The following is a 72089-nucleotide window of genomic DNA, read 5'->3' on the forward strand; positions in this document are numbered from 1 at the left end:
CTAATCGGACAGAGAAGAAATAGAGCATTTCCATTATTGCAGTAAATTTTACTGGACACACAGCTTAGATTACACCATGATGATTCATGTGACATATATATCATATGTGACGTATATGATTACATTTAGGTCATGTATTTTACCTTCCTGTGACTCATGCATAATTTGTATTTGCCTCAATACATTAAAATTGCTTTCATGTTAGTATGCTTATTTAATGTAAACCCTTTTCTCTTTCTTTTTGGCTGATGCTCTAAAATGTAAACCAGGAAATTGTTAGGTGTACAGATTTTGCACGTGTTAGGTTATGAAAATGGAGAAAGCCAAATGAAATAGATGGAGGGAGAGAGAGATGGAAAGAAATATAGATAGAGAGAGAAGAGAGAGAGGGAGAGAGAATAATGAGAAATAGCAAGTTCTATTATTATTCCATTTATCTGCTTAAGCTTTCCTATCACTGTGACAACACTGAAGTAATAAAGTACTAATTTTCTAAATAAATAGTATACATGTATTATTGTTTACCTTATTATTTTTTATTTCCAGGTTTGATATAAAAGTCAATAGGAAAACCCACACAGGAGTATAAAAATCATCTCCAAATAATGAAAACAAAACAATACACTCTGGGATTTTCATATTTATTTCCATAAGCAAGCATCCATTACTTTTTTGGGGGATTCACTGAGTAACATCAACGGCCTTTTATCAGCTGCCATAATTTTTAATGCAGCTTGTTAAAGGTATTTAGAAAGCTGATGCATTGGTTCATTTAAGGTTTTCTTTTTCATAAAGGAGAACACAGGGAATGAGTGACTCTAGTGGTTTCAGTACATAGCTCTGATGTGATGCAGTCAAAGATTGAATTTGCACAATTCCTTAGCTTCGCTGAGCCCATGCTTTCTAGCAGTAATAATAATACCATCATTGGGTTGCTCTAAAGATTAAAATAAAGCAAAATATATTTCACTTACCACCTTGCCCTTAGAATGAAGCTCAATCAAAAGTAGATACTTTTATTTCTCTAGAAACTATTTTCTTTACTGTCAAATTCTGTGTACATGTGAATTAAACAACTTTATTTAAAAAGTTAAGTTTCCCGTGGGTCCAATGCTAATTATGACATTTAAACGTTTGTATGGTGTAAAATAGAATGCAAAGAGAAGAAATGTAAAATCTGCCTATGTTCATTAGTCAGAAGTCTAACTTGTCTTCCAGCAAAATAAGCCTAAATTCAGCTGGCTTAAAAAAATATTAAGGAATACTGAGTTAGCTCAAATAATCAAAGGAGGAGTTAGTAAATCCAACTTTGGGATTGCAAACACTTGGCAGCCCTAGGAATCCCAGCAACTTGAATCCAGGGTTCAGAACTTAGCACTCTCCTCCTTTACCTCACTCTCTCTCTTTTTGACTTTGTTTTTCATAAAGTTGATTAGGCTGTTCCTTATAGCTGGAAAAATGGGCGCCATCAACCGCCACAGACACCTTCACAGCTAAGCCACATGGAAAGAGCTCCTACCAACTAGCATCAGATGAAAAATGATGAGGAATCTCTCATATAGCTTCTTCATTTGTCTGTCAGCACTGTGACCTAATCACCACAAACATATTTTTTATAGTTTTAATTAAGGGCCCATTTACGCAGCAATCTCTTTGTTCAGGGAATGGGAAGGATAATGCCCATTTACATCGGGACTGTACTCAACGTATAGAGAGGCAGAGGAAAGAAGAGGGTTGTTTTTCCAGAAGAAGGAAGGAATCCTAACGATTAGAAAAATAAATAATTCATATAGTTAGATTCATGCTCCTTGTGTAAAATTAAATATTTAGTGTTATTATGTAGCATATATAGATTGATCGAACAATTGCTTATATGATAAACTGCTCTGAATCAGGTGAAATGAATAACTTGCCATAAACCAGTGAAATGAATCCCCACCAAATTAGTGCAAAGATTACTAAGTCTTGAATTTTTTTATCCTTTGACAGTAATTTTAACTGCAGAAGTTTGTTGTACACAGTTTTCTGTTTCAAAGGAGATTTCTTTAAAATTTAGAATATTGAAATTTCAGAAAATTGGGAAATATTTTAAGGATACGATGTGCCATTCTCACCAATGAAATTGTACCATGGTACAATATAGTGTATGTATGGAATACTAGCTTAAGTATTTTTAGGCAAGAGATAGTGATGTAGGAGCTGCCCAAATTAGGGATATATGCCTTTGCCCTTTGGGCAAGGTTATACATCAAGTCTTCTGGTTGCAAAAAATTGGAAATGAAAGACAGGAAGATTTCACTTGCTACCTGCCTAAATAGGTCTTACTAGTTTAGTCCTCTGTATAGTCCTCTGCATGAAGTTATAAATACTCATGGTTCAAAAAGGCATTTGCCCTTTTTCTGTATTCTGCACTATGGCAAAAGGATAGTTTTACATATATAAATGTACATTTATTTTGGAATATGACATATTTTATCTCTTCTTACTGTTCTATTCAGGGCAGAATTTAAGGGCTTATTATATCCAATCATATTATCTTACTATATTTGAGACATTGATCTTTTATTCAAAGAAGGAAGGAAATCTATTAACAAGGAAGACTTTTTTCCTAAAGTATCTAAAGATATCACCTGTGGTCATCACTCATTGAATAAGGGGAATTTATTGCTTAAAGGGCATACAGGGCGCCTGGGTGTCTCATTTGTTAAGTGTCTGTCTTCAGCTCAGCTCATGATCTCAGGGTCCTGGGATCGAGGCCCACATCGGGCTCTCTGCTTGGCGGGGAGCCTGCTTCTCCCTCTGCCTGCTGTTACCCCCTGCTTGTGCTCTCTCTGTGTCAAATAAATAAATAAAATCTTTAAAAAAAATAAAGGGCATACAGCTTCAGTAAGCTGATGGCCAATAGGTTCAACCTGTATAATACACCTGTCTCTTGTGAGAAATAAATGACTCATGAACTAATGTAAGAGAATTATGCATGATATTTTGTTTTGGTTTGTTGCATTATTTTTGTTTTTCCCCAAAGACTATGCCATAAATTTATGTGTTCATTGGTTCTCAAATAATCATGGACAATGTGACAAGTTAGACCTAGAAAGATTGCGGGATTTGAGGAGAAAATATGAGTGTTTTGTATGTATTGCAAGGTAGAGTTGGATGATAAGAAATGAATAGGAATAAAAATACAGAAAATATTCTCAACAAGTTCTGATTCTATAAAAAAGGGTTTGAGAAAGGAAGAAAATATAAGTTGGGGTAACTGGGTATAGAAGGCAGTACATGCCCTTGTCATTGGTATTTTGTCATATTATTCTACCTCGTCCTTTAAAAAAATTCCATTCTATTTACATTTTATTTTTTTAGAAAAAAATCAAAGGAGCCAAGTATTTTATCTCATCATTTGACTGTCACATTATATAACATAATGTAATCTATATATATTATGAGGATCCCAAGATCATGACCTGAACTGAAACCAATAGGGATGCTTAACAGACTGTGCCACCCAGGCTCCCCTATTTCTCACCTTTTTTTTTTTTTTTTTTGAGAGAGAGAGAGTGTACGAGAGCACAGGGAGAGGTACAAGCAGACTCTGTGCTGAGTGTGGAGCTGACATGGGGCTCCATCTCATGACCCTGAGATCATGACCTGAGCCAAAATCAAGAGTCAGATGCTTAACCAACTGAGCCACCCAGGTGCCCCTATTTCTGACATTTTATATTGAATTTTCTGTTTCTTCTTCAGATGATCCATCTATCCAACAAATGATTTAGCTGTGTCTTTTCTGCTGTTTAACTCTTATACAGAATTTTTGAGTTATTACATTTTTGAAAATCTCTACTAGTTGGTTTTTAGTGGGCTTTCCTCCACAAAAAATCTCCTTATACATATAGTTTCCTCTACTCAGGAAAATTTCAATTTATATTCTAATAATTTAAGCTCCAAAATGTTCTTATTTCATATTTACGTTATTAATTTCCTGTTACTACCAGAACAGATTATCATAATAATTTGTGATAATTATTACAATAGTTACCTTAGTGAATTGAAATGATACAATTTTATTCTCTTACAATTGTGGAGGTTAGAAGTCTTAAATAAGTCTTAAAAGGCTAAAATCAAGAGTTTGGCAGGTTTTGTTCCTTCTGGTGGCTCTAGAGGTGAATCTGTTCTTTGACCCTTCTAGCTTCTAAAGGTTGCTTGCATTCCTTGATTCTTCGGCTCATAGCTGCTTCAGCTCAGCCTCTGCTTCTGTCAACACATTACCTTCTCTCTGACTGTAACTCTACTTATAAGGACCTTTGTGATTACAGGATAATCCAGCATAATGTCTTCATCTTAAAATGTTTAACTTAATCACATCTGTTAAATTCCTTTTACTATATAAGGTAACATATTCATAGATTACAGGAGTCAGATGTCAACATATTTGGAGGTCATTACTCAGCCTACCATAATATTCAATAATTCTAATATATAATCTTTAAGTATCTAGTTTTTAAATCATTTTTCCCTGAGGCATATCACTAATGGAGCCTTGTTTCTTATAATATTTTATGATTTGTAATTGGGATTTTAATTTTTTTATGTCTCAATGGCACTTCTATGAGGCTTGGTTTTAATGTTGTTTATCTACAGAAGATGTGTGTTTTTTTTTTTCTTTCTTCCTTTCTTTGCCTGAGATCTGGAGGAAATACAAATCCAGTCCACTTAAGATTAATTTTTCTTTCATATTTTTTGAACCAGACAAACAGTACAAATTCAATTCCCACACCTAGCAAGTTGCCATACAATCTCAAGAGAAACAATTTCTATTTTACTTCTACCAAGAACTGGAACATGAGAGATAAATATTATTTCTTTTCTGTCTTCAAAATTATTTTAGGTAACTACTTTTCTTAGAGTATAGGTCTTTCTCCCTTCTTAACTCTATGTGTGGTGAATTCCTATATAGTTCCCCACCCTGCACAGATACAGGTTCACTGATTCCCAACACACCCCCTCAGAGATATACAAATTCAGGATTTATAGCAGCTTCAGCAATTGCTTATTTTCCTGTCTTTGTCTTCTCAATTTGTTCTGACCCCAAAGAAATTCCATTTCTCTGTGACATATACAGCCACTATTTTAAAAATAAAATTTTTATTTTGTCTAGCAATTTTATTTTATAGCCATTGGTTCATATTGAAGTAAACACAACTATGCCTCAGTTTTTGTAAATATTAACTTATTGAGTTCATTAAAATGTGAATTCCACTTCAAAATGGTAATTTAATATTACTTTAGACTTACTTAAAGTAAATAGAGCTTACAAAATAGGTTTTAGAAATTTACTTCCATGTTCTAAGTCTTATTATAAATAATAAGTAATAAGTAATTACTACTTATTGAGAGTTTGCCAATATGGGTTTGATAATTATTGATAATTATCATTTTTGAAGTACTATATTACAAGTGTCCAGGACACAGTTTTCTCTTTGATCATTTGAAATCAAATAAGTTTATAGTAGCTTTTAGATTACACGTCTAGGATGGCAATATTTTGTAGTGCAATGTTCGGCATGGTGTGGATGAAGAAAAGAAGTTCAATATTCATTTCTTAAACTTAAATGCTAACCTCTGTCAGAGATTCTATAAAGCAGATTATTCCACATAAGCCAATATTTACCCATATTTTGATTAGATTTCACTGAAACCAAAATGTACAAAGCCAAAAAAAAAAATCGTACTCATTCTTTCAGTGAACTGTAAAGGAATTATAGTTTTAAAATAAGGATACAGGGCGCCTGGGTGGCTCGGTTGGTTAAGCGACTGCCTTCGGCTCAAGTCATGATCCTGGAGTCCCGAGATCGAGTCCCACATTGGGCTCCCTGCTCAGCGGGGAGTCTGCTTCTCCCTCTGACCCTCTTCCCTCCCGTGCTCTCTATCTCTCATTCTCTCTCTCTCTCAAATAAATAAATAAAATCTTTTAAAAAAAAGAAAAAAGAAATAAATAAAAGAAGGCTACAATTCTATATTAATTGGCAAAAATGTAATTGTAAACTTAAGTGTAATGATAATTACAAATGGTCTATTTCCTGTATATTTGGAAATACATTTTCAGAGTAATTTAGAAGAACTGGTTTAATATATTTTCACTTATGCCCACAAAGGCCAGTATTTGATTTACTAGTGTTTCCAAAGTGGAGTCTTTACTGTAATCCATAAGTGATGTTCTATTCTTACAACTGACATTGAAGCGAATGGAATTTTGATGTTTATACATCCATAACCTGATCAAAAACCAATATGAACTAATCTCTGTGACCATTGGAAAAAGGCTCCTCTTGAATATTAAATCAAACTGTGCATTGTGAATTCCCTTACAATATCTCAATAGTCACATTTTAAATTAAAAACAGAGAGAAGGACAATTTTTGTTTACTTATCTGGGAAATGTACTTTTTCTGTTACTCATTTTATTGAAAGGCTTTCATTATTTTGTTTTCACAAGAAATTTTTTTATTGTCCATAAATAATTGACTTGTAAATTTGAGCAATAATTACTTTTGGGATCCATAATTTATTTATTTATTTATTTTTAAACTTTCTTTTTTTAAGATTTTATTTATTTATTTGACAGAGAGATAGAGAGAGAGCACAAGTAGGCAGAGAGGCAGGCAAAGGGAGAGGGAGAAGCAGGCTCTCCACTGAGCAGGGAGCCAGACGTGGGGCTCAATCCCAGGACCCTGGGATCATGACCTGAGCCGAAGGCAGCCACTAAACGGACGGAGCCACCCAAGCGCCCTGGGATCCGTAATTTATGAAGTCTATAATGCTTTGGGGTAAAAGAATGGCAGCACTTGGCTAGTAGATCTTAAACTACAATTTCAAGAATATTACTTAAAGTAAGATTACAGAACTAGATAATCCTATGAAAAATGTATATGATGTAGCATTTACTGTTTTCTTTGACTGCATTTTGTTTTCTACCTATATTAACTAGGATATATGTATTGTAATTATTTTTTTCTAGAAATGACATTATTTTTGAAAGCATAGTATAATCCAGCTGATCTAGTCTTAACAAAAGTATTAAATTGTTTATGTATGATTGTTAACATATTGTTAATATATTACTTTCACACAATACACACATACCATAGTATTCTGAGGCTGTCTGTGTGTGTACGCATGTAAGTCTGTGTTTATATGTCTCCATGAAAAGGGAGTCCTGCTATTATTTAATTTTCTAAACTTCCTGTTTACGCTAAATAAAATAAACCTGTTTTACATATTATTTATCAGAATAAATCATGTTATAGTGAGATCGTGTGTATATACATGTATCTATACATACTTATGTATATGTGTTTCTGTGTGTGTAGTTTTGTGCATGCATATAGATGTATCCACACAGGTACATAAGGTATATGATTGTGCCACTCAATATCACATAAAAATTTTAACTTACAACACTAAAAAAAGCCCAAATAAAAAATAATCTCATACTCTTTAACTTAACTAGTATCATAAATAAATCTTTCACATCTTCAATACTCAATATATTTTTGTCTAATTGACTTGAGAGACTTTAATTTCTGTGATAAAACCCTAGTCGACACAAATTTACAATATAGAACAAATTCAAGGGGTACAGAAAATTTTCTATGGCTATAGAGCAATGATCCAGCTCTAGAAATATCTTTAAAACTTGCAATAAAGCTCTTTTAGTGTTGTTTCCCAGATTCTGCTTCATTGCTCATTTGTGAAAACAAACATTTGCCATGAAGACATAACTGCCAATTTAGCCTAAATAAGACAAATGAGATAATGAGACCAGTGGCAAATTCAAGTTGACAAATCCTGCAGAATGCCCAGCTTCAAGTAAAAAGCTTTCCTTTTCTGCCAAAAGGTCTATATGCTAATGTTAACTAATTTGCCAACCTTGGCCCTGCATTGTTTGACAATAGCTGAGCATCCCAATTTGTTATAGTTGTGACATTAATTTGGATGTAAAATGTGGCTTGATCTAGTAATCTATGCAACCTCTTCACCCAGCAACCAATCACACAGATGTATACTTTGTACTGAAAAGACTTAGAAATGCAGAGAGCTTTTTCTTTTTTTTGAAGCTCAGGATATATTAATATAGAGAGGGTAAAGGTATAGACACCTTAAGTGTGACTTTCACCTGCTCATGTCCTGGTTAGAGTAAATAAAGGTGGAATAAAGTATGTTACTTATTTTAACATTATGGGGTCATTCAGAATATTTGCCCTGAATCAGTTATTCAAATATCTGTAACTTAACCACCAGTGTTGATGGATTTTGAAAAGTCAATTTAGAGTATTAAAAAAATATATATCCTTTGAATCTTTCCAGAGTTGCAAAATAATCAGAGGTATTGATACCTTATACATTTTTCAATCAATTTTCCTTATTATTTGTTTATTTATAGATTTTATTTATTTATTTGAGAGAGAGAGAATGAGAGATAGAGAGCACGAGCGGGAAGAAGGTCAGAGGGAGAAGCAGACTCCCTGCCGATCAGGGAGCCCGATGTGGGACTCAATTCCGCGACTCCAGGATCATAACCTGAGCCGAAGGCAGTCGCTTAACCGACTGAGCCAACCAGGTGCCCTCAATTTTCCTTATTATTTAAAAGAAAAATATTTCTATGTGTTTGTATTACTCCTGAAACAACTTAATTTTGTGTATTAGAGTAGAAATAAAATTTCAGTTTGGAGAAATCTATTTCTTTAAAAATAAACTAGGTACTTAGACTTAAGAAATGCTTGTTTCATGCCTTTAACTAGGTTAAGCAATAAGAGTACTACAATTGTATACAGGAAGGATAGATTTAAAAAAATACTTTATTTTGAATGAGGATGAATTGGTGTGACTCATTCATTCAAAAAGTAGACTGGAATCTTAGGGTTTTAATTCAGACTTTGTAAACTGTACTAAAACATTTAGTTTTTGACAGCTGGATAAAAATGAATATAAAATATTTTATAATTATAAAATTGTACTAGTTCTACCATTATGAAATCAATCAAAAATATTTACCTTGCTTTGGAAAACCACATTAAAAAATAAATGTATCAAACAGATAGATTTGCCAAAAAAAATTGACAATTCATGATAATACCTGTAAATTTTTATAAATAGCCTTTTAAATTTCATCTAAGATACATTTACAGAAAATATAGGAGCTTAAAATACTTTAAAATTATAAAAATAGAATTTTGAAAAAATAGTTTGAATTCTTATCTTCTAAGTCTATATTTTTATTGAGGGGAAAGTAACCTCAAAATATAAAGATCTCTTCAGTTGTTTAAAAATGCATTAAAATGTTTCACTCTAGGGGCACCTAGGTGGCTCAGTTGGTTAAGTGTCTGATTTGGGCTCAGGTCATGGTCTCAGGGTCCTGGGATCAAGGCCCCCATCAGGCTCCCTGCTCAGCAGGGAGTCTACTACTCCCTCTCCCCTGTTCATGCTCTTTCTCCAATAAATAAAATCTTAATATAAAATGTTTCTCTCTAACTCTACCATTAACTTGTAAAATTATAGAAATATAGGATTGCAAAGAACTTAGAAGTCATATGAATTCACTTCCAGACAAACGTTAATTTGATTCTTGAATGTTTTCTGTCACAAATATAGGCAGCCTCTAAGATGACCCCCAGTGATTGTCCTTCCTAGTATTCATGCCCTTATTATCTATAATTCTCTTTCTTTCTTTGTAGGCTGGTAATGCCTCACTTCTGACAAATAGAATATGGCAAAATTTATGGGATGTCACTTCTAAAATTAGGTTACAAAAAGAATTTGACTTCTGTCTGGCTTGCTTTTTCTCACTTTCTCATTCACTGGAAGGCGGGGAATACATCAAACTACAAAATAGCAGTTGCATCCACAGGATTCGTAATAGCCATGGCTCTCCAGGGTCTCCATAGCACAGGGCATATTTGAATGCAAAAGAAGCTAAAGAGGGTCCAGACACAACCACTTAGGGAAGCAACTCTCCATTCCTCACCTAACTTCTGTATTGTTTTCCCGTGAAGTTCTTCTAGCAGTATGTACTAAGACGTATCATTTCAAGGGCAGCCACAACTCACCCATGGAATTTAACAAATAAATGATTCTGATAACCAGCTATAATATGCTTGGTATATCATCATTCAGATTGTCAACACATTCCAGAGCAGAGTTGCAAGAAGGTAAATCCAGGTTCATATTATTAACTGTATCCTGGTATGACTATGAATTCAGACTCACTGTTAACTCTTTACCATCAGTCTACCCCTGAATTCTGGATACAGTCCTATCACATACACTTTTCACACCTTTTTATATCTTTTCTGAAAGATCTACTTTTGACACTGCGAACAAAAAAGCAGTGTTCTTGTCTACAGCCCATACAACATGTAAAGTTCAGTGTTAGTATGATTGGCTAAATACGTTAGTTTTGACCATATCTTTTCACATACTTTTAATATTTTTAAACTAATTTAATTTTGCTTTTCACCCCTTTACTTATTACTAATTATACTCTTCAAAAAAATAAATATGAGAGATCTATTTAAACATGTATCTAATTATTGAGAAAATAAATTTATTGCCTCTTCAGTCAAGTCAATTTCCATGTGAGCTACAACAATCAAAGACTGAAAATCATTTTTTAAAAATAATACTCCATTCTGTGATTTCTCATTGGAATATATATTTTTCTACTCAGTTTCTTTCAGACAACCAACAAATCTTTTAAAATACCAAATACCAGTAGATGTGTTATTACAGTAATGTTTTGTACACCAGATATATATTCACAATATATCAGTGGTGTCTTCTAATAAGGCAAGTAATTATTAAAAAGTCATCATTCACTGAATTCCATTGGGGCCTATCAAGTCTCTGCTCCTAGTCATAGCCGAGTTACAAACAGTCAGCTTTGACAATTATATTTTAAGAATCATTGTGTACCATGATCCATCTACTTCCTATTGAGATGACATACATAGACTATATTTTGCCCTGTTCCTACCAATTGTGTTACCAGGAAGCCTTTCCTAGTAAATGCTTCCCTGACATTCTTCGAAATTTGGGCTCTTAAGACTATTTCCATGAGTGAGCTCCTCTAGCCTGGACTTCAATGATACCCAGGTATTCTCTTCACAACATATTTGACGCTATGGTCATCAACATATAAGACACTCAACCTAAACAAGGGATCATGCCTTCTCCCAAAGGTCACTTAGGAAAATTGCCCCATCTTTTTATGGATGTTTGTGCTCCACATACCTGTTGTTCATCATCTTTCCAAGTCTTGCCAAATTTGGCTAGTTTCTTGCCAAAGTAATCCCTCTAAAATTTCTATATGGGACAGTATGTACTTTTCAACATGTGGCATGCTTCCAAAAATGCTACTTCTGTTTGGCTCAAAACACTTTGCTACAAATCAAAGGTTCTTGAATCCCTTCAAGACCATTGTGGTCAGTGTTGACTTCACCACTACACTTGCCATTGCTGCTGTTAAGCATGAGTATGGTCTACAGAAAATGTATTTACACACCCCATCCCATATTGGGGTTATTAGGAAATCAATAATCACACATAACTCTACTCCTAAAATCTACTCAATCTATGTGTACCAAAAGAACTTCCTGGGATGTCTGTGGCTCAGTCGGTTAAGCATCTTCCTTTGGCTCAGGTCATGATCCCAGGGTCCTTGGATCTAGTCCCACATTTGTCTCCTTGCTTAGCAGGGAGCCTGCTTCCCCCTCTGCCTGCCATTCTCCCTGCTTGTGCGTGCACTCTCTTTCTCTGACAAATAAATAAATAAAATCTTAAAAACAAAACAAAACTTCCTAACTGGAGTTTGTTTGGAACTCTAGAAGAGAACATCAGTGAGTATGGATGTTTTCTATAATATTTCTTTAATTTTTCCTATATTATTAGCTCCCTCATTATCAACAACTTCTTTTCAATTCCCATTCTTGAGTTCATTACATTCACATTTAGTATATTCAGAACAGCAGAGAAGGCTCAGGCATACCAAACAAGCTATAGTAATATAACATCCCTCATATCCTGGCAACTGCTTCTACAGTTTGTTAGCCTGGTTTGTGGTTATTTAATGCACAGGCGATCAAATATTGTACAATCATAGATCTGTGCAATGTAAATATAATACCTCTTTCAGCATGAAAACTTGATTAGTGAACACAGTCTATAAACCTTTAACTAAAAGAAGGTTCCAAATGACTAAGATTCACTAAGGTCATCAATGAGTGATGCATCACCATTTTTCCCCCCTCTGGATTACACAAGAAGAAATTTTTTGGCAAAGTTCCTACCTCCTCTTCAGTGCAATGACTTTTTTCAGGAGGAAACTGCTGGTGGTCTTCCCAGGGAACAAAAACTAACTTTGGTCATTTTCTTGTCTTGAAACACTCTTGAGGGAACAAAGCATTAGCAATTTTCCTGGTGTTATCACTCACTTCGAAAGTCCTTTACTTTAAGCTATCATTTCCCTGTTTTTCATTATCCCCAGATTTACCCAGACTCTTTCTACTTGGATTGGGTTGAGTAGAAACCCAATTTCTACTCAACTGGCTAGTTGAGTAGAAATTGGCATAATCCACAACCATAAAATTGGCAAAAGGTGTAACTGCACCAATGTCTTTTCTTTCAACCATCCACATTCTTGGATTTGTGAGCCATAGAGCTATCTCTCACGCCAAACAAAGCCAGAGTTGTCAACATAAGGCCTATCCAAACCAAGAATTCTTTTGGAATAAGTGTTGCTTATTTGAGTCTTGGATTCGAGTCTTAGAGTTAATGTCATGTGCCAATATGTTTAATGGGAGCTAACAAACGGAAGCACAGCCTGGTATCATGGGATCCTACGTTACAATAGAAAAAAATTGTCAAGTGGAAAAGACAGAGATTTGTATTATGGCATCATTTCCTACTCTACATGCATTCTCATTTTTTCCTCCACCAGCTGAACTGCTGAAACTCCTGTTCTTCTGAGTGTTGCCATGGGTATACCATGCTGTTTGCATTGTTTTATCAACAAGAGTCATATAGTTGGGACACTTGGGTGGCTTAGTTGGTTAAGCCTCTGACTCTTGGTTTCAGCTCAGGTCATCATCTTGGGGTCCTGGAATTGAGCCCCGCGTTGAGTTCTGTGCTCAGCGTTGTCTGCTTATCTCTCTCTCATAAATAAATAAGATTTTTTTTTTTAAGAAGAGTCATATGGTTAGGTCATTCAGCAATAAGATATGGGAGAAATCTGGACCTAGGGTTGGTTGTCATGCAAATGATAGCCATATTATGTGGTGATTCTCCTGAGGCATCAGCTATAGTATTCAGTATGTATATATGGATAAACATATTAATATATCTATAGAGCACACACACACACACACACACACAATTTTCGCTCTATAAATGAACTTTCTTCGGAAACTTCCAACTAGAGTTTCAGTTGTCTTCATCATAGGCTCAGAGTTTCCCTTTTGTCTTCTGACACACTTTCTCTGAATTTTTCTAACCTTTTTCCCAACCACAAATCCTATGCAAGATAATTAAGAAAGCTAATTCATTATTATATGCCCTTAGTTTTTGGGTGCTGTCTCTACTAGAGCCCAATACCAAGTGAATAGTTTCTGGTGAAAAGAACAATACATATAGCATCAGCATTTGGTAGCTTTTTGGTCTATCACCATAGTAGCCTGTAACAAGGGGTTGAGGAGGCAATAATCTGATTTCTGTCATAAAGTTCAATGAGCATGGTGTAATTCAAAATTAAATATATCCACTAAATGCTGGACTGTCTTATTCTAGCCAAATTCTTCAGAAACAGTAAATTATCTCTATTTTTGGGACTATCTCTTGAGGCACCAGTAAAATGATTCCCAAGATTTTATAGACTTAGCCAATTTCTGAAATTTTGAAATTCCTCAACCATTCTCTATAAAACTTATGTGTAACCTTTGTTGTCAAGCTTTTTTTTTGCTTCCTTTCCTCATTCTGCTATTTTATAATGCCAAAACCACAATGATTCAGTTTTCTTTTCATGAATATCAAGCCCAAATCTCTCCTCACAAAAGTATGATATAGTACATGGTAGAATTTTAAAACCTTTGACAATGTGGTAAAAATATATTGAATTTCTACCCACATAAAGGCAAATGTGAATTTTATTTTCTTTTGCTGAAAGTATGAAAATAAAGCATTAGTACAATCAATCACAGTATACGAGTATCCATTAGCCTGCTGCATCTTTTGGATAGTTTATATCAGATACTGCTATCAATTGCACTACATTATTCATTCTTTGTTAGTCTACCATCAGTCTTCACAACCCTTTTTCCTTTCTCATTAGTCAAACTCAAATTGCTATAAGATACATTGATATTATTATCCCCACTTCTACTATTTTTTAAGTCAAAGTTGAAATTTTATGTTGCCCTTTGGGAATTCTATATTTCCTAATACTTACGAAAATTGGCCTAGGAAGTTTCACTTCGTGTGTCCAATTTATTCTGAATGAAGACAAACTTGTCTGAAATTTGACCTAAGGAAGATAATAACAATGTTTGCCACTTACACCACATTTATTGCAAATATGAATTTAGGTAAATACCTTTTAGCTTCCAGTATTTTGATCTGCAGTTTTATTTTATTCATGAATAATTTCAAGAAAGCATCCCCATAACCACCCAATCCCACTGAAGTCCCTGTAGTGTCTCCTCACTGTCATAGGTAGGGATGCTGGTATATTAGCTACATTTATCCAACAAGCCAAAGAGGAAATTCTCCACATACCCTGATATTTAGCCTAAAAATTTAACATAGCCTTAGAGATCATGCTGGGGAATGTAGTTACAAATTCCTGCGCTAAATCATACCTCATAGAGGAAATTAACTTTGCACCATGTTTCAGCCCTCCTATTTAGTTCTTCTCTCATTTTTCCTATTTTAAATTTATCCAGGTAAGGATAGATTGAATATGACAAGATCCTTTAAGAGAGATGACTTGCAAAGTAGATGCTTTGTGGGTACCTATTTTTTTTATATTTTAATTCTCCCTTGTAAATGTGTGTATATGACAGAACAACTCTACCTGACTTAATTTTCTTTCTTTTTTCAACCATTGTCCTTAGCCTTAGTTTCCCTTTCTCTTTCTTCACCCTCTTAAAAATTGCTTTAACATTTTACACATTCTCAAACTCTATAGAAAATAATTCAGGGAGTTAATTCTTTACTATATTATAATGCTCTTTTATCCCCTAAATAGAAAGATTGGAGTTTCTCTGAATTATTATACCCAACATTGTTTGGAGAAGGAGCATGGCATTAGGGGCAACTCTATTTTAATTACCATATAACCAATCCAATGGAGTTGCCACTATCAGCATTTTATCGTTCGACAGCCATGTTCCATTTTAATATGGAAGAGAAGAAAAGGCCAATTCTATTTTTTTGTAAATACAAGGTAACTTTTACCATCTCAAAAAGGATAAATCTACCACATTTTGGTCATGAATGGGTTGAATGACAAAACCACAAATAATTTTAGATAGGTACTCATTCCAAGTAGATCTCTTTATTCTGTAATGTCTAAGCATCAAATTAGTAGATTAACCTTAATTTCCCTCCAGTCTTCAAAAGAGTACCAGAACATTAGTATGAACCATTACTTTTTTTTCAATGCTGATCTTAATTTTTTTACTGTTATTCTCTAGCTAATGGTCTCATTTTTGCCAATACAGTCAACTGCAGTCACTATTTTTTTTTTTTGAGGGGATGGGGGTCACTTTCACTGTTTGACTCTTTTTGCCTATTCAACTGTAGTCAAATTTACATCATATAATTTTCCTAGCAAAATTTTCACCATCTCAGACTACAGATGGACTGGCCACCATCCAGGAATTAAAGTCTTATCAAGTCCTTTCTTCCTATGTTTGTCACTTACTTCATAAATCTTTTGCTCTTTTGAACAGAGGTCTTTGTGTCAGTTCCACATCTTCCTCTCATCTTCCTGTGACACTGCCATTGATTCAATATCAGGTGATACTAGGTTTAGAATCCATGAAAATTCACAAGAAATTTTATGTCCCCAACCCATTTACTTCCACTGAATGACACACAATAGGTAACACAGCACACTGACCTGCATTGCTTTGGGAGGTGAGGCTCCCTCTCAAGTAGAATTTGTGGGTATAAAAGACAAGGTTGAAGACAATTCTGTCCACTTCAATTAATTAAGTCTATCCCTGCCATTTCTTTCCTATTTATTATATTCTGCATGTCACATAGCCCATCAAGGAGTATGTGTCAAGGCACATACCTCCCATCGTGGCTGCAGTTCACCAGTCAGCAGATCACAATAAAGAATCCTGACAGCTAGGTACAATTGCCCAGCTTGGTAAAACATAGAAAACATATCACTGCACATTTATTTCTAGAGGCACTAGCCCTGGATCATACTTTCAGGATGAAAGTCTGGGGTAATAATTTAGAGCAGTTATTATTTTTTATCTGCATATGTATCTGAATATATCATCATTATGATTATCAGCCTTTAGACATATATATTTTGCAGTTGTGGAGTTCAAAAATAGACTCAATACTCAAGATGTATCTGATTAGCAAAATCATGGAAGGGTTAATAAAATTTTTAGGAAAAATTTCCTGCATCACAAACCACTCCACAACTTGGTAGCTCTAAACAACCACCATTTGTTTGCTCACATTTTAATCAGTAAGCAGTTTGGTGAGCTGGGCTCAACTGGGCCATTCTTTTGCTGGTCTTACCTATGACCACTCATGCAGTTAACAGTTATCTGGGGCTGGATGGTCCCAGATGGCCTCACTTACATGTCTGGAGATTTGCTGAGGTGGCTGAGTGTTCTTTGTGTGTGTGATGTCTCTCTTTACATGATTTCTCATCTTCAAAGGGGCAGCGTTTACTTGCAAAATGAGGGTGTCAGGGTCCTAAGAGGATACATCCTATTGATAAATGAAGGCTGCAGGACTATCCAAGACTCAAAAGGAAAGGGGTTGATCTCACTTCTTGTGGAAGGACCAAGAACAAAAAAAAGAAAGTAACATGACATTTTAATCCACCACAATCCCTTCAGTCAGCACATTATATTTTTAGCAAAGCAGAATGATGTTGTACAATGAAGGGTAGTATAGTGGTTAAAAGTGAAAATATTGGTGCCTGGCAATTAATGAAAGATAATAATATGTAATGTGGTAGAGCATTGCGGTTAAGATCACAGACTTCAGACCCAGTCTACCTAGGTTTGATTCTTGGTTTCTTCATCTAACATTTGTGTGCCTTGGTTAGGTTACTTAAACTATCTGTGACTTGATTTTTCCTTTGCACAATAGAAACAATATTTGTTATTCATTTATTTATTCTAAAGATTTTATTTTTTAAGTCATCTCTGTATCCAACATGGGGCTCGAACTTAGAACCCTTAGATCAAGAGTTTCATGCTCCACCTACTGAGCCAGCCAGGCACCCCAAAATAATAATTATTAATAACACGTGTGTCATAGGGTTGCTGTGAGAATCAAATGAGCTGATGTATAATATATGAAGTGCTTGGTCTAGTCCTGAAGCATTTTAAGAACTGAATAAATATTATGAATCTTTTGTTACTTAATTTACCTTGTACATTGCTCATCAAACAGTTATTTCTTTAAAATTTTATGAATTATTATTGAGCTTGTGGTCAACTATAACTCATAGGATTTTTTTCCACGTGCAGTTAATTTCCAAATAGACTATTCTTCAAATAATATTTGAAACTTAAAGCTAGTGTACTGTTTTGCTCTGATTAAGTTACTGGTTTTATACATTTTAGCTTACAAATATGTCTTTGATTCTAATTGTTTGGATATTAGAAATTTCTCTAATAACTCTTCTATAATTGATATTGACATTCTCAAGTGTTTGATAAAAATATATACAGTTTTTGTCCAAAGAAAGCAGAACACTACAAAGGACGTTTTGTTCTTCCTTTTTTCTGTGTCCTGTTGAATTAAATATTAGTTAATCCTTTTCTTTCATTTTTACCATGCTGGAAAACTGTATACTCTATGTGTATACTCATTATTTTTTCTTACATTTTAAACATACTTACTTTATTTTTTTGTGTTTTTCTAACTCATCCATGTTAAAGAGGTTAGCATGTTATAAAATGTCTCTGAATATTCCTCACTGATCTCAGTTTTTGTTTTGCAAAATTGCATTTCTGCTTTGTTTCAAAACAAACAAAAATAGTCATTTATTTTATAAGCTTTCAATATGTAAGCCAACTTATTGACATGTTTTATTTATGTTTTTGCTCATTATTATTTTTTGCTTCACACTTTTTAGTGGGCTTGCATTTTTTCTTGCCTGAGTACATTATTCAGTAAGTTTGCAATAAATGTCTAGAATTATAAACATTATTGGTGAAAATGTTTTGATTGTTTTCTTTCTCAATAATATTAGCTTATCTGGATATGAGGCAATACTGGGGTTTATTTTCTTTCGCTGTGGTGACTTATTGTATCTATTGTTCCGATAGAATGCCCTACTTCAGATTACAGATTTATAATTCTGGTAGTTTTTAGTATTTTCCCATTTTCTTTGAGATTTATTTTATAATCTGTTTTTCCTTAGTTTTTTATCCTTATGTTTGTTTGTCTCATTCAACAGTGGAATATATTTTCATTCTAATGTATTTTTTTGTTAATTACAGAAAATTCTGAAGCATTGTTTATTTGAATTTGAATGTTCTCCCAACTGTTCCATTCTCTTCTACTGGAAATTTCATCATATGTAATTCATAACTACTCAATTTATCTTCTATATTTTTCATTTCGTAATGTCTTGGACAACTATCTCAATTCTAAATTTTGATTCATTAATTCTCTCTTTCCCTGTTCTCAGACTACTATTTATCCTTTCCTCTTATTTTCATTTCAATATCTGCGGTTTTCCATTTCAACAATTTTTTTTCTTTTTCTTATTTTCTGATCTTGTTTTATGGGTACTATGTTCTTCATAGTCACTCTGAGCTTTAAAAATACACTTATTTTAATATCTTCAGAGCATTCTGGTATTTTCAATTCAACATTGTGAAATTTATGTCTGTTGTTTGTTTTTCTCCATGGCTTTGGGTTTCTTTCTGTATGTTGTAATTTTGTTCTGCGGGTCCACATTTCATGTAAGTTTTTCTTTCTTTATATTCATTCTTTCCTTCAAACATTTTTACAGTTGTCTCACACCTCAGCTACTTCCTAGACACCACACTGCAGAGGCAATAGTGCTTTGTAGACACCTTCAAGGAGACTGCATAATAATCTTCAACAGTACAGAGTCGCTAGGCTTCTGGGTATAAAATTAGTTCTGTTTTTTTCCCTTTTCTAAAAGCGAATTGTGAATTATAGACCCAAATCTGAGGACATAGTTGGATTTTCTTTTGCTTCTTTTCACTTGTGCATAAACGTTGCACCAATCCCAATCTTCACCCAGAGTGCATCTACCTCTAGTACTCAGTATATGTGAGGCTTGTTTCATCCTTGTCAAGACTGAAGTTCCAGGCCCCATCATTTTTGAATAGTATCCAAGAATCTGCCTTCAGCTCCCACTCACTAATGGGAATTTTCCTCTGACCCATAAAATCAGTTCTGTAGGATGGAGAAGACTATGGAAACCTTAAATGTCACCTGTTGAAGATGGCAGAGGCTAGGGTCTCTGAATAACTATAGAGAAGACCTGCCACGTGGACCTGTTTATCTGCTCACCATTACATGAGCAAGAGAAGGACTGATCTTGAATTGACCCTTTATATATTTGAGACTTGTTACCACTGGCTAGCCACCTTGATTAATGAATTGTCTGACTTGAGTGTTTAATGTCCTATAGTAACTTACTAAGTGCTGAATTTTCTGCTGCACTATAGTGATAAAAAGAGGATTGTGCTTTTTAAATTTCTTTCTTGTCTGTTTCAAAATGTCCATTGGAGTCCATCAGCATATGAAAATGTAAAAAGCATTATATTTCTTGTATAATGCTATTAAACAATCCTTGGAATTAATTCAAAATTAGATCAGTGTCATTAATGTTTGTTAACTTCATTCTCAAAATGGTATAAGTTTGGCTTTGCACATACAACAATCTGAAAATCATTTTACAGTGTAAAGTTTTTGGAAGACTTCTTGCTATTCTTTTTTTTTTTAAGATTTTATTTATTTATTTGAGAGAGAGAGAATGAGAGATAGAGAGCAGGAGAGGGAAGAGGGTCAGAGGGAGAAGCAGATTCCCCGCTGAGCAGGGAGCCCGATGCGGCACTCAATCTCGGGTCTCCGGGATCATGACCTGAGCCGAAGGCAGTCACCTAACTGACTGAGCCACCCAGCCGCCCGACTTCTTGCTATTCTTATCATCCACCCAGAGGTCACAAATCCCTATCATTCCTCTCTAAAAATATGCATTTCTAAATTAGATGACATTCCTTTATGTAACAGTTTATTAAAGCCTCAGAAGATTCTTTCTAGTTTTATTCTAGGTAAACTTACATGTTTGTTTTGTTTTTGTTTTATTGTTCATCATATGATCGACATATAGTTTTTGAAGATTTGATCTTAAGAGTAGTGAATTTATAGTAACATGGATACATGACTTTCAGGATGACATCCATGTCACATTTTATATCTGCAGACATTTGTAACTTATAGTCAGTTATTAGTGTTTTAACATACCTTATTTCCTTTTGAAATTAAAAAAAAAATCTCCTTAGATAAAATCATACAGTTTTATCTGAATCTTTAGAAAGCTCTTGTGCTCAATTAAATAGGGGAATACTTTGTTGAAGATTCCTTAATTTTACTCTTACAATTTCTGTGGTATATGACTATTACTTTGTGCATTTATTTCAGTTTTTTATCACTAGTCTGTTCTGTATTTTTGGTCATAATTAAGTCCAATGTATAACTGTCCACTATTACTTATAATTTTTGCCTTATAAAGTACAATTTATTTAATTTAGTAATGTCGCAAATCTTGTTTTCACCTTGTTGAAACTGTTACAGAACATGTAGATTTTTGAAAATTCCCCTTTTTTCAAAAACATATTTTACATACATATTTTTAACTGTGGTAGAAAGGCACACATTCTACCAACCTAAGCACACTGTACTGTGGTCACATGTTAATAGTTCTATAATTCTTACTTACCCTTTTCCTTCTTTCCTTTGAAATAACTTTTAGAATGCATTATGTCTATGTATTTCTCTATCAACTATCTATGTATCTATCTAAGTATGTATGTATGTATGTATCTATCTATCTACCTATCTATAATTTTTTACTTCTATGCCCTCATTCCAAATAATGGATGTTATTCTTGGAAGAAAATTCATTTTCTATTATCATATTTCTGTTATGAATTCCATATATTAGAATCATTTGCAAGACTTACCTGGTGGATGGACCCATGAGTTTTGGCATCAGCTCTTACCTAGGTGTGAACGTTAAGTTACTGAATTCTAATGTGTGTATTTTGTTTATATATACATGTATGTGTACATTAGTAGATACTATTCATATAATTATAGATATGTGAAGTGTGTAGTATGTCAGATGACTCTAATAAATGTTAACAATTTTTATTTTCCATGAAGTCGTTGTAATATTTCTTTTGTTAAAAACCCCATTAAAGAAATATTGACATCTGGAATATAAAAGATTTTACCTTTTGGGGTACCTGGGTGGCTCAGTTGGTTAAGTGACTGCCTTTGGCTCAGGTCATAATCCCAGGGTCCTGGGATGGAGCCCCGCATCGGGCTCCCTGCTCAGCGGGAAGCCTGCTTCTCCCTCTCCCACTCCCCCCACTTGTGTTCTCTCTCTTGCTGTCTCTCTCTCTCTCTCTGTCAATTAAATAAATAAATAAAATCTTTAAAAAAAGATTTTACCTTTTTTCCTGTTATTTTCATCAAAAAATTTAGTCACAATCTTCATTTTTTAAAATTTATTTATGTGTTTATTTATTCATTTTGAGAGACAGAGAGAGGGAGAGAGAAGGGGCAAAGGGAGAATCTTAACCAGGCTTCACATCCAGCACAGAGCCTGATGCGGGGCTGGATCTCACAACCCTGAGATCATGACCTGAGCTGAAATCAAGGGTCATATGCTTAACTGACTAAGCCACTCAGGTGCCCCTCATTTATTTTCAATTCCTGTTCCCCACTCACATGTTTAATTTGATGAGTCCATTTCTCTATGTTTCTTAGAGAAATGTTTCTGTTGATCAGAAACAAAAAAGTAGCCCAAAATTCCCCTTTTAGATTTTGTTATGTGTACTTCACACCTTACCTAGAGATGTTTATAGCAGCAATGTCCACAATAGCCACACTATGGAAAGAGCCAAGATGTCCATCGACAGATGAATGGATAAAGAAGATGTGATATATATATATATATATATATATATATATATATATATATATACACACACACACACACAATGGAATGTTATGCAGCCATCAAAAGGAATGAAATCTTGCCATTTGCAACCACGTGGATGGAACTGGAGGGTATTATGCCGAGTGAAATAAATCAATCAGAGAAAGACATGTATCATATGATCTCACTGATATGAGGAATTCTTAATCTCAGGAAACAAACTGAGGGTTGCTGGAGTGGTGGGGGGTGGGAGGGATGGAGTGGCTGGGTGATAGACACTGGGGAGGGTATGTGCTATGGTCAGCGCTGTGAATTGTGTAAGACTGTTGAATCACAAACCTGTACCTCTGAAACAAATAATACATTATATGTTAAAAAAAAAAAGAAGATAGCAGGTAGGGAAAAATGAAAGGGGGAAGATCAGAGGGGGAGACGAACCATGAGAGACTATGGACTCTGAGAAACAAACTGAGGGTTCTAGAGGGGAGGGGGGTGGGGGGATGGGTTAGCCTGGTGATGGGTATTAAAGAGGGCAAGTTCTGCATGGAGCACTGGGTGTTATACACAAATAATGAATCATGGAACACTACATCAAAAACTAATGATTAATGTATGGTTATTAACATAATTAAAAAAAGAAATGCAAGGGGATTAAGAATACACTTATTGTGATGAGCACTGAGTACTGTATAGAAATGCTGAATCATTGTATTATACACCTGAAACTAACATAACCTTCTATGTTAATCATATTTCAATTAAAAATAAAGAAATGCAACACTTTTATACCCCAAACTATAAAATATTAATAAAATAAATTAAAGAAGATCTTTAAAAAAATCTTAAAAAAGAGATCACACTTTCAAAGTAATACCTCTTATCTATTTTAATCTAAATACTTTTGTGTGCATTTTAACCAATTTCCTCTATTTTGTCTTTAGCACTAAAGGCTAATATCAAAGTGATTTGTATATATAAACTCTTATTATTTACTCCTAAGGTTTCTCTTTTTTGTGCCAAAAAAGAGAAAAGAACATCAAAACAATAAGAACAACTGACAATGCTTTTGAAGTTTGTTTTTTTTGTTTGTTTGTTTTCTTTTAAATCAAGAACTTATACATTTTGGCCACTTTTCCAACATTTGCAAAATTCTTTACAATTCTTTAAAAATATTTTAAATGTTGTATTATGGAGCTAAGAGCTGAAAAATATACTCATAAATGTTAATCAATTCTAACCATAAATGGTAGATTGTTTTTATAGTTCTTGCATTTTGTACTCCCAATAAATATATTACAGAATATATTTTGTTTGTAACTGCAGAGAAATCACTCACTGAAGTCAAAGCAACAAGTATTTTTGATTGCCTCCTCAGTAAAATGTACAATGCCAAGTTTTATAATCACTTTTTAGTGGGAATATCTTATGAATCATGTATATAAAATAACAATTTAAAATTGTATAATAAAATAGTTTATGTAGTACTTTCAAATATAACATGTCATTTAATTCTTAAAAGCTCTTGTTTAGATAGATATTCAACATTTTTAAAAAATAAAAATAAATTTAAAAACCCATCTTTTATTACAAGTAAGAAAACAGACAGAGAGAACAAGTGATTTTTTTTCAATGAAGCACAGCTAATAAGTGGCAGATCTCCCGACAATTTGCAAACTATGATGTTTGATGATTTATCTATTACCAGTGGACTCACATTTTTTTTGTTTCCATACTCATTAGATGTATTGTTTGCTAAAAAGTTGTTAAAATTCTGAAGTTCCTGATACATATCATTATCACTACATTTCTTTGTCTCTATACCACATTTACTTCCACCATTTAACTGAATTTTTTAGTTACTAAAGAATCCTTGCGTTTTTCAGCTTTTGTGGTTGAGTATTGCTGTTCCCTCTTTAAAAACCTTTGCCCATGGTATCTATCCATCATAATATAAAACAAGGAAGCAGCCTTCAGTTTCATATAGTAAGAGATTTTTAAATAAATATAATATAATCAACGAAATACAATCAACGAACTTGGAATATTCTATGCAATACTGAGACAAAACATCTACTAAGGGCATTTTACTAAGAATTTTCCTGTTGGTTAGGAAAAGGTTGGGCCAAAACATTTAAAAAATATTTAAAAAACATTTTTAAAAAAAGGAAAGATTCCTTTTTAGCCTTAAGACAATTACCTTATTCAAATCTGTATTATAGTACTTTTTTTATTCATCTCATTTCCCTTCTAAATTGCATGTCTTTATGGAGGGAGGGGAGAGAATTCACATATCTTTGCATCACTCATGGCATCTAAAGCTATCTTACTAACTTTGATCATTCCATACATTTTTGTCTAATCCCTTATCCATATAGGAATAAAGTGAGTTAAAAACACTATAAAGAGAATGTTTGAAAAAATAATCTAGTGGAAATAGAAAAAGAACAGAACAGGAAAGACTAAGATAACAATAGAATAAAGAATAATAGGGAAAAATAGACACACGTGTGTGTAATAAAAACCAAAATAAGGCAAATGTTTAATAAACAAAAGTGAGATAATTATTGGACAGATATCACTCTCTAAAGCATAGTGGCCATACTTACTGGAACATGTCATAGTAAATTAAAGTTGTGAATAGTGCTACTTTGACATTATTGGGAAATCCATTTTTATCTGTTTGTAGTGCTTCTTGACATTAAACATTTCATAGATGTTTGGATACCAATACTCTTAGTTTTGCAAGGAATTCTGCAGATTCCTTTTTTTTCTTTAAAATTTACCCATGTTTTTAGGAAAGCAGAGCTGTCTACTAACCTTAACAGTGCATTTATTGTCAGCAATGACATTTAGAGACTAAATTGTTTTGCATGACAGGAAAATATATGATATTTTGTTTAGTTTTTTCTATTACTTAACTTTAAAAACAATTACTTTTCATAGTGATTTTACTCAATCTTCCCTTTCCAATGCAATGCCAGTATTATATGTAATTTTTAAAAAGTTTTCTTGAGAAGCAATGTCTTCCTTCTACAATGATTGTATCCACAATGTTTCAAAACAGGAATTAATTGTAATTTTCCAAAGAATTTGAGAAGCTTCTAGTACTGTGCTATAATCATACAATATAGATTTTTTTTCTGCTTTACAGCTTGCAAAACATCTTCATATATATACACACACCCATAATTTCTATGAAGAAAATCATTTTCAAAAAAGAAACCATTCAGATCGCTCCATCTTAGATGATGATATAGGGATGATTATTCTAACTTCCTTTGAGAAGCAGTTCTCTAAGAAAAAGGAGTAACTGTTAATACTATTTTGCTTCTTTAGCCCATCCTTGTAGACAACATCTTCACCAATTTCTTTCTATTTGAAATATCAAGAATAGTGTCTCTTATAATAACAGGACATCAACTTGTACATGTACTACAAGGAGTGGCTCCAGGGCACAGAACACTAAACCTATAAATTTGAAAATTGTTATACAACCTGATTGCAAATGTTGACCTCAGAAAATGGAAAACTGAGACACAGGTAATCCACAGCATGCAAAGGCAAATGCTTACTTAAGCTATCACCTGTTGCCTAAGATGAAGTTGTTAGTGAAGGTAAGACTGCACTTAACTGTTTGTTATGGTGGGTGAGGCCTATAGGAATGATGGGATGTGTTGACTACTTCTGACTCTACTGGAGAGTTTACTGAAAAATGGCATCATGAGGTCAGATTGTTAAACGCTCAGATCAAGGTCTGATCAGAGAACAAGTTAGTTTCTGTGATGACACTAAATAAAATCAAAATATAATCTTGCAACAGAAGTAGAGTTCAGAGCCTCACCCAGTGACTTATGTGAAATATTATTTGGTAAGAATTGGAGACCTGCATATAGGAATTGAAGACTTTTAGGTAGATTTCACTGACTCTAAAAATCTTTCAAAACCTTCAAGCCTTTCTAACTAGTAGAAGCAGTCCCTCCTACCCTTGGCAACATACTAGCTATATTTTGCTTAAAACTTCTGTTATAATCTTATCTTAGGCAGTTGCTTATATATGGTATATTTATTCTCTAATCTCCATACCACAATCCCCTTCCTCTTTATATCCATTACTAGAGGAAATCTACAAATGCCCCTTGGTAACAAATATAAAGAACAATTGGAAGAAGATCGCTTACACAATTAAGGATTTACAATTTTTTGCGAATTTTGTATTATCAGAAACCCAGGCATTATTTATAAGGATGGACCCTAAGGGTACTTGATCAAGTAAGACAAACATAACATTACATCAAGCACAATTTGTCTCTACAAATTTTGTAGAGCGTGTAACAGAGATTCTGATTCAACGGTTAACTCAAGCAACTTATAGTGGCTTTAACATTTTTCTTGATTGGTTGACTGAAATTTGGTCTCAGCACTGGCCTACATTATGAGATTCATTGCCAGAATTTGCTTAGTCTACTGAAGAAGAAATTCAAACATCTAGGGAGATGCCATCTTGATGTAAATTTATCATGACTGATATGTCCCATGGGAAGACTTAAAGGTCACTATTTTGAAAATATTTGAAATGTCTTGAAGAGTTCCAATATCCTTATATGGCTCTGTGATGTCTACTCTTTGTAGGCCTAGGATGTCAATGGCAATGTTTCCATTGAGCTTCACTCTTTCATTTCAGTGAGTATGATTTGAATTCCGGAGTGGCAGATAATAGTGACTGTGGAAGGCATAAGACCAGAGTGACAATTGCAATATTTTGATCTACAGGGATATATAATGGTGGTGTAATTAACCATAGTGTCCTGGATGGGGAGCCTATTATTGTATTACTTGCGTATATAATCAGCTACATATATAATGTAGCTCTGGTAAATACATACCACTTTTGAGTTACCATTGAAGGAGAGTGAGCTTCACAGCTTTTTATTTATTTATTTTTAAAGATTTAATTTATTTGAGAGAGGGTGAGCGAGAGAGAGAGAAGAGAGAGCATGAGCAGAGGGGAGGGACAGAGCGAAAGGGAGAAGTGGGCTCCCTGCTTGGGGGAGGGGACCCTGGGATCATGACCTGAGCTGAAGGCAGATGCTTAACAAACTGAGCCACTGCATGCCCTACTTCACAGCTTTTTAATTATGGTCCTATAATGGGAAGGTCTTGTAATGATGCTAAAATATAATATTTGATCTTTACAGAATATGGAGATAGCATTGCAAATAGTCTGGAAAATAAATTAACTTTATTCAGAAAAATATAATAACTGATACGACCTTATTACCTCTTTCAGGGAAGATGAGTACTTCTTCATTTGTATATGGATAGTCGCATCCTCTGAGGCATAAGCATGATGCTGTTGATATACTTGTATGGAAGTTTATAATGGATAGAGGGGTTTACATGGATACTGAGTGGCCATAAAGGAAGGACACCAAGCAATCTCTACTGGCTCTCACCACCACATCCATCCATCCATTGTTTATTTCCTGTATTACAAAGTTGAGTGTGTGTGTGAGAGAGAGTGTGGTGTGCATCTAACACTGAAGAATTCAAAGTTGAAAATAAATCATCATAGCTTTAATACAATATTCAAAACAGCATTAACACTTCTGGGGGCCTCTGGAAATGTTTTAATATGAGCAAATACTTAACTTTAAATGTAAAGGATTTTAGGAAGTTTACCAAGTAGTTGAAAGGAAAGAGAACAGAGAAAGATTCACTACAGAAAAAAGGAAAAGCAAGATAGAATCTGAACTATCAGGCATAATCTCTGTATTCACTGTTCTTAGGCTTTGCACTATTGCATGACGCATCTGTCAGTGAGTACCCATGCTAAAAAATGGTGTCTATAATTTTTTTCTGCTTCCCTGTTCATTTACTGATGAGCACATAGTTCCTAAATTTCATTTTTAAAAAACTATATTGCATCGACACTCCTGAAATCTTACTGGTGAAAAAAGAACTAATATGACTTTGATACGAAATAATAAAACCTCCTAATAAGTTTTGTCTCCTTTCTGATTTTGCTTTTAGAGTCCATAACTTCTTTTTTTTTTAACTTCAAGTTTTTATTTAAATTCAAGTTAGTTAACATATATGGTAAAATTGGTTTCAGGTGTAGAATTTAGTGATTCATCACTTACATACAACACCCGGTACTCAACTCAAGTGCCCGGCTTAATGCCCAACACCCATTTAGCCCACGCCCCAGCCACCTCCCTCCATCCTCTATTTGTTCTCTATAGTTAAGAGACTCTTATGGTTTGCTTTATAACTTCTATGTGTCAGAAAAATGAAAGTAGTTTTCCTTTTTTTTTTCTTATTAATACATTATTTCTTCCTCCTGTTAAACTGAGCCAACTACTTTCCCCAGGCTCCCTGGGGAGGTTTAGAAAAAAGGAACATACAGGAAAAATAAGACATGGGGGAAAGACACTGGAGGTGGAGAAAGCTCCTTCACATGGTGAAGACAATAAGAAAGGTCACCATCAGGCAAAATAGCCCCATGGCCTCTGAGAGGGCAAAGTTCAGAATGGCTTAGGAGAAGAGCTATTACTTCAGAGAAGGGCTCCTGTTATAACCAATGATTAGGCTCCCAAACACAGTCCCAGTTCCAGGCCCAGAGCCAGCCACCCCTACCATGGCAGCCCCCGCCCCAATGAACTTGGCTGCTATGTCAATGTCCCTTGAAATCACACTGGTTCAGAAGCTGCGTCGAGGAGTAAGTGAGGTCAGGGGACATGGGGCTGCCAAGCTGCTGCCAAAGACAGATGAGCTGCTCTCATCTGTCTTTGGCAATTTTAGTATCACTACAGTGATTGGCTCAACAGCTGAGAGGTGCTTCTGACCAGGAAGGGGTGGAGAAGAACTTTGCAAAGGTGTATATTTTCAGGGGATGAGGAGCTGTGGCAGGAGAGCTGCTCCTAGTGCAGAGAGGACAGCCAAAGTACTTTTTCTGATACACATTAATCTGATAATAAGGAGCAGCTCCCTGCTATCACAGAGCAGGCACTCTAAATAGTACCTTTACAGCCTTGGAAGCTTTCGATATTATCAGGTCATTAGGCATTCAGGGAACTCTTGCTGTACATGACAGGTTTAGAAATATTCAATTTTTTGAAGTTACCTAAATATGTAGAGACCTTTCTGACTTTGTAATTGTATGGTCATGCATTCTGATTTTTTCCACAACATGAAATGCTTCCTGTGGTGTTTGTTCTAAACTATCAGCGATGATGACCACAGTGGACTGACAGTTAATTTTACTGACCATTTTTAAAGTCCCCATGAATGGAAAGAACTTTACATAGACTATTTAGAAATTATTTAGCAAAAGCCTTCTCAAATAAATAATTTGAAATTGTGCATTATTACTCTCAGGTTTTAAAACCTAGAAACAAAATGCTGCATTTGATTCACTAATATACATACGGTAATGGTGGTGGTAAGGTAGTGTGGAGCAGCCTCTCTTTTATATTTCTATAAAAACAGAAGAATCGGGTAAATTGTAACAAAAGATTTGAAATTTAGCAAGTGATATGTATTACTTCTGGTTTGCACTTGATCTTAGCCAAAAGGCCAAAAAACGAATATTATTACTTCCGCTTTGCATTCATCATCTTGTGCAAACATGAATAAAAAGACCTATGTGTAATAGAAAAGTATCTTCAGTTCAATTGCCAAATGCTTGTCAAATACAAAGGAACAGAGGAACTTTTTCTAAGATCTAGCTGAGGGTGTCCAAATGCAATTCCACTGAAGACTGCTTTAGTCATCATTTTCTCAAGCCAGGTTCAAAAGGACGAAGCCAGTTTTTTTAAACAAAATTTTAATTATTGCATATGCCCTTTCAAGTCAACGAAAAACAACCACCCTTCCACTCACTCATCAAGTAATTGTGTTCAATGTCTATAGAGGACACTAAGCTCCAATAGTTCTAGCTGATATGCAGACAAGTTGTGCTTGTGTTGAATAATGTTCTTATTTTGGATGTGTCAAGGCCAAAATAACAAGCTTAATTTAAACATATAGCAAGGCATCAGTTTGTTTTCATTTTAAAGTAGAGTTAACAAATTGAAGAATTTTCTATAATAAAAGTGTTAAAACAAATTGACAGTCAATATTCTTAAACTTTAATTTGATTAGTCCTGCTTTTAGCAATGCACTATTGCATTATATATGATCTTCCGTCATTCAATGAAGCAATGAGTAGAATGTTTCCATAAGTAAATTTTTAGATTCATATACAACTTTGCAACATTTGCACAGTACTATTTAGAGATTATATGTTCAACATGCTCTAATTATTGTAATTGTCATGACTAGAAGAAGGATGATATGAACGTTCCCAGGGTTATATAACTGTAACTTTAAAAGGTAAAAATAAATTGTATCACAAATAATCAGAAAATCGTTAATTTTAAAAATAATTAACTAATGTTCTTAATCATACTATAGATTGGTAAGTAATTTTATTTAACAATAGCAAGAAAAATAATCTTCAAGAGTAAATAAGGAATCTGTTACTTAAGTGTAAGAGTTAAATTATATTTAATTCTTAAATATAACCAGTTCATGAATCTAGTCATACTATAGCTTGTTAATTAATATTGATTTATGATAGGGAGGAAATAAAAATATAAGTAATCTTAAGATGTAAAGTGACATGTTTATCATAACTATATTCATAAAAACAATAATATGATGCCTCTGACCTAATTGGGTACTATTGGGATATTATATTAATGATATATGCCATTTTCTATATTTGATAATATATTACCCAATTTAATAAAATACTGTCTATTCAGAAAAACTAAGTATTGTTGCACAAAAGCCTAAGGCACTTGTATCAATATGAATATTTTCAACTTCAGAGCAATGATTTTGACAGATTAGAGGAGTAAATTCATATAATAGAGTGTCATGATCCAAATAAAATCTAATCACTTAAGGTAAAATTATACCCTATCTATGGAAGGAAGACTAGAATCTTAAAGCACTATTCTTTTTCTTATAAAAGTTAATTTACTTTCAGGGTGATTTTTGTATTTATATTTTTCAGTATATTACTGAACTAAGGAAAACAAAACTGATGTGTGGGTGATTAGTAACAGTTATACTACATTTGCCTTCAAATTATGGATCTTTGAAAAAATAGGCCAGAGTATAATAAATTGATTTTCATGTCTTTTTGGCATCCTTTATTTAATAATTTATGTTTTTTATTGATAGGTGACTTTGTTACTTAAATTCTTTAGTTTTAGATCAATAGGCATGTTAAAAAGAAGAAGAAAATAAACGAGTGCTTGAATTAAGCATCAGCATTGTCTCTATTATCCCTTGCTTTTGTCATGCCACATGAGTTCCTAGTTCAGCAAAATAATACAATGATATATTCTGGACTTACTAAAATATAGACATAAGTAAAGTAGCTTAGATTAGAGATATTTCCAGACTGGCTATTAAGATATTCAAAGGAAACAAAATCATCTTACAATAAATCTAGATAGATAGATGATAGATAGATATGGATAGAGATAGATATATCTGAACTGACCATTCACAGTAGCTCAAGTACTTATAATATATTCTGTTATATACATATTTATATTTAATAAAGGGAATATTTTAGGTTGAGAGGAGAGATAAGACTAAATCAAAATAAAAGCAAAGATTTAAAAGTGTTAATCCATTGGTAGTCTATTCTTGAAATGTGAAAAAGGTGGAATGTGAGGGCCACATCAAGGTATTCTGCCTAGTTTTATCATGGGTAGAATTAAGCTGCATTAACACTGCATATGGGACATAGAAATAAAAGTTGACTTGTATGCACAGAGTATTTTTTCCATTAGTCAAACCAAGTAATTCTTTGCTTCTTTGTTTTTGGGAGGTTGGTCACCTTGGTAAGAGTGAATAATTACTTACTTTGGCCAATTATTAGATGATTGCATAGCTAACTATAGCATCTCCATAAACTTTAGGCATGTCTGATCCTTTGTTTTCAAGCCTATGAGTATGGCCCACTCTGCTTATATATACTCCTAAATATCAATTGCACAGTGGTAAGGAAGCACAGGAAATTCTCATACAGTGCTTTTGCTGGGTCAGGTGGTGATAGTTTAAGATGAACACCTTCGAACACTTTCATTCCCACCTCATATTGTATGTTCAATTCATAAATGCTTGGCCTTGTATGCTTTCCATGTTGTCAGCATTCTGTGAGACAAATTGATATCTTGCTTAGAAAAGATCAAATTGAGTGCCATCTGTTACAATGAAGGGAGACTTCCAGACTAACTTTTATTGAGTGTGAGTTGGAATTTTCTTTGTAGTAGAAAAATTGAAAAGCATTTCTAGTAGGCCCAAGGGGTGTAGTGTTTTCTCTCTAAAATTATTTTTCTCAATTTTTATGGGTTCTGCCCTCAAAAATTATTGCAAATGACATGTATAAGAATTTATTTTCAAATTAAATTGGCAGCAAATGATTGCCAATTAAAGTAGAAGAAATGCTATCTAGTAGACATTCCCAGAAATCAAAGAACTAATATTTTAATCATTCAAATAATGTGTAGGACATCTAGGGTGAAGCTCTATGGAAAATTGTTAATAGCACTTTATCAACTTAAAAAAAATGTCCTTGCTTATCTCATTGATATTCATGCTTATATTTGGTACTCAGTTGCGGGATGAATTCTATAACAGATTACCATCTTATAAAACACAATTTTTTAAATAAGCAAATGTAATAAATGTAATAAAATATGTAATAAAATGTATACTACCAATCCTGATCTAATAAAGACTATATTTCAGTCAAATTTTGTTCAAACTTGGTAAAGCATTTTATTTTTTTTTAAAGATTTTATTTATTTATTTAACTGACAGAGAGAGAGAGAGAGAGAGACAGTGAGAGAGGTAACACAAGCAGGGGGAGTGGGGGAGGGAGAAGCAGGCTTCCCGTGGAGCAGGGAGCCCGATGCAGGGCTTGATCCCAGGACTCTGGGATCATGACCTGAACCGAAGGCAGTTGCTTAACCAACTGAGCCACTCAGGTGCCCTGGTAAAGCATTTTACATCAATATTTTTCATAACACCCTTTTCTGCTATACATAGGGAATCTTACATGTAACTTTACTTGTTTAAAAGAAGAAAAGTGTCCTTAATCAATTTCTTTAGTAAGCATATTTGAACTACTTTCAAATAAATAAACAAACAAGAACAGAGTTCTTCAAGTTATATCCTAGATTCTGCTTCTTTGAGACTTACTCTGTAGGATCTTGGATTAGTTAGTAGGTTTTGGCTAGGTGTGATTTATGGAGTTTGTTATGATTCAGTGTTCCCAGGACCCATTCTATATGAACCACACAAAATTAAATAAACACAATTTAAAATAAAAGAAAAACATGTTTGATGAGATCATAGGTCATCTTTCATAACTTAACCCTATTTAATGTGACCCAAAGCAATATACTTCATTCAGGTATACTTACAAATTATGTAATTGTCTGACCTAACATCTTCTTTGTAAGACCTTTATCCATTTTCTTTTGCTAACAGTTAATTATTTTTTGGCATATCCTTCATATGTGTTAATGATTTTTGTTTTTAAATTGAATATGTGAGAAAGAAGAAAATTTTTTTAAGATTGAGGAAAATTTATATGTTTGATGTTAAGGAGGTGGGAGAAAAAATGGGGAAAATGATTTTTGTTTATAGGCAGATTAATTTTGTGACAAATTTTTTCACGGGAGAAATCAGAACAAGTATAGGGTGAAAAATACAAATGATTTAATTGAAACAGATTTGTGAACTTTTAGTAGCTAAATTGAGAATTATATTCTAAATATGATAGGCAATGTTAAAAAAGAGAGAGAGAGAGAGAGAGAGACAACAAGCTCAAAATGGAGTCACTTGTGCTAAGCCCACATCACCAAACTGAGACTTATTACCTAACCAAATTTCAGTGTCAGCCTCTATCAAAAATGTAATCTTAACTAGTCAGTCTAGAATTTCCTGGTCAGCACTAGTGAGGTAATGTGCCTGATAAAACACTTGCCATCTCCCAAAGAAAAGTAACTCTGCCTGAAACAATTTACTCTCTTAATAACTTTTGTCCCACTTCCTTCTGCCTATAAAAGCCTTTCATTTTGTACAGCTCTTTGGAGCTCCTTTCCATCTGCTAGATGGGATGCTGCCTGACTCATGAATCACTGAATAAAGCCAATAAGATCTTTAAAATTTACTCAGTTGAATTTTGTTTTTTAACAAGGATTTCCCCCCAAACCCCCAGGATAGCATTGTAATTCAAGAAGGAATAAGGAACAATTCCAGGAGGTCCAGGAAAACTGAAGGGAATTGAAGGAAGTAATATGGCAGCTACTGAAGTTTTGAGGCATTCTAGATGTGGGACCAGGTTTCCCAAAGAAAAAACATATCAAAGAGAAACATTCCTGCTGGCCTAGTGCTGCAAATCCCAGACGTACATTCATGTGGGAGAAGGCAGGCCCCACATTATTAACAAGCTTAAAAACAGATTGAAATTGATCTCCTTTAGGTTATCTGACTTCTTTTATATTCTGTTCTCTCCCTTGTGTTTAGTTTCACTGGGTTTTAATCAGATTCCTTAAAAATTTTCTGAACGCAGGTTAGGATTTAGCATGAAAACAACAGAAGAAGAAAGAAAGCAAGTTTTCTGAGTAGGGTATTTCAAATAACTCATCACACTTAAGGTGATGAGGACTCTTGAAGGGCAGAGAGAAGTGGAGGAAACTCATGCATTTGACACAAGGAAAGCTGAGTAGCCAGAAGAGTTAGTCAGAGGGAAGGCGCTGGGGATAAAAGGTTGGCAACAACTCCCTTAGGAACTGCACTTTGAAATCCAAGGTTTAACACAAGCTTCTTTCATTAGTCTAAGTGTTTCTGCACAAATAACTTGTCATTACAATTCAGTTTAATCTTAGAAATTGGAGGGGCAAAAGACCTGTTAGGTAATAGTGCTTGTCACTCCAGTGCAAAATAGAAACAATGGCTCTCAGGTATAAGATTTCATAAATTAACACAGAAATAGAAAATATAGAACTATTTTTTTCTATAAAGTGATTTAAGAAGTACAGTTTTCTTTAGATTTTTTTCTTTTTTAACTGAGATCTTTGGGCATAGGGCTTTTCAATAAGGGCTGAGGCTGAGGGTTTTATCACAAGATAGTAGGAATGGTAAATGGCATCATGGTGTAAGGACCCATGGATAAGAGACTGACCTATTTACTCTGTAACTTTGATAATGGTGCTTAATCGTTCCCTGCCAGAGCTGCAATTAAAAATAGCAGTAGGATGCTAGTTCAGATCATTGCTGTGGAGAGTATTAAGTTATAAACTACATTTTAAACTACTCTTTAAGTGTATTCTGTTCAGATAAATCTGGATAGTGTAATTTATTTCCTTTCATATACAGTGGAAAACAATTGGTGTAACTGATAAGAAATCATAACTGATTGATAGGTATATTCAGATATGCTGATCCAAAATGCTCTGATCTTATGGTAGCTTTTGTTTGTTGTTTTACATTCAGAGGAAAATAAAAAGCAAAAGAGTTAAATCACAAAAAACAAACCACTCAGCTCCCAAACTGCATAAATATTATAGAAGAATAAGATGTGAATTATCCGAAAATTGTTTCTATGCTTTGGACTGTAAAGCAATATGGCATTCATAAATAATTTTACCCTCAGTATTGTACTATCTTTGAAAATTTAAGTTGCAGAATCTCTTTTCATCTCTAATTTCAGATCCCATTTATTTCACTTACCTCTTCATTTAGCTGACAGTAATAATATGCCTGTAAAATATCACTTTTTTTGATCATGTATATTTGACAGACACATTTTTGTTTCTTTTCCCTGTTTCTCTAGGCTAGCACTCTGTCTAGATGATGTACCCCTGCTGATGATGTCAGTCATCAGACACTATAGCAAATGATGGGAGATCAAAGGAAACAGGAGATGGCTTAAGTGATCAATCAATTTAATATGTAGGTTTTTGAGGCATGGAAACATTCCAACCAACTGTAGCATTGCTGACCAGATTTAGATATATGTATTGCATGTGTATAAGCTTAACTGAGAAATATGATTTGATGATTTATATATTATTTTTTTTCTTTTTTTTGGCAGTTTAATTCAACTACTATCCTACTGAGATTTCTGAAGCTTTTCATTTGGGAGATGTAGTGATGGCCCCGTAATTTACTTTTTATGGTCTATTGAAGAGAATAAGACAGCCTTGCGTTTTTATTTGTTAATCAACAAAATGTATGATAATACTTTTTTTTTAAATAAAAGTGCATGCAAATCTCAAAAGTGTCAACACTCAATTTTCTCAGCAACTGAATAATATTAATCTAAGAAGCAAGATTACAGAGAAGGCTATACAAGAGAACTACTCACAAGACTTTATATTGAATACTCATAAGATGGGTGAAAGCAACAGGGAATTTTAACTTTAGAAAATAATAGCAATTGCTAAGATTGTTGAGGTAAAGCATTATAATTACAAATGGAATAAGTGTTTTTGAGCAAAGTCTTAACAATAATTGTGGGTTTAAGTGATTAGGGTCTACAAACAGCACTTCTAGCTGCATATCAAAGCACAAGTGTAAACTGTTTAGCCTGGCATGGGCTGTTAGTAATTTATTACTCTTTCATCTTCACAGAGATAATGCTCTTCATCTTAAGTATTCTAGTTGGATTTGAATAGCTTCAATATACAAAATAGGCATGTACATTTAAAATTACCTTGTACTAATTGATTAATTTAAGTGCCTTTGTTGTTGTTGTTGGAATAAAGTCCCCCTCTTAACTTATTAAGATCTCAGTCTAAAAAGATTTTTACATTTATTTACTATTTGCATAAGGTTCTTCTTGTGGGGCATCTTGGAGTCTCATCCCGATCCTAGCTGCCTTTACCTACCTTCTCTTAGGAATTATTATTTATCAGAGCCTTCACAAATGAAGCTCCAATGGGAAAAAGCCATCTTTGTTCTTTTTGTCTGAAACCCTATAATTTTCTAGATGTGGCTGTGGGATCTTCTGCCTCATACAGTTAGCTTGGACTACTGTGTTTGTAGGAATTTTCCCCTCTATACTATGTCAACAATTATCCTGGAGTGAGGATTGACAGACTTATGAAATTTGTTCCACATGTACTTTGAGATATAACACTTAAAAAAATAAATATACTAAAAATATTTATGTGAAATTCAAACTTAAATGGGCATCTTGTATTTTATCTGAAAACTAAAAGGACAAATACAAATTAAAAATAAGGGGTGTAATACTATCTGTTGAAAATAAGGGAGAAAAAAAAGAAAAAGGAGAGATTTCCCTCTCCTTTATCTTTCAGCAATTTCCTTGGATAACATGTAATTGTAAGAACTTTCCTATCTCTTTGAAATGTATGTACTTTCTTCTGAAGACTAGAGAGGTCCTTTTTTGGCTGGCCTTTTGTCACTTTTTATGTCCCAGCAATGTCTTCCTCAAGAATCTGGGAGTCATCTCATTGAAAGGCAAACATCAAGGGAGATCCCAGTTTCTGTGGGAAGGCAGAAGCTTAATTTCAGTGGGCATCTTGTTCCACATTGCAAAACTACTTCCTATCATGAAGACATGAAAAGGTTGTTTCTCTTCTGGAGAAAGGCACCAAGTAACACAGATGGTTCCCTCAAGTGCCAGAGGAGTCTAGGATGAAGTACGGTGTTGTCAAGTCCTCTTACTTGAGGACTACTTAAAAGAAATACTAGGTCAACAACTAACCTGCAATCAGGATTAACAGATTTACCAAATTTATTCCCAATATGGCATGGAACATACTCATACTAAAATTTTATTATTCTCAGAAATTTGTCTTTCTTGTTCAGTATTATTTGTTGAGATTAATTTTTGTTCACGTGGGCAATTGTAATTTATTATTTTTTACTGCCATGTACGTTGCATTGAATGAATAAGCTTCAATTTTTTCATACCCTTGATTGACAATAGAGCATTGAGATGTTGTTCTAATTTACCAATTAATTTATTTATATTTTGAATATTTTAATATTAAAGAAAACCCATGAAAAAGCATGTGAGGTTTATAAATAAGATTATTAAACATTATAAAACATTAGTTCTTATAATACTGATTTATAGATTCAATTTAATTTCAATTAAATTCCAAAAAAAATTATTCATGGTATAAGAAATCAAAATAATTAGGAGAATCCTTGGGGGAAAAAAAAAGAAGAAGTAGAAGAAGCAAGGAACTGGCCCTATCAGGTAATGTAATTTGTCATAAAGATTTTATAAAATGCTACAGGATTAATGTGAACAATGTGACATTAAATTATTAATGTGAAAATAGAAATAAAACAATTGAATAGACTAAAGAATCCAGAAAGGATCCATGCTCACATGGAAATATGCTACACAACCAATTTGCTTTGCAGAACTTTGGGGAAAGGATGACTATTCACTAATTGATATTGAGAAAAATTATTGGTGGGAAGCAATGCTTCATGAATATTTTCATATTTCAGCACAGTCTAATATTGAATGACAAACATTCTTTGGAATTTAGAGATAATGAACTGCTCAGGGGAGATTTAAAGATTCATCTCCCCTTAATCCATGGCATAATTTCCAAAGGGAATAGACCTAGAAATCTTTTTCCCTATCCAAGGATGATTTGTCTATTTTATAGAGCAAAATTTTCTGTTTTCCCTTCAGAAAAGCAAAGGTACGTATCTGACAGCTGCTCTATATAAGATATGAACCTCATAATTTTAGGGTTCCTCTTCTGTGATACAAACCCCACTGGACATGTAGGTATGCCTGAACCTCACCACATCACTCTGTGTGGGAACACATGCGGCTAAGATGCTTTGTGAGTAAAGGGTGTGTGTGTGTGTGTGTGTGTGTGTGTGTGTGTGCGCGCACGCGCTCATGGTCATATGTTTACCTGTAGCAGGTAAAAGTGTTAATTTGCACATAGTTTCAGATGTAAAATTATCTGTTAAAAAAAAGGAATTTCAGCTCATTTTGTATACAAAAATCATTTCAAGGTAAATTATGACTTACTTAAATGTAAAAGGCCAATCTCTAGTGCTCTAGAATGTATGGATTTTATTGTGTCATGCCATGAAAGAATTTCCTTAAGTTTTGTTGTCATGGGAGTCTGACAAAATACTTGGAAGTAATATTGTCACTGAAGCCTGGTGCATGGTAGTATGTTTCAGAATGCCATGTAGCTTCAATCTTTTAGAGCTTATAGTGTATATACGAGAGTACTGGTATATTAAACAAGAACAAGAGTTTGGACATATATGACATACCTAGAGTTTGTAACTAAAGGTAAATAGAAAAATTGTGAAAATCGATGCGACAAACTGGCAGTAGGGTATAGGATAGGTCAGAGTACAGAGAGAGTAGTATAGGATATATAAATCAGTTGCCTGTTGAATTAATGTAGGTAAAATACAGTGACAGCCTCAAAGCGTTTGCAGTAGTAATAAAAAAGAGAAATAGAGATACAATTCTAAATAAAGTAATAAGTGTAAAGGATCAACATCTTAACAATTATTCCAACCTGTGAGACCTCATTTGCAAATAAATTGTTTTACTCTTTCATCTACTTTTAGATAACCAAATGGAATTATTACAGTGTAACTCAGATTATATCTAAAATAATGATATAAATTCTGAAACTATCAAAATGAAGACTGTGAATGTTATTGTTGAGGAAGCATAATTTGTAGTAGAGATGAGAGAACTGAGAAAAAAATTGAGACTCTATAATTAGAAGGCCAGGAGTTTCAAGTTCATGAAGTAAAGCATTTAATTGAGGCATATTATTAAAATTAAAAATCTACACCAAAAACTAATGATGTAATATATGGTGATTAACATAACAATAAAAAAATTAAAAAAAAATTAAAAATCTAATTGAGGGAAGAATAAGAAAAATACTTACACCATCAAAAATTGGAGGGTAAAAAGTCTGAGGATTGATATGAAAGCAATTTTGATCTATTTATCCATTATTTATTAACTCAACAAAAGCTAAGTGACAAGCACTATTCTACCACTGAGAATACAGCAGTGAAAAAAAGGGACATACATTTCTGCTTTCTTAGGACTTGAAAACAGTATGTGGAGATAGGCGATAACTCATAAAACAGGAGATAGTGTTACATATAGTGGACCTAAAGGTCTATAATAGACATATCAATTTACTGTTATTTAAACTTATGGATGAAATTACAAACAAATTATTTAAAATAGTTCACAAGGAAGAGAGGAGGAATTTGGGAGAATTGGAACAGGGTATTATTACTTTATATTTTAAATACATTTGTACTCTCAGATTTTTTTTTTACTATTTGCAAATATTTTAAGATTTTAAGAAAAATAGAAGAACAACGTATGATTTTGCCAAAGATGGCAAAAGAACACTGAGAGAAACTCACATGAGCACAGTACCATTGAAACAAAGATGGAAGAATTCTTTCTGGAGTAGGAAGTGATTTTTTGTTTAAATTCCTCAAGAATAATAGCTTTCTTAGGAAAACTTTTCTGTCCTGTGTTTATGGCTCCATGGCATTCCTGTGGTAATAATGCCAAAATGCTATTAGGTGATTTTAAAAGCCTTCTTCACCTCAGAATAACTCTTACCTAAGGTTACTTTAATATTTCCTAAGTTACAATTAATCTTCCCCTAGGACTAGGTTCTTTTGGAGCTCCAATTCCTCCTCTTTCACAGATAAAATGATTAAGTATTTTGTTAATTATCTTATTTCAGGATGATGAGTGATGTGGCTAGGTGTACATATATTTATTAATTCAAACAGATCTATTGCTATAAAGACTAAAAATCACATAAGGCCATGCTTTTCTTTTATAAGGCCATGTTTTAGAATGAAAATAAATATAATTTATCTAAAGATAAATGTAATCTTAACGTCCTTGAATGTTGCAATATTGAGGCAATATTCAATATTTTTCTCACAGTGCTTATGACATCCTTTATTCAATTCACATGGAAAGTCATGCAGAATTAATGTAAAACAGTACAGTATTAATGTAAAATGTTCAGTGCACACAAGGGGTGAAAATTAAAATGCATCCAACAGTCGTATCTGGGTAAAAACATAAAAAGGGTCTCCAAGACATGGATATAAATAACAATAGTTCTCATTTATTGAGAGCTTATCATGTGCTGATATAAACCATTTCCATATGTGGAACTCCATTCTACAATGCTGTGAATCTGATAATATCCTTCTATAAATACCCAATTTATAGAGAAAACCTAAAGTGCAAAAGGGTTATTTATCTTGAGAAGTCACAAAACTGTTAAAGCTTTTTAACCAAAGTCATCAGGCTTCAGAGGCCTCACATAAACTGCCTTTCAGATGAAGATTTATCCTCTAGTCTAGTCTCTACATATAGATGGATACTCTAGAGCAGCATTTCACAGACTTTAATATCTATATGAATTACCTTTGTATCTCACTAAAATTCTGGTTCTGACTCCATAGCTGTGAGGTAGAGCTTGAGATTCTGAGTTTTTAGCAAGTTCCCAGGTGCTGATATTGCCCTTGCTGGTGTAGCTTGAGCCTTTCCCAATCAAGTTTCCTCAAGAGAATGAAGAACTGTGGAGAATGATTTTAGCAAAAACTTTTTCAATTCTCCCAAGAATGATATATAGCTAGTATCTTCTAGATGCATATAAGAGAGGTTAATTCATTATATACAACGAAATCAGGGAACTATGATTCAGAAAAGACTTGGTGAGTAATTCTGTTGTAACAGAATTCGGACAGTGCTCCTAACACACAGTATTAGAATGGTAAAATAAGAGGGGAAAACAGATTAAGACAAAGGCCTAAGATTTTGATAGCATTGTGCTATTACTGTTTTGGGTGGAGGGTAAGTATCATCATTAACTACCTATAAGTTGGTCATAGAGAAGCTAAAATTCAGTTTTAGCTATTTCCCACCTAAAAGAACAGAAAACTACTTTATATTCAGTTTTCAAATATATATAATATATATACATATATAAACAAAATGATAGCTAACACATATATAGCATTTAATTATGTGGCAAAAATTTTTCAAAGAACATTAAACCATATACAATCTTCTCAACTGTGAGAAACATCATCTGAAACCTGAAAACAGGCAAAAAATGACTAAATTATTTTTCAGTTCAGTGGTAGATTAGACTTTCTATTTACTGAACTATTTTATATTTCTAGTGCCAGAGCTTTGACCATGTTGTGGTAAAGGGCTAAAAGTTATGGTTTTTATTCCAATTCAACATTAAGTTTTTTATCCAACCCAGCAATCTTACTCTTCTATAAGTAACCTAGGTTCTCATATGTTCTTTAAAGGAGTCACAGTAATTTACCCACTACTTTCTTAATGAATTAAAGGAAATCTTTGATACATGTTCATTTTATATTGGTAAAAGAGTCATGTTTTTTAAACTTTTGAAACTGAATGCTTTAACAGCTTTGGAGATTATCCATGAAGATGTCCAAAAAGACATACCTAAAAGATTCAAGGAAACTGCATGGTTAAAGAAATGCCTTTGTCAAGAACTGTGAAGGGTGTGAGATTTTATCCTACAAGTTAACAAGTTAGCCAGTCACAGTTTCACTGATGCTGGTGGAAGTTGTGAAATTCCTGGATCACAGCAAAGAACTTTATTGTAGCACAATAGGCAGCATCAACTTCACGTTTGCATCGTTTCCCCTTGTAAACTTCAAGTCCATGAGGTGATGGCAGAGATAGACCCAGGTGAATTCTACACACAGTGGGTTAGTATCACAGCCAAGGAAACACAATTTCAGATAACTCTAATCTTTTACAGTGGTTCCTAGCAAACTTGTCCACATTTTGATCTGAACGGAGGTATTATTTTCCTTATCCTCCATGGCAAACAGATCTTTTTGGTAAACTGACCTGGAGTGAGACACCCTATCTTCCGGGGCCATTAACTCTACAAACATCGTGGACTGTTAGTTTATAAATAAGTTATTGATTATGCTGGAGAACTTTGAGAACACATGGAGAACTCTTTCCCAACAAGCACCTCAAGGGCTCTTTGGTGCAGCCATGTTTTTCTTCCTTCCTTCTTCCTGCCTTCCTGCCTTCCTGCCTTCCTCTCTTTCTCCTTCTCTCCCTCCCTCTTCCCCTCCCCTATCGTTCCTCCCATAAAAGAATCTCGAGAAGTAACAGAATGTTAACTTTGCCCTTTCCTTTCCCTGACTTTTGAGTTTCTTCATCTTTTTAAAATTAAAAAAAAATTGGGCGCCTGGGTGGCTCAGTTGGTTAAGCAATTGCCTTCGGCTCAGGTCATGATCCTGGAGTCCCGGGATCGAGTCCCACATCGGGCTTCCTGCTCAGCAGGGAGTCTGCTTCTCCCTCTGACCCTCTTCCCTCTCGTGCTTTCTATCTCTCATTCTCTCTCTCTCAAATAAATAAATAAAATCTTTAAAAAAATAAAAAAATAAAAGTAAAGAGATTCTTTAAAAAAATAAAAATAAAAAAAATTACTTGCATTTATTCTAAGCAGAATTTACTCACAGGCCGTAAGTTTTTGTTTCTTCAGTTTCTTCTGGGATATCTTTTTCTTCTATGCAACCTCTTCTTCTGGTTTAGAAACAATCTGCTCTTTTTCAGTAAGGATCATCTCGATATGGCAGGGAGAACTCAGTATGGGTTAATCTGACCATGAACTTTGTAAATTCTATTCTGCATCTTGGGGGATTTGTTCACCTGGATGTGCTCCATAACCAGATAATCTACATCTAAACCCTCAAGTTTTGCATTACTTTCTGCATTTTTAAGCATGCACGGTAAAAATTCAGCAGTCTTCCTGGACCTTCAACCCTGTGTCCAGCCCCATTGTTTGGCTTGGGCACACCAACCAACTCCACCTTTGTAGCGACGGAATGGAACACATGGCTTCTGCAAAGTGACATCTTTCAGATACTTGGTGACTTTCCAAATATTCATACCCTTGATGGCCTGGGCAGTTTCATGTGTGTCCTTAAAGTGAACACAAAGATTTGAGCCTCTGGGTTTGCATGATTTTGTAGGGTTTTCTGTGTCAAGAGAATAATGAACCATTTTCAGAGGTCATTTCAGGCTGCTTAGAAGAAGTCAAACTTTCACTATTCACAGATGACATGATACTCTATGTAGAAAATCCGAATGATTCCACAAAAAATTTGCTAGAACTGATACGTGAATTTAGTAAAGTTACAGGAAACAAAATCAATAGAAAAAATCTGTAGCATTTCTATACATCAATAATGAAGCAGCATAAAGAGAAATCAAGGAATCAATCCCATTTACAATTTCACCAAAACCCATAAGATACCTAGGAATAAACCCAAGGTTAAAGGTCTGTACTCTGAAAACTATAGAACATTTAAGAAAGAAATTGGAGAGGATACGAGGAAATGGGAGAGCATTCCATGTTTATGGATTGGAAGAACAAATATTGTTAATATGTCTTACTACCCAAAGCAATCTATACATTTAATGCAATCCCTATCAAAATACCACCAGCATTTTTCATAGAGCTAGAATATGAAAAATGCTCAACATCACTCCTCATCAGGGAAATAAAAATCAAAACTATAATGAGATATCACCTCACATCTGTCAGAATGGCTAAAATTAACAACATGGGAAACAACAGGTATTGGGGAGAATGAGGAGAAAGGGGAACACTCTTATGCTGTTGGTGGGAATGTAAGCTGGTGCAGCCACTCTGGAAAACAGTATGGAGCTTCCTCTAAAAGTTAAAAAGAGAACTACCGTACAACCCAGCAACTGCACCACTAGTTATTTATCAAAAGGATACAAAAATACAGATTCTAAGGGATACATGCAGCCTGATGTTCATAACAGCATTTTCAACAATAGCCAAATTATAGCAAGAACCCAAATGTCCATGGACTGATGAATTGATAAAGAAGAGGTGATATATATATACACAATGGAATATTACCCAGCCATAAATAAGAATGAAATCTTGCCACTTGCAACAATGTGGATGGAGCTAGAGTTTATTATGCTAAGTGAAATAAGTCAGTCAGAGAAAGACAAATACCATATGATTTTATTCATATGTGGAATTTAAGAAACAGGTGAACATGGGGGAAATAAAAGAGAGAGGCAAACCTTAAAACAGACTCTTAACTATAGAGAACAAACAGGGTTGCTGGACAGGAGGAAGGCAGCGGGATGGGTTAAGTGGGTGATGGGTACTAAGGAAAGCTTGGTTGCGATGAGCACTGGGTGTGATATGTAAGTGATGAATCACTAAATTCTACTCCTGAAACTAATATTACACTATATGTTAACTAACTGGAATTTAAATAAAAACTTGAAACAAACAAAACCAAAACCAAAACCAAAAAAATTCTATGTATCTGTAAGTCTGCATGTTTGTACTTGAGAAAAGATTCTCCCTTTTGTGTAAGTCTGAAATGCTTTCTGACCTATAACATCTCTTAAATGAAAGGAGCTCTGTTTTCATTGATTTGTTGGTATTAATAAATGCTTAAGTAAATAAAACATTCCCAAATTCTCAGAGATTATAGAAATGAAATCTTAATGCTTTAAATGTACAGGATTTTAAGGAAAAACAATTCTTAGATTACCTGCTGGCTCAGAAACATTGTCAGAATCTAAGCTCATAGTTAAATCTTATACTGGCATAAAAATTTTGTGTGTTTTAAAAAAAATTTTAAAGCTATGTGTATTTTTCTTGAAGATAATACACATGTATATCTTATTGTTATTTATCTTTAACAAATTTGTGTTTGCTTTAAGTGAAGAGTCAGTTCAGTTACATCTGAACTTCCTAAGCTTTTTATACTGGTTATCTGTTCCAGTAAGCTAACATAAATCGTAATAATATAATAACGATGATAAGTTTTTACATCGGTATTTGTTTGTCAGCTTAAACGATTTCCAAGATCTTCAGGTAATTTAAAACCTTGAATTATTAAATTGAGTTAATTAACTAATAATCCTGAATATCAACACATTCTTAGTAAAACTGAATAATAAAACATTGATTCTGAAGCATAGATTTAAATTTATATACTTTCTCTTCTTATTTTTATATGTTACAGTGTTTTTTTCTTTTAGTCATGTTAATGAACATGTTCATTTTTACCACTTTAAAAGAGGTGTAAAGGGGTGCCTGAGTGGCTCAGATGGTTGGGCGTCTGCCTTAGGCTCAGGTCATGATCCCAGGGTCCTGGGATCACACCCCACATGGGGCTCCCTGCTCAGTGGGGAGCCTGCTTCTCCCTCTGCCTCTGCCTCTCTCTCTCTCTCTCTCTCTGACTCTCATGAATAAATAAATAAAACATTTAAAAAAATAAAATAAAAGAGGTGTAAAGAAGGGTATATGCCTATAGAAAGTTGTGTTAAGTGCATTTTTAAGCTTTGCTAACCTGCTAAAACACTTGATTATGGCACAGTTCTGAGCTTTCTGTCTCCTACTTCTCTGTGTGTTAGAAGTTAGCTACTCTGATTAAAAGTTATTCGTGTGGGTGGTTTAAAGCATTCACAGAACAATAATGACAAAGAAAGAAAACCATGCATGCAAGATAATAGAAAGAAATTTAGTTTTTCAGGGGTAAATAGTTTTGTCCTATGGTATAGATAAAGATTGTCTCAGAATATGTAAGAGTATAATGAAAGGCAAAACTTGAGGAAGTATAGCAAGTTATAAAAGGTATGAGAAGAACAGATATTATTTGCCTTGATTTATAAAACTTTATATTAGTTTTCTAATACTGCTGTAAGAAATTATCACAAACCTGTGACTTAAAACACCCCAAATTTATTATCTTACAATATTGGAAGTCAGACTTCCAAATTGGGTCTCACTTGGCTAAAATAAAAATGTCAACAGGGCAGCATGACTACTGGGACTTTAGGGAAAATTTTGCTAACTTGTATTTCTCAGTTTCTAAAGGCTATGTCCCTTCCTTGGCTCCTGTGCTTTTGCAGCTGGCAATCACATCACTCTGATCTCTGATTCTGTAGTCAGATCTCCACAGCCTGGAAACTCACTTGTGTCAGGGTATAAGCTAGAGTATTCACAGGGCTCATTTTATTTGTTGTTCCTTGCTCAGGGATTCATGCTGAGCTTCCAGTTGTTCAAATTCTAAAAGCTATTTTTGGAAAGAATTTGATCTTTTCATTGTTTCACGTGAGAGAGTAAGTCGAATCATTGTTATTCCATCTCGGTCCAGTGAAAGTCTTGGAATACTGTTGGTAAGATTTTATAAAGAAGTGACTTTTTCTAATACAAATTGTTATTTTTCTTTGTTTTAAGAAAATATAAAAAGTATTTTATTTTCTCATAGAAGGTTTAATTTCTTTTACAAGATGGAACTCCATTTAAAATTCTTTAAGAAGAAATCTTCCTTTTATTCGTTTCTATAGTGTTCATGGAAAGCCAATTACAAATCATTGAAAAATTTGAGGGGTTGACACCAGTTGTACAATTCTCAGAGAGTTGATATTTGTGGTTATACATTCAGAATATATCTGAAACACAAAAATGTTAAAATTAAAATGTGTTTAATGTCAGAGTTAAGGGAGTCAAAAATAGTGAATATGTATATCACCAATCTGCGTGTTTTAAAGCATTTCAAAACATTTAATACCAGAGCCCAGTTAGTACTCATATCTGTATTACAAAAAGTGATCATATCATAGAGGTAGCACACACTGTGAGATTTGGTAGTTGCCATGGTAACTATATATTTTTTTCTGAACAGAAGAATAAATAGCTATACACATTCCTTGTAATTTATTAAGTTGGTAATTTACAGTAGCTTTAGAGATAGTGTGCCTTCTCATTTTTTTAAATCCAAATTGGAATATACCCATTTTCATTTTTTTAGTCTAATGAAACAAAAAAGTTATTTGCTTTGTAAAAAAAAAAAGCTATCTCTAACCCTTAATTTAGTAGACTTGTGTTTCTTTAAACTGAGATGAACTATTCTAAGTTAATTTCTGGGATTTTTACTATCCCTTCAAAAATCAAAAACTTTTTTTTTTGCTGAGTCTTTTTACTTATAATGATAATCAATTATTTGCATAAACTCTGTCCTCTGTCTTACCAGAGTATAATTGGACAAATTACTAGTGCAGCCAAGGTTATACTCGGGATGTTACATATAAGAAAAATCTCATTTAATCAGGTTTGACAAGCCCATATTAAGAAATAGGGATCAGCTAGGGGCGCCTGGGTGGCTCAGTCGTTAAGCATCTGCCTTCGGCTCAGGTCATGATCCCAGTGTCCTGGGATCGAGCCCCGCATCGGGCTCTCTGCTCAGTGGGGAGTCTGCTTCTCCCTCTCCCTCTGTCTCTGCTTGTGTTCCCTCTCTCACTGTGTCTCTTTCTGTCAAATAAATAAATAAAATATTAAAGAAAAGAAATAGGGATCAACTTAATTTCAGAGCCAAATTCTATAATATCTTCCCAAGAAATCTGGCTTCTTACCTGAATTATAAAGTCTTATTCTCACAGTTTTAGAATTCACAGGTAAATTTCATAGTAAGAAATTCAATATCTAGTAACTTTGGAACCCTAATACATCTTAGAGAATCTCAATTCAAGACAAATTTACCCAAATATATTGATATAACAGTTGAAGTCTAATGGAGAGTGTGTATTGGGCTTGGCTTCTTAGCCTCAGGAATAAAGGGTAAGTCATATAATTTTGAGAGTCAATCTATGATTCCTTGTGAAACTTTATAGACAGAATTTAATTATTTGGCATTATTAGTTGCCCAAACTATTCAAGTCTGATCTGTAGAACAAACTCAGGAGTCTTAATGAGTTAAATAACACTCTTGCTTTACCTATGCAAATAATCAGGCCAAATCTAATAAGATCAGCTTTTTGTGAACGAGAATAATCTTTGGAGATTCTAACCATGACCAGGAGAAACTGTCAAAGCAAAATATCTACAACTTTAATATAGGTAAAAGAGATTACTAGACATTCTTTTAGTGCAAGGCTGGGTTCATTTATGGTGATTTTCAACCCTCTAGGGGCAGTGGTTAACTTATGGAATTTTGCCTGGTATAGATGTAAATCATTTCTGTCCAGTAGAAAAGATAACATTAAATATTATGGCATATGGATTTGTTGGACATTAGCCAGTTTTGCATTTTACCCAGCAATCTATCAAATTTCATATCTATATTATCTATTTCTATCTGGATACTTAAATGACCTTTAACCTGCTTATAACATGTTACTGCTCCCATTATTGAATAATAAGTTAAATATCAACTTTGACAAATGCTTATTTTATATTTCTTTGAGTGTCATGGTTTTTAACTTTTTGAAAATGACACATTAGAAAATTCTATTAGAAAGCTTCTATTATTACTCTGGATTGAAAGATGAATACATTTATGTATTGTTAGGCTTTGTAACTATCTTAAGGTCACATATTTATGATTAGATAGAATAGGGTTTGAATACAAGCATCTGGTTCTATAGGATGTATTCTTATTCAGGATTCTATATAAATAAAGTCACATATAACAATAGATCCCATTTCATAATGCCTCCCTAATGAAAACACTGGGATCAAAACAAGCATGTTTATAAAATTTCCCCACATCTAAATGATTGTAATATTCTATACCCTCAACAGAATGTTTTAAGCTTGGCTTCTAATACGATTCTGAAAGCTATTTGCAAGAGAATTTATAAAAGCATAAAGCACATTTGATGGTTAAGTCTGGTACTTGACCTCAAACAATACTCTATATTTATACATTTTTGACTATAAGGTCCTCTTCAAAGAACATGTATTACTTTTAATAAACAATTTAATAAAGATTATCAGCTGGACTGAATACATGTCTTTCTGCTACAACCAATAGGATTTGAGCATTTTTATTATCTTAAATCAGCACACATCTTATGTAGACAATATTAACTATATCAAACATAAAATTTCATATCTGGCAGACTTTGAATGAGGAATCATAATTTAATTATCAAATAAATAAAACTTTCACCTACTTAAGATACATTATACCCTAAAATCAGCACAGTGGTCTCATGAAAATATGATCATAATATATTTAAAATCAGACATTATAAATTTCTTTAAAGGAAAACCTCATTAATTAACACATTCCATTTAATGAAATTAATATTTATTAAGCCATTATATGTTGTATTTTTCATGAAACATAGGATTTAACACTGATATTTAAAACTAAGTTCAGTAACAAAGCTACATAAAATTCAAATAAATATATCTATGCATACTCTTTTATTTACAGTCTTCTGCATGAGACTACAATTATGAACCCTTGATTTTACATTTATTTTTTTAAAAAAGCAAATTGCCTTCTCTTCTAAATGAATTGGTGGAGTTTTGGAACTCTGACAGCACCCACATAACCCACATTGCTAAAATAGTGAACACATATTACATTGATTTGCTGAATGTACTTTGAAGTAACAGTAACTTCTGAATAGCCTCTGCAGTGTATTTTCTTATTTGAAGTGAATGGGATATAGACTGTTCTTGTACTATATCACAAGAATTAGTTTCTCGGGATTAACATAATGCAATTCTCTGAATCCTCCCTTCCACTTTACTGTTTCTATGTGCCTGTTTGTTTATAAGAAAGCACTATCATTCACTCTGATTCATTAAAGAAATGCCTAAGCAGCATAGTTCTGTATAGTTTTGAGCATCACTTTAAAAACCGTGCATGAGAAAACTGGAGCTGTGCAATTTTTTATTCAGCTTTAACACTTTATGTTGAGACATATGCCAGATTTATTTCAGGGCTGATTTTGCCAAAATATGATCAAAGTGCCATAAAAGTGTATAAAAGCAGCTACACTTTTTATTAAATAGGTTCATTTTGATATGAATATTGTTTGTTATGGGCTAACAGGGAAGATATTTTGCTATTTCTATTATGGAAAAATTATATCCAACTTCTATCTAGCATTTCATTGCAAAATATAGCTCAAAATGGAAATAGATTGTGCCAACTGGAGTGCACACTATGCCTTACCTGAATATTTTGATCAATTTGGACAAAAAGGGACTGAAGTGCAACGTATTGTCCTGAATAATCAGAACATCACTTTGCATTGATCAATTATCTGAAACATCTTTAACATTCACTGTTTTATGCAGAGTTTATCTTTGATCATGTATCTGTCATTTAATCTGTTTTATTGTCTATCAAGCTTTCTACACATAGCCTAATCTGCATTAAACTATCTAAATCAGATTTTAAAACTGTCCAAATATCTGTAGAGTCTGTGTCTAAAGCTACACATATTTTCAGATGAAAGGCCCTTTAAATTCAGTTGGTAGACTGTCAGTGGACTCAAGCCAGCTACTTCAAAAAGAAGAGGAGAATTTGAAAAAAACATTTTTGAATTAGGTTCAAATGAGGATAATGTTACAATGTTACTTGCTAGCCTTTTTTTTCCCAATACCTCTGTTGATTGCTAACCAAGAGTCCTAAATAAAAATCCAGCTTTAAACCAACCAGAGATTACTTAATTTTTGCTCTCCTTACCTCTGATTTAAAATATTCTGTCTGGATTTGTTATTTCTTTCATGATCTTCTGCTGACCTTGAGTGACTAATTCCAATATTAGCTCATCTGTATCACAGATTGATAACATGAGTGTGTATGTTTGAGCATACACATACATTTGTGTTTGCTAGAGCTTTTCCTCTAGAAACATTCATCACATGCATTATATGAAAAAAATGTATAACATTGGTCCTATGTTCAATAAACTCACCATCAAGAATGGAAAGGATTTATGTGTATGTGGTATGTGATATGAATATACACACACAATTGTGAAGAACGTGGCTATGAATAAAGGTTATAACATGCTGATATAAACTAATCTATTCAAAAAAAATCATTAATACCTATTCTCTGGCAGACATTGTTTTAAGCACAGGAGCTAGAAAGATAGACAATTATGAAAACACAGAAGAGGCTTTTACTCTGGATTAAAGAAATTTATAGAGATGTTACATGGCAAATGACATTTTAATCCATCCCAGAAGATAAAGTAGCATTTTTCTGGAAAATAAAATAGTAGGATGAAGGTTCTTACAGGCAGATGGAAAAATAGAAGACAAAATGATAAAAAAGGGATAAAACCCTGGATTTTCATAGAATTCATGAATGATAAGAGTTGTAAACTAATGGGTAATTTTTGCAGAAACAATGTTTTAAAAGAATCACTAGGAAGCCAGAAGATTTTGAAAACTTCTTTCTGATCTTTTAACCCAGGAATTATACAATGGAGGCTACGGGACTAGAGAAACTCAGATTTAAGTAGAGAGAGGAAAGAGAGGACTTATTTTAAAGGTTAACTATTGATCAAGGAATAGAACTAGATGGAGAAAAAAGTTGTGGAAAGCTAATATATGTTTAAAAGAGATATAATAAGATTTCCCACAGGAAAGGAGGCTAAACAATTCAGAGAAAGAAAAAATGTTCAACATCAGTAAAAGTAATTAAATAATTAAATATTACTTCACCATTATATTTTAAAAATTCTAGTATATATATGTGGTGAAATATTCCAAACTATATTACAAAGGTCTAGTAATCAATGCAGTATGGTATTTGCATAAAAACAGACACATAAATCAATGGAACAGAATAGAGAGCCCAGAAATTAACCCATGCAAATATGCTCAATTAGTTTACAACAGAAGAGCCAAAAATATACAATTGAGAAAAGACAGTCTCTTTGATAAGCAGTGTTGGGAAACTAGACAGCCACATGCAAAAGAGTGAAACTGGACCACTTTCTTACAACAGAATCTTTAAAAAATTAGCTCAAAATGGGTTAAAGCCTCAAATGTAAGACCTGAAACCATAAAACTCCTAGAAGAAAACATAAGTGTTAGCTTCTTGCATCAGTCTTGGCAACAGATTTTTTTGGATTTGATGCCAAAAGCAAAGGCAACAAAAGTAAAAATAAACAAGTGGGACTAAATCAAACTAAAAAGATTCTTGACAGCAAAAGAAACCATTAACAAAATGAAAAAGCAACCTACTGAATGGGAGAAAATATTTGCAAATCGTATACATGATAAGGGGTTTATATCCAAAATATATAAAGAACTTCTACAACCCAACAAGAAAAAAGCAAACAATTGGATTAAAAAATAGGCAGAGGACCTGAATCAACATTTTTCCAAAGAAGACATACAGATGGACAAGGACATGAAAAGATGCTCAACATCAGTAATTGTTAGGAAAATGCAAATCAAAAGCACAATGATGTATCACCTCACACCTGTTAGAATGACTTTCATCAAAAAGACAAGAAATAACGACTGCTGGCAAAGATGTGGAGAAAAGGGAATATTTGTACACTGTTGGAATGTAAATTGGTGCAGCTACTACGGAAAACAGTGTGGAGGTTCCTCAAAATTTTAAAATTAGAACCACCATATGATCCAGCAACTCCATTTCTGGGTATTTACCCCAAAAAGCCAAAAACACTAACTTGAAAAGATATATGCACCCCCATGTTCATTGCAACGTTATTTACAATAGCTGAGATATGGGAACAACCTATGCCCACTGATGGTTGAATGGATAAAGAAATTGTGAGATATAGATATAGATATTATTTAGCCAAAAAAAAGAATGAAATCTTGCCATTTGGAAAACATGAATGGACCTGGAGGGCATTACACTAAGTGAGATAAGTCAGACAGAGAGAAAAACACATGATCTCACTTAGGTGTGGAATCTAAAACAATAACCACAACAACAAAAGCAAGCTCATCCATACAGAATACAGAGAACAGATTGGCTGTCAACAAAGACAGGGGGTCGGGGTGGGTAAAATTGGTGAAGAGAGTCAAAAGATACAAACTTATAATTATAAAATAAATGTCATGAGAATGTACTATACAGCATGGCGATTATAGTTAATAATACTGTATTATTATGTATTTGAAAGTCTCTAAGAGAGTAAATCTCAAAAATTTTCCTGACAAGAAAATAATTTCTGTAGCTATGTGGTGATGGATGTTAACTAGACATTGTGATGATCATCTTGCAATGTACACAAATAACAAATCATTATGTTACATACCAAAAACTAATATGATGTTGTATGTTAATTATACCTCAATAAAAAAGTGTAGTGAATACACTTTAATGCTTCTTTTTGGAAGGCAACTCAGACATAAATATTTTAACATGTTCATATTCTTTATGCAACTAATTGTAGTTGCACGAAAATAATTTTAAAAGGTAATCAGACTCAGCCAAATATTTATGCAGTGATTTTTATTCAGCTTTATTTACCTTATTAGGAAAGTGACAAATAAAAATTAAATATACTAAATACATGATAATATTTAGTTAAATATGGTATAACCACATGTAGAATAAACTATTATACAAAAATTAAAACTATTTTTATAATATTTTATCTTACATATAATAAAATGTGAAATGCAAAAAAGTAGGATACAAAATTTTAAATACAGCATTATCTTAAGTACATAAATATGTATTTGTTACACACACATGTTGACAATAATTATTTATTGGTAATAAGATTTGGGTAATTTTCATTTTTTAAAATTTTTATGTGCTTCCTTAATTTTCCACATGCAATATATACTATTTCTAAAGAAACAATCATTTTTTTTTCCTCATGTCTGTGCCCGCTCTCCAGCCTCCTCTACAAACTATCATTTTTAAGATGAACAAAGAAGAAAATGTCTGACGGTATTGTGAAGGTTGAATTTTTGCTTTTTATTTCAAGTGAAACAAGATATTGGAAAGTAAATAGGGACAAGAGCTGAGTCCTGCAATGGAGGAGAGGATCCAATGGTGGGAGAGAGGGATATGTCTACACCTCTAATTATAATGCAGGGGGAGCAAAGGGAATATGTTAGTAAATATTACAGGTTTTTAAAGCAGTAAACTGGAGAGCAAATTTACATTTGGTAAACTAAATGTGTGAAATAGTTCATAAGCTCTTACCTCTCTAAGACTTAATCTCATCTGTACAATGGGAATAATAGTAATGAAGGGATATCTGATACAGGATGGCCCCAGATTATTACAATGTGATAGGTATACTGCAGGAATAGTAAGATAAAGTACTTTAGGGACACAGGAGAAGGAATTAATTTCGTCCAAAGAGGCTTAATGAAGAGATTATATTAGTCTGGACTTTGAAGGTTCAGATCAAAATCAAATCAAAGCAACAAATAAACAATATTATAAAATTTGTCACACTCAGGAAATATTTGGGTCCTTATGAGTGTGCATATGGCAGGAAAAGGTGGAGGCTATGGAAAAGTGGGCTGAACCAGGATATGAAGAGTATGTTATGTTTGAGATGTATTGTGTATTAAATACAGAATTCACTGTATATTTTAAAGCAAATTCTATGCTTTTAAAAATATAATTTTGGTAGCTTAAAGGTTGAAAGACTGAAGTGGTGGGAGACTGGAATCATACACCAGGTTGGAGTATATTACAATTGTCCGTGCCACAGACAGCTAAATCTTAGACTAAGTCAGTACACATAAAAATTAAAAAATAAAGGGAACAGTCAGTAGTTGGAAATTAAATATAAGAAAAATAATATTGTCTAGGTATAGGTGGGAAAAGTTGAGCCGTTTGTTTCAAAATATCCAGATGGTTGTATCTTATTCATAGTTTGTGATGAGTGAAGACCTGATCTTGCTGTCTGCTGAGCTGTTAGGAGAGAACCAAGAATTGAAAAATAAACCACAAGGGGAGGAGCAAGATGGCGGAGGAGTAGGAGACCTAGGTTTTGTCTGGTCGCAGGAATTCAGCTGGATAGGGATCAAACCATTCTGAACACCTACAAACTCAACAGGAGATCGAAGAAAACAGCAACAACTCTGAACAGAAAAGCGACCACTTTCTGGAAGGTAGGACGTGCAGAGAAGTGAATCTGAGGTGATATTCGGGAGGATAGACTGTGGGGAGGGGTGCCTATGTTGGCCATATCTGGTAAGTGATTGAGCCCCTGGAGCACAAAATCAGAACTTTTAGAAGTTGGCTCCGCTGAGGGACGTCACTCCAGTGGCTAAGTTGGGGGAGGAACCCTCGCGGGACAGTGTGGTCTCAGGACCCTCGGGGTCACAGAAACATCGGGGGTGCCTGAGTGCGGCAGAGCTCCCAGGTGCAGCAGAGCAGGGGAGCCGGCTTCAGAGACAGAGCTGAGGAGCGGTCTCTCAGCTCAGGGTTGCCATAAACCATGATCAGTAGCACAGTCGGGCCACTGCTTCTCCAGCAGGGAGCCAATAAACGGTAGATCCAGGGAGACTCCCCTTTCTCCCCCAGGAGGAGCAGTGCAGGAGCACACAACAGGGATCTGCTGGGTTTGGAGACCCCACACCGAGTCGGGTGCCAGAGATAGAAATGCTCGGTCACAGGCCAGGTGAGCATGGAGTGCAGCCAGAGACGGGGTAGATGGGAGTGATTGACTGCTTTTCTCTGGGGGCTCACTGAGGAGCAGGGCCCCAAGTTCTCGGCTTCTCTGGGGTGGAGATTGGGAGGCCACTATTTTCACTCTCTTCCTCCAAAGGTGGCCGGAAAGCTTGCAGGGAAAAAAAACCTCCTGAGAGCAAACCCGAGCAGATTACTTAGCCCAGACTCGGGAAGGGTGGGGCAATTCCGCCTCCGGCAAAGACATTTGAGAACCATGGCAATAGGTCCCTCCCCCAGAAGATCAGCAAGAACAGCCAGACAAGACCAAGTTTACCAAGCAATGAGAATGGCAGAACTCCAGCACTAGGGGAATACTGCACATAGACTTCATGGCTTTTTTCCCATGACTCTTTAGTCGTTCAAAGTTAATTTTTTTAATTTTCTTTTTTTCTTTTTTAATTGTTATTTTTCCCTTTTTCAACCAACATCTCATCAATTCCTTTATTAAAAAGTCTTTTTTATCTTTCATATATATATATATATATATATATATATATATATATATATATATATTTGTTCTCTCTTTAAAATTTTGGGATACAGTTTCCTCTAACAGGCCAAAAAATATCCTAAACCTCTAGTGTATGGCTTTGTTTAGTCTCCTGCCTGATCACATTCTTCCCCCCCTTTTTTTTTAATCTTCTTTCTTTTTTCAACCAACTTCTTATCAATTCCTTTTATAAAATCTTTTATAATTTTCATATTTACAGTCATATTCCATGCCTTCATCATATTTACCCTATTTTTGTACATATATAAGCTTTTCTTTCTTTAAAATTTTGGGAAGCACTTTCTTCTAACAGACCAAAATACGTTCAAAATCTAGTGTGTGGCACTGATCTATGCACCAGCCTGATCATATTTGATCATATATTGTTTTGTTTGTTTATCTTTTTCCTTTTTTCTTTCTTTCCCTTTCTTTTCCCCTGGTTACAGGGCTCTTCTGATTAGTTTAGTGTATATTTTTCTGGGGTCATTGTTGCCCTGTTAGCATTTTGTTCTCTCATTCATCTATTCTCCTATGGACAAAATGACAAGACGGAAAAAATCACCTCAAAAAAAAAAATAAAAGAACAAGAGGCAGTACCGACTGCTAGGGACCTAATCAATATGGACAATGTTGGAACTAGAGTTCAGAATGATGATTTTAAAGATACTAGCTGGGCTTGAAAAAAGCATTGAAGATATTAGAGAAACCCTTTCTGAGAAATAAAAGAGCTAAAATCTAACCAAGTCGAAATCAAAAAGGCTATTAATGTGCAATAAAAAATGGAGGCCCTAACTGCTAGGATAAATGAGGCAGAAGAGAGAATTAGTGATATAGAAGGCTAAATAATGGAAAATAAGGAAGCTGAGAAAAAGAGAGATAAACAAGTACTGGATCACGAGGGCAGAATTTGAGAGATAAGTGATACTATAAGATGAAACAGTATTAGAATAATTGGGATCCCAGAAGTAGAAGAAAGAGAGAGGGAGCAGAAGGTATATTGGAGCAAATTATAGCAGAGAATTTCCCTAATTTGGGGAAGGAAACAGACATCAAAATTCAGGAGACACAGAGAACCCCCCTCAAAATCAATAAAAATAGATTAACATCCCGACATCTAATAGTAAAACTTGTGAGTCTGAGAGACAAAGGGAAAATCCTGAAAGCAGCTCGGAATAAGAGATCTGTAACCTACAATGGTAGAAACATTAGATTGGCAACAGACCTATCCACAGAGGCCTGGCAGGCCAGAAAGGCCTGGCATGATATATTCAGAGCACTAAATGAGAAAAATATGCAGCCAAGAATACTATATCCAGCTAGGTTGTCATTGAAAATAGAAGGAGAGATAAAAATCTTCCAGGACAAACAAAAACTAAAGGAATTTGCAAACACAAAACCAGCCCTACAAGAAATATTGAAAGAGGTCCTCTAAGCAAAGAGAGAGCCTAGAAGTAATATAAACCAGAAAGGAACAGAGACAATATACAGTAACGAAACTGGGAACTGGTTCTTTGAAAGAATTAATAAGATTGATAAACCCCTGGCCTGACCTATCAAAAAGAAAAGAGAAACGACTGAAATAAATAAAATCATGAGTGAAAGAGGAGAGATCACAACCAACACCAAAGAAATACATACAATTATAAGAATATATTGTGAGCAACTATATGCCAGCAAATTAGATAATCTGGAAGAAATGGATGCATTCCTAGAGATGTATCAACTACCAAAACTGAACCTGGAAGAAATAGAAAACCTGAACAGACCTATAACCACTAAGGAAATTGAAGCAGTCATCAAAAATCTCACAACAAAGAAGAGCCCAGGGCCAGATGGCTTCCCAGGGGAATTCTACCAAACTTTTAAAGAAGAATTAATACTATTCTTCTGAAACTGTTCCAAAAAATAGAAATGGAAGGAAAACTTCCAAACTCATTTTATGAGGCCACCATTACCTTGATCCCAAAATCAGACAAAGACCCCAACAAAAAGGTGAATTACCGACCAATATCCTTGATGAATATGGATGCAAAAATTCTCACCAAATACTAGCCAATAGGATCCAACAGTACATTAAAAGGATTATTCACCAAGACCAAGTGGGATTTATCCCTGCGCTGCAAGTTTGGTTCAACATCTGCAGATCAATCGATGTGATATAATACATTAATAAAAGAAAGATAAGATCTGTATGATCCTCTCAATAGATGCAGAAAAAGCATTTGATATAATACATTAATAAAAGAAAGACAAGATCCATATGATCCTCTCAATAGATGCAGAAAAAGCATTTGACAAAGTACAGCATCCTTCTTGATCAAAATTCCAGAGTATAGGGATAGAGGGTAAATACCTCAATATCATAAAAGCCATCTATGAAAAACCCACAGCAAATATCATTCTCCATGGGGAAAAACAGAGCTTTCCCCCTAAGGACAAGAACAGAACAGGGATGTCCACTATCACCACTGCTATTCAACATAGTATTAGAAGTCCTAGAAAGAGCAATCAGACAACAAAAAGAAATAAAAGGCATCCGAATTGGCAAAGAAGAAGTCAAACTCTCACTCTTTGCAGATGATATGATACTTTATGTGGAAAACCCAAAAGACTCCACCCCAAAACTGCTAAAACTCATACAGGAATTCAGTAAAGTGGCAGGATATAAATTCAATGCACAGAAATCAGTGGCATTCCTATACACCAACAACAAGACAGAAGAAAGAGAAATTAAGGAGTCAATCCCATTTACAACTGCACCCAAAACCGTAAGATACCTAGGAATAAATCTAACCAAAGAAGCAAAGGATCTGTACTCAGAAAACTATAAAATACTCATGAAAGGAATTGAGGAAGACACAAAGAAATTGAAAAACATTTCATGCTCATGGATTGGAAGAACTAATATTGTGAAGAGGTCAAGGCTACCTAGAGCAATCTACACAATTAATACAATCCCTATCAAAATACCATCCACTTTTTTCAAAGAAATGGAACAAATAATCTTAAAATTTGTATGGAATCAGAAAAGACCCCGAATAGCCAAAGGAATGTTGAAAAAGAACCAAAGCTGGTGGCATCACAATTCCGGACTTCAAGCTCTATTACGAAGCCGTCATCATTAAGACAGTATGGTACTCGCACAAAAACAAACACATAGATCAATGGAACAGAATAGAGATCCCAGAAATGGACCCTCAACTACGGTCAACTAACTTTGACAAAACAGGAAAGAATGTCCAAAAGAAAAAAGACAGTCTCTTCAACAAATGGTGTTAGGAAAATTGGACAGCCACATTCAGAAGAATGAAACTGGACCATTTCCTTACACGACACACAAAAATAGACTCAAATGGATGAAAGACCTAAATGTGAGACAGGATTCCATCAACATCTTAGAGGAGAACACAGGCAGCAACCTCTCTGACCTCAACTGCAGCAACTTCTTCCTAGAAACATCACCAAAGGCAAGGGCAGCAAGGGCAAAAATGAACTATTGGGACTTCATCAAGATAAAAACCTTTTGCACAGCAAAGGAAACAGTAAACAAAACCAAAAGACAACTGACAGAATGGGAGAAGATATTTGCAAATGACATATCAGATAAAGGGCTAGTATCCAAAATCTATAAAGAACTTATCAAATTCAACACCCAAAGAACAAATGATCCAATCAAGAAATGGGCAGAAGACATGAACAGACATTTTTCCAAAGAAGACATCCAAATGGCCAACAGACACATGAAAAAGTGCTCAACATCACTCGGTATCAGGGAAATCCAAATCAAAACCTCAGTGAGATACCACCTCACACCAGTCAGAATGGCTAAAATTAACAAATCAGGAAATGACAGAAGTTGGCGGGGATGTGGAGAAAGGGGAACCCTCCTACACTGTTGGTGGGAATGCAAGCTAGTGCATCCAGTCTGGAAAACAGTTTGGAGGTTCCTCAAAAAGTTGAAAATAGAGCCATCCTACGACCCAGGAATTGCACTACTGGGAATTTACCCCAAAGATACAAATGTAGTGATCCAAAAGGGTATGTGCACCCCAATGTTTATAGCAGAATGTCCACAATAGCCAAACTGTGGAAAGAGCCAAGATGTCCACCCCGATGTTTATAGCAGCAATGTCCACAATGTGTCCAAACTGTGGAAAAAGCCAAGATGTCCATCAACAGAAGAATGGATAAAGAAGATGTGGTGTGTATATATAATGGAATATTATGCAGCCATCAAAAGGAATGAAATCTTACCATTTGCAATGACGTGGTTGGAGCTAAAGGATATTATGCTGAGCTAAATTAGTCAAATCAGAGAAAGACATTTATCATACGATCTCACTGATATGAGGAATTCTTAATCTCAGGAAACAAACTGAGAGTTGCTGGATTGGTGGGGGGTGGGAGGGATGGAGTAGCTGGGTAATAGACATTGGGGGGTATGTGCTATGGTGAGCACTGTGAATTGTGTAAGACTGTTAAATCACAGACCTGTACCTCTGAAACAAATAATACATTATATGTTAAAAAAATAAAGAAGAAAATAGCAGGAATGAAAAAATGAAGGGGGGTAAATCGGAGGGGGAGACGAACCATGAGAGACTATAGACTCTGAGAAACAAACTGAGGGTTCTAGAAGGGAGGGGTGTGGGGAGATGGGTTAGCCTGGTGATGGGTATTAAAGAGGGCACGTACTGAATGGAGCACTGTGTGTTATATGCAAACAATGAATCATGGAACACTACAACAAAAACTAATGATGTAATGTGTGGTGATTAACATAACATAATAAAATAAAAAAAAAGAAAAATGAACCACAACTTGTATAATACACCATGCCTTTCAAAATCATAAACTTAGTCAAACCAAAGTCATAATGTTCTCCACAAAATATCTAAACTCAATTTAGAAACAAACAAACAAACAAAAAACCCAACAGTTTATTCAGAGCCATAAGGTCCAGGTTGATCACAGACAAATTGATCTGAAATTTACTGTGCAGAAGTTCATTTGTTCTGAGAGACTGAATATAAACACGGACAACAGTCAGGCCCTAAAGACAACAGAGCTCTAACTCAGAACTTCTGCAGCAACCAGACCAGGAAGCCAGGCTACAACCTCTGCAGCAACCAGACCAGAATAGTCAGTGACTGCCAGCTCCCCGAAGTTTTGTCCCTCTTTCCAACTCAGGACCAACCGGAAAAAAAAACAAATGTGCTTCTCAAACCAATCACGTAGAATGTCCCAAGTCTTGTTACACTTCTTTCAGCATCTTTTTTTTTTTTTTAAGATTTTATTTATTTATTTGAGAGAGAGAGAGAGAATGAGAGAGAAAGCACATGAGATGCAGGGAGGGTCAGAGGAAGAAGCAGACTCCCCGCTGAGCAGGGAGCCCGATGCGGGACTCGATCCTGGGACTCCAGGATCATGACCTGAGCCAAAGGCAGCCGCCCAACCAACTGAGCCACCCAGGCGCCCTTCCTTCAGCATCTTGATGCAAACATGCTCCAGTCAGGATATTTGACGCTTTCTCTTTTTCCCCACTATAAAAAAAACAAAAACAAAAACAAAAAAAACTTTCCCGTTCCATTCCTATGCCTGTCTATGAGTCTCTTTGAAACTCGTGATTGTGGCTGACTCCCTTGCTGTATAACAAGCTCTGAATAAATAATCTCTGTTCTTATTTGGGTTGTCTTTGCTTATTACTACAGTTTTAAAGGTAAGATTACTGACTTCTACAGTTTACAAAATCTGAACCATCCTTTTCAAGACTCTCCTATACTTAACTCCTGCACAAAACCAAGTGCCATTTCTACCTCACTCCCTACTAAAGAGGGTCCACAGCTATCAAATTAAGTAATCTCCCTTGTTATAGCAAGTAGTAAATTGTTGTTGACGACAGCTGGTTGATGTTGATGAACAAATTGATGTTGACGAGCATCAGTGTTCCTGATGGTCTTTGGCTGATGGGCATCTACAGTTGAATTATAGGTATGGAACAAAATATAGATATTGGGTAAAAAAAAATAGAGTGGAAGAAGTCAAATATAGAGATCACTTTAGAAAGTAAAAATAATGAACATTTCTTGAGTGTTTGACATGTGTTAGATACTCTAAAATATTCTCCTTATATATTATCTCATTTACTCACCCACACTAACCAATGAGTGGGTCTCACTAATCCTATTTTATTTATTTTTATTTTTTAAAGATTTTATTTATTTGAGAGAAAGAGAGTGAGAGAACGAGTGGGGGGAGGGGAAGAGGGAGAAGCAGATCCCCCGTGGAGCAGGGAGCCCAATGTGGGGACTCGATCCTGGGACCCTGGAATCATGACCTAAGCCGAAGACAGATACTTAACCAATTGAGCCACCCAGGCACCCTAACACTATTTTACATATGAGAAAAATGAAAATCTGAAAAGTTAAAGGACTAAAAAAGTATGCACAAATAATAATACAAGTGGATTTTGCAGAGACTGACTCCAAAGAATTTAGTTGTAAGACTAAAACATTCAGGAAGTCAAAATAGAATGAAATCTGAAAAGATAACTTTTAATTCAGCTCTAGATCATTAGTAAATTTGGTGAGAGCAGTTTCAGGATTGTGGTGGTGGCGGAAGCCAGACTGCTGTTGAGGACCTAAGGGAGACAAGAAAGTAGGGGCAATGGATACTGACTAATTTCTCAAGAAATCTGGTTGGATAGTATCTTGAGGAGAGGCATGAATATGGGTAGTCATTTCCAGAGGAGAGATGATTATAAACAGAAAAAAATGGAACCAGTCACAATGGAATAACTGAAGATACTCTTTAATAAAAAATGAAAGTGTTTAATAGAGTTACACTTTGGAAATCTAAGGGAATAGGAAGGAGTCAATGATTAATAACAGAGTTTAATGTTTAGTCTTGTTAAACAGGGGCAAAACTCAGTCGTCTGAGACTAAATTTGATTTTGGGAAATGGTCAAAGTACCAGCAGTTAAGTCCAGTGAATATATCTGATGATTGTGGTAAATATTATCATTTGAAGTTCAAATTAAGATTTGATAATATTATGATGTGTATTATAAGACATTTTTGACTTTCAGAAATCAAAAGTAATTTCAGTATTTTCAGCATTAGAGAAGCACTATGTATTGTTTCCTAACAAGTCAACAATTAATGTTGTTAAATAAACTTTAATATATTCTATATATAGCTTATACTGTGAATTTAAGGAACCACATATGTGTTTCAGTAAAGTTGAAGCTTCAGAAATATTCATACAAGAGGATAAGTAATGAAATATATATAAATATATATTTATCTTGTGTGTATACATACATGTATATATGTTCAATCAAGACTTATACAAGTTTACATGTATATAGTCAAGACAGAAAATTCTGCTTTTCATTCATCTTTGTGAAAAATTGTAAACACTGCAATAACCACACTCAAACCTTGAAATTTTAATACTTAATTTATTTTTATGAAAGAACACGAGCAAACGTAAATTCTAATATGATCAATGCCCTTACTTCAACTTACAAATCTATAGTGTATAAAGACTGATAGGCTCTGACAAACTGAGATCCATACCATTTCTAAATGATATAGGGGATCATTTTCCTTTTGATATAGACATAAAAATTTCTGCTTCAAGTTTTCTTGGCTAGAAGGAAGTTTGGGTTTTAATCTTTTTGACATTCTTTACAACATCCCTTGTCTTCATCAAAAAGAAACATTTATTGAATTTCTAGGATGTGTTAAATTTTGGTAAAGATAATAAGAATCTGAAAAAGAAAGTCACCTTTAAAACAACAACAACAACAACAAAACAACAGGGAAACATTCCATTTTTTTATGGCCCAAACCTGGTTCTGTTTATACATTCATTGTGAGTATTTATTGTAGAACTAAAAAGGTTACTGGTGAGTTGGAGTTTCTCCTCTCATCTTATTGACTGTAAGAAAAACTTAAAATGACTTACTAGGTTGCTAAAAAATCTTTATTGTTAATGATAATTTGTTAGCATAATAAACTATAAATATTGCAAGCTCCAATTTCCAGAATAAGCATAAAAGACGATTAAATTAAAAAAAGCAACTAAATAGAAAGATACACTGCACTGATAATTGGAGAAAACATTGTGGTTGAAATGTATTCACTTTAGAATAGAATATAATCTTACAAAGATACACTGTTTCATTTTCAAAGGGACTGATTTTAATGGAACATTGTGTATCATAAAACAACCTTGGGATGTACTCCTCTTGTCATTCTAAAGTGCCTGATGCATGCTCTAGTCAAAATAACAACTATCCACAGATATTGCCATAGGCCATTTACTCTGTTAAAGAGTTTGATCTCCTTCAAGAGTTTCACATTTCACTCTTATTAACACCCATTTTTTTTCTGTCAATCTCTTTGTTCCTAGTTATAAGCCAGAGTGTGATTTGGGAAAAAAGGCAACCATAAGTGGCAACAATAAAACTTGCTTTGTGTGAGTTAACCAAGCTGAAACAACAAACATCATCAAACCACTGTCCAAAGTGTTTTTAGCCAAAATCAGCAAGCATCACATTTGTTATGAGATTTATTTTCATTTGTTATGAGATTTATTTTAATTTGTTATTACAAAATATATTCTTTATGTTAATTCTTTCTCAAAAGCTACCATATGATTTTCAAGTAAAGTTAATCTTTGTAGATGATTATCTTTTGATTTAAGCTTTGTAGATGATGACGATTTTCTGAGATTAATATACTTGGAGGTGGAATACAAACTACACTAGGCATTACTGATAGTTCTCACATATAAGCTCAAAAAAATGCTTGGAGAGCTAACAAACTGTATGTAAATTTGAAGGTTGTTTGTTCTCTGTCATCATCCTTGCCACCTCTCATCTTTAGGTAGGGACATATTATGGAAACAGTAAATAATGTATCCAGGAATGATTGTAACTGAAATGCAAACTTCTAGGAAGATAGGGAATATTTTTCCTTGTTGATACATACAGTATCTCTAGAAGAGCATCAACCTTCCTCATATAGAACATCCCCAAAATATTAAATCCACAAAGTAAGGGAATTTCTTATATTTCAATATAGTTGATTTTTATTATAATTTTCATTTATGAAGAGAAGATTTAGAGCAGAAAACATAAAAATGTTTAGGAAAGTACATCAAAATATATTGTACATTAATAATCCTAGAAATAATCAATACAGTACTATAAATCTATTTTTATGATTCAGATTGGAAACCTTAAGCAATATTCTCAGACTCACACAGCAATCTCACATGGGTGAAAGAGACAGGACAAATGTAGCAAATTTTCTATTTCTCTTTGTCCTTCTTTCCCTTCATTTCTTACCTCCTATACCAAATGATTCTGGTCTCAGGAATGAAAATTTGAGTTAATATTATTGTATTTTTTAAGCCACGTTATAGGATTTTGTGTGCCCAATATCCTGAAACCAAACTACTATTTCATGAAAAAATGTGTTTTGAGTTGTGAACAATATGCAAACACTTATTGGTTACAATTCATAGGTAAGGGTATATGCTCTGATTAAAAGATGGATCCAATATAAAATGTTCAATATGGGAAATCAAATAACCCTGGAAATTGCATCATTTGAGAGTGAGTCATCAGCAGGTATGTTTCACAGGGAGTGGATTTTAAGCCTTTGAGCTATAACTTGTTTTATGGCAAGTTATTAATACTGTAAGCACATCAGAGACAATATGATGTTATTACGAATAAAATCTTGGCAGATCCTCAGCATTCAAATTTCCTGTTTAGAAGCTGGTAAAGAAGATATTTTTCTTCCACGCTTTTTAAAGAAAAAGGAGATATAACCACTTATACAGAAAGAGAAAGAATGCTGAAATGGAGGAATATGGATAATGCTTGCTGAGATAGAGCAAGGCTAATCTAGTTTATTTTCAAACAATATCTTTTGACTATAATTTGCAATTTTATCTAAGATAAATTAAATTCGTCCTTACAAATATTTAGTTGGGCTATAGAAGGATGTCTTAAATCCTACAAAACTCAGCACAAATGTAAGTTTAATGCAGACATTTAATTTTTGAAACATATGTGTTATCTGATTATGTTACCAAAACTGTAATTTATATAACATAAATTCTGAGGCCCCTGGTTGGCTCGGTCAGTGGAGCATGTGACTCTTGATCTCTGGGTCATGAGTTTGATCCCCATGTTGGGTGTAGAGGTTACTTAAAAATAAAATCTTAAAAAAATAAATTCCTTCACATTAAACTGTTTCAGATTTCATTGGATAAACTCCCCTTAATGTTTCTGTGCATATTTCTAGTAACTTTTAGAAATAAGGTTAAAAATTAAGAAATGTGATTATCAGTTGATAAAATATGAATTACAGTTTACACTGTATAAAGCTATTGATAATCAAAATAATAACCCAAATTAGAAAATATTTAGTATTCTTTCTCTCTCTAACACACGTGCATATGCAATACATCCTCATATACCTACACCTCAAAATCTCAACATATTTATTTTGTAATTTTAACCCTTAGAATTAGGAAGCCTCATAACAAATTTAATTGATTTCAAGACAGTGTAGTAATCATATATGTATTTAAGCCATCCATTAAAATGTTAACATACTGTCACCGATATCACTAATCACCAAATTTTAGAATTACATATTGGACAATAGGTAGGTTTTAATAACAGTAGTCAGAAATCTAATTAAATAAAATTAGTAACTGTAATTTCACCTAATATAAACTAAATCCATAGTTAAATAAAGAAAGAACTATTTTTGAAGGTGATAAGGAAATCCCCCTTATTTCTATTAACCTCTTGAATGAATGTATTATCAATATGGTTACCTCCACCTAGGTGGTGCAAAAATATTATATTAATAAAAGGAAAATATAGTAATTTACTTTGTTTTCCAAATTTATTGAGATATAATTGACATATAACATTGTGTAAGTTTATGGTGGACAATGTGAAGATTAGAAATATGTATATATTGTGAAACATTTACCACAATAAAGTTGGTTAACACATCTATCACCTCACATACTATATTTTAATTTCATTTTTCAAAAATATGATTGTAATTACAAAATATTAATTCTTAATAAATGTTAAAACATCTATAAATGTAGAGATATGAAAATTAAAAAAAATAAGTGAATGAATTTTCCCAACATCAAACCCTTTCTCTTCCCATAAGAAAGGAGTACGATAATGGAAAATATACCCTTTTGGACATTTTTTTACGTTTAAGTTTTTGTGTGTGTTTTTGTGTCCTTAAGTTTAAAAAACATAAATATAATTATACATGCTCTTAGGTAACTGGTATTCCTTTTTTTTTTTTAAAGATTTTATTTATTTATTTGACAAAGAGAGAGAGAGAACAAGCAGGGGGAGCAGCAGAGGGAGAGGGAGAAGCAAGCTCCCTGCTGAGCAGACAGCCCCACAGGATCCCAGGACCCTGAGATCATGACCTGAGCCAAAGGCAGACGCTTAACTGACTGAGCCACCCAGGTGCCCCATGTAACTGGTCTTTTTTTAATCAAAATTTCTTATGATTGTCTTTCGTGTCAGTATATAGATACATACCTCATTCATTTTAACCATGGCATAGTATTCTGTACCATGATTATGACATTTTCTTCTATCTTTTGTATTAAAAACAGTGCTTCAACTAGCACCCTTAAATATATATGCACGCTTGTCTAGAGGATAGATCTCTAGATGAACAATTTCTTGAATCAAAGGGCAAATGCATTTAAACTTTGATAGATATGGCCAGTTTGCCCACCCACCATTGGCTGTGCTGCTTTACATGTCCACTAGCAACATTTGACAAAGCCAGTTCCCATACCCAAAACAAATCAGGTAGAATGAATGACTCATACTTTTGTCAATAGGAAAAGAGCAAAATCATTGCTCCAACAATCATCATTATTTTAAATTGTCTCCGACATTAATGAGGTTATTTTTAATGTATTTTAGGGTTTATGTGTTACACATATTTGTTGCGCTTGGACTACATTCATCTGATTTTGTTCACGTTTTCATTAAGTTGTTTCACTTATTTTATTTTAGGATCTTTCAAGTACTATATCTTGCAATCCTTATCTGAAATAGAATTCCCATGTATGTGTGTGGGTTTTGTTTGTGTGGCTTTTTTTTTTTTTAGTCCAGATTTGTCTCTTCTTATTTCTCAGTCAATCTGATTCCTCCTGCCTCCTAGTTTCTAGGAAAATTCCCTAAAATTTCTGGCAAACTGGTGGTGTAGATTCATGATTTTCCATGCCAATTGTATGTTCATTCTTAAATACACACAAACATATCTGCCATCTCATTCAGATCTGATGAAAGTAGGGAGTTACATGTATGTATTCAAATACACATTTAGGCCAAGTATGACATTAATGATTTATTTAGAGTGACATATTTTCCTGTTGAAGGACATTTGTATGGGCTCTTGAATGAGTCAGACTTTGCCCTGAACAATAGTCCTTTCATTTCATAGCATACATCCAAATTATCCTCTCTAGGACTTATTTTTTGTATGCATAAAGGATATAATAATTCTAATAATTCTACTTCATAAGGTTGTAAGGACTAAGTGAAATAGTAAATACAGCTGCTTATGAAGTTCTAGAAATAGGTAAATTCTTTACTATTTAGTGTGTTTCTTGTATATGTTTGGTGGTATGTACATAAAGGGGGTGTCTGTGTCCACGTTCTTTGCCTTATTAAGCACCAAATGCAAACATTATGTATGAATTCCATCCAAGGTGTGAAGACATTTAATCATATCCAATTTTTTTAAAGATTTTATTTATTTATTCATGAGAGACAGAGGGAGAGAGAGAGAGAGAAAGAAGCAGAGGGAGAAGCAGGCTCCCAAGAAGCAGGGAGCCCGATGCAGGACTCAATCCCAGGACCCTGGGATCATGACCTGAGCTGAAGGCAGACGCTTAAACATCTGAGCCACCCAGGCACCCTCCAATTTTTGATTATATATACTTTAGTTAATAAAATAATAATCTTTCAAGAACAACTCATCTAGTATCTTATTTACAGCTACATCCATGTTTCCCTTCTTACCAAAAATTTATATCTTAAACCAGTTACTGTGAACCAAGGAAGATATGCACTGTAAAGGGACATACAGAGGACTGAGCATGAGAGAAATCACACATGAACATATCACTAGTTTCTGGAAATTTAAAAAATGAGGTCTTGATTTTGACTGTAAAAAGCTGATTGCATAGGAAGGGAGAAAGACACTGTGCATCTCTAATTACAGCTCTGTTAAAGTGTTAACTATGTGTTACTCTTCATCTTGGGCTCATTTCCTATAGTTCATATTGTCTCTGTTAGCACATAAGTGCCTGTAAAATAATTAATGATTAATGGTCAAAGAAATTATGAATTTATACATAACTGCATTTAACTTCATACATTTCAAATGTATGCAGGAATAAGGATGTTTGTTATATAAGCCTTATCTTTTTGAATGAATTCTATCTAGTTGTAAATATTACCATCTAGAACTTTCATCTATGTTTCTTGACTACATACAAGGCATCTATATTTCTTTTTTTTAAGATTTTATTTATTTATTTGTCAGAGAGATAAAGAGAGAGAACATGCACAAGCAGGGGGACCAGCAGGCAGAGTGGGAAGCAGGCTCCCCGCTGAGCAAGGAGCCCAATGTGGGACTCGATCCCAGCACCCTGGGATCATGACCTGAGCTGAAGGCAGATGCTTAACCAACTGAGCCACCCAGGTGTCCCAAGGCATCTATATTTCTCACTTTATATATTTGAAAGTAGCAAATGGAATCCTCCTAAACTTTCTTTTGTCCAGAGTACAGGAAATCTTCAGCTCGTGATATGCATGAATTTCCGTTTATCAAAGTTTAGTTAAATAACACCAGTCTCCCAGTAAGTTTCAGATTTCAGTTATAGTGGTAGATTGACTATGAACAATTTCATTAAACACCAAATTTGCTACTAGCTCTTCAGTCCACAAATCTTTATGTAAATAACAGATGGCACACCATGATGCTTTGTTATCTGCATTACTTCTTTCAGTCTGTTGGTGACTGATCACCGTGCATCTGCTATTTGGTACATGCATAGACAGCAATGCATGCAGTTGTGTTGCCTCCTTTAATCCAGTGATAAACCAAGGTGGCATTTTAGAAAAAAGAATAGTCAATAGAGGAAGCTGTCCAAAACATGAAAGTACAGCAATGAATCAGAAAGTCAGAATTCTGAAAATGAAAATTGAATCAAATACAAATGAAGTTGTTGAAGACATGGATGACCATACAAATGTTGTCATTGCCACCATTTGAGAGAGTCTAGATTTACAGCCAGAGAAATTTAGTGAAGGTGAATTTATCAACATGACTGAAAAAAGTGATTGTGATAAAAAGAAGGATGATACACCAGAGTCAATGACACTGGCAAGAATTTATTAAAGAAACTCCTGGAGATATTTCACAATGTTGAAAGTGC

General features: G+C 34.1%; 1 pseudogene; it reads right to left on the reverse strand.

Annotated features, from left to right (window-relative positions):
• Positions 1-28915: 28915 nt before the first annotated feature.
• Positions 28916-43507, reverse strand: LOC114210083 (ATP synthase F(0) complex subunit C2, mitochondrial pseudogene; annotated as a pseudogene).
• Positions 43508-72089: the final 28582 nt, after the last annotated feature.

This window comes from Eumetopias jubatus, unplaced genomic scaffold, assembly GCF_037043125.1.
Source record: "Eumetopias jubatus isolate StellerSeaLion01/CBP00866 unplaced genomic scaffold, mEumJub1_p1.0 scaffold_3, whole genome shotgun sequence".
NCBI lineage: Eukaryota > Metazoa > Chordata > Mammalia > Carnivora > Otariidae > Eumetopias > Eumetopias jubatus.